At 43.1% G+C, this 72,089-nt stretch overlaps 1 protein-coding gene and 1 pseudogene across 1 annotated transcript; one reads left to right on the forward strand and one right to left on the reverse strand.

Moving 5' to 3' along the window:
- Window positions 1-2,979: 2,979 nt before the first annotated feature.
- On the reverse strand, window positions 2,980-45,404 carry LOC147445858 (uncharacterized). Its single transcript, XM_086525227.1, has 4 exons — window positions 45,168-45,404; window positions 43,902-44,342; window positions 3,908-4,023; window positions 2,980-3,547 (listed from the first exon to the last, which is right to left on the reverse strand). Exons 1-4 carry the CDS (start codon window positions 45,368-45,370, stop codon window positions 3,135-3,137), a joined length of 1,173 nt encoding a protein of 390 aa, XP_086381353.1. The 5' UTR covers window positions 45,371-45,404; the 3' UTR covers window positions 2,980-3,134.
- A 1,195-nt stretch (window positions 45,405-46,599) lies between these two features.
- Window positions 46,600-48,062, forward strand: LOC147445859 (iron-sulfur cluster assembly SufBD family protein ABCI8, chloroplastic pseudogene; annotated as a pseudogene).
- The last annotated feature ends 24,027 nt before the right edge of the window (window positions 48,063-72,089 follow it).

Consider the following 72,089-nt stretch of genomic DNA (forward strand, 5'->3'; position numbering starts at 1 on the left):
ATCAAACTGTGTCAGACCATAACGCTGGAAGTCAAATGAAAAATCAGCCATAATGCTCGCAAAAGAGCAACCAACAATGAGTAGCAAATGTCAACCAAATCAGCCCTAAACTGGCTCGAATTGCATCAACAAAAGTCTGCAAATATGGCTGTAAAATATGGTTGCAAATCAGCCCCAAAATTCAGCTCTTAAACAGCTGCATAAACAAGTCACAAATGTGTCCCAGATCAGCCTACAACTGAGCCATACATGGACACCTGCAAAGAGGAAACAATGGCTGAAAATTCAGCGCCCAAATAAACCCTCAAACCTGCCTGTAAACTTGTAAACCTGTAGCTGAAACCTGCTAAAAAACCTCAAGCCATTAGTGCTCGAATCCGGCTACCTAGCTCGTAGCCACACAAGCATACATCACAATACTCACTCCTGTGAGTGTGCCAAGATAATTGTACGCATGTCAAACCCGTGAGCTAATCACCAAGCCCACACTGTGCGGTATCGATGCATACACACGCACAAATCTCCCACCTGCAGAGAACACCGCACGCAAATGCTGAGTGCAACCCGCAATCTTCACCTAGATCGCATAAATGATGCGCATAAAACTCCCGAGAAAATTTCGCCGGAGTTTGGTCAGTAAAACAGCCACAAAACCAGCAACCAAACTGACTGCACGCTCAAAACCATGAGCAACCAAAGCGCATCAAACCGCACTCCAAATGCATGCACCAATCTCCACACTTTGCATACATAATTGCAAACACCTGCAAATTTAGTACACAAATATCTGCTCTACCTGTGACTGCCAAAAACATGCTCGAGGCATACATTGCCGAGCTCAAAATGCAATCACATTAATCTCCCTGAGCATCAAACCACATAAGGCATACATTGTATCCTCCCACCTGTGAGGAAACTTGCAGCAAATATCACTCTCACATCTGAGAGCAAACCATGTGTGGAATCCTCGACACACAATAAATAATTGCTGCTGCAGAAAATTCAGCGTTCAGAATTTTAAAATTCTGATATGACGAGCGTATCTGGAGTGTGCCAAAACCCCAAGGTAGACTCCTGGATTACATGTATCCGAGTCCGGGTGTGAAAGCTATGCCAAAAAACCTCCGTTTCGACCCAAAAACGCAACATAAACTGCCAAAAGAGGGCTGAAAAATGCAGCTCCTCAACCGTAGTTCGAATGAAGTTTTTGATGGCTCGAATGGCTTCGAAAGGGGGGTAAAACAGCAGGACACCTGCTGGAAACGCTTTCGAAAAGCTGAATTTGCCGATGCCGAAGTCGAAACCCTGTTTGCACTCTTGAAAGTGCACGCGCGCGGACACGATTTTGGGAATGAAACTGGCTCTCCGCTGTCGTCGTGACTGTGCACACACTCGCTCCCTCGGCACCTACGCTTTGATACCAATTGAAGGGGATCGGGAAGCACCACAGACAAAGAGTGAGAGAGAGAGAGAAGGAGACACACACACGATGTGGGTGGGAGACTCAAAGAGTGAGCAGCCCCCTATACACTTATGCTATGTATAAAGTATACAAGTCAATGGGCACCCAGACTCTCGGCGGTCGGGCAAGGCACAGACGCCTATACCCCAACACAGAGTGCTTGCACTTTCATAGTACCACCTTTGTCACGGTCTAAAAAAGTGCCTTGCTCAATAACATCGTTGCCTAGTTTCATAGTACCACCTTTGTCACGGTCTAAAAAAGTGCCTTGCTCAGTAACATCGTTGCCTAGTTGGGTTGCCTATTACTCAAGAAAATTGCCGTGTTTGGGGCCCGACCGTCATGTTGTCTTGTGGATGACTACCATGAGTTTTAGCTTGCATGCTCATTTGAAGGTAACTACATGGAGAGCAAAAAAGAAAGATGCGAGGATCAAAAGGTAACATCTTGCTATATCCTAGTGGTTTTGAGCACGCCTTTGGGCTCTTTGTAATTTGCAAGTGCTCAAGCCCCACTTTTCAAAAACAAAAAGAAACATCCACACAACACCAATTAACAAGCTCTACATTAAGACTTTATTTTCCATTATTGGATAGTAGGGTGTACATTCACATATTGCATGCTCTATATTATCAATAGATCCACTACATTGACAATATTAGTAATCATAGGTCAAATCAAACATACCATGCTAAAAAGAAGGTAGGCACAACTCTCTAAAATTATTTTTCACATTTGCAATGACATTCATGCACTTTTTGGGAACAAATCTCATACTGGAGACTAATAAGAATTCTTATCTTGCTTCGGTTGTTGCTTGCAATACTAACTCAAAAGTTTAATAGACCATGACCATGCGTGTCATGTACTGGTAGACCTCTTGCAACTATATAAATTTGACAGAGTTTGATAGACCATGACCATGTCTGCCACCTATCAGAAGACCTCTTGCAACTACACAAATGTTACATAAGCATTAATGAAAATAAAATACTAAACTTTCAAAATTGAGCCTTTTGTATTGTACCTGTTTTCATGCAACTATTTAGAGCAAGTGACAAAAAAATGCGACCCGTTCGAGCACTTCAATCCTATTCTCTTGGAAAAGAGTATCCTTATTGCTCGTTAAATAGACCAAAACATCAAGCTCTGTTTGTGGTGCTTCCTACATAAATGTGGAATCTGTAAGCAAGCAAAAAGGTGATCAATGTTCCATGGTAGTTGAGAATTTCTGATACTTTTTTACGTATTGCCACTCTACAGTATACCCCAAGTATACCCCAAGTTTTTCTTTCTAGCAACCAACAAAATTAATCTTCCTAATGCCAACAATGTCTACAATGGTGTCCTTAATGCCCAAGAAATGTCAAGTGGAAAGCCACGAAAGTTGGCTTGCTCCCCCTTGGCATGGGATCATCACAACAATGCAAACACGAATCAATCTGTCGACTGCATTGACATTTGCAACTATCACACAAGCACTAATAGAGGGGCTTGCCTCTTCAAAATTCCCAAAAGAAGCTAAATCTCCACGTTCATACTCCCATACTTTGAACTCTTCCATCTCTGTTTGTAAATGCTCAATATCTACTACTTTCCCAAGATAATATATTTACTGAAAAGGCTCAAAAAATGCGGCTCAAAACATGGCAGTTACATAAGCACAAGCTATCTATTGGGAAACTTTCAAGTAAACCATTTGAGTGTAGCCATTGAAGAGATCTTTATCTAAGCTACTCAGTCCCAATTGCACAAAGAGCTTGCTCTCATTGTCCGTAATAATAGGATCTGTGGCACGAGCAGGGTCATACCTCCTCTGATGAGTAAGGGAAGGTGCAGCAATAGGGGGCAATTCCCAATAAACTTCCAAGGAACTTTCTATTTGCTTGAAGTTTTCAAGGTGCTCTTCTTGTGTGATATGCACAAAGCTATGGTTGAAATTGTCCCTCATTTGCCCCCTCACACCCCACCATGCCCCTCCTGGTCCACATAACTCATCAATATCGACAGCTTTCTCCCAATTCTTCCTTCTAGCTGCCCTCAAAAGAGCCTCCTTGCTATCCTTGGAGCAACTATGGCCACCACCTGCAAATAGTCACATCACCGTTAATGCTACCAAAAGTATCCTGTCAAAATCCATTTTCAAATTTGAAACATCTTGCTAAACGAACAACCATTATGTTCTATCACGTTAATTAGGTGAAATTAACACTGCATTCAGCACATTATAAGATATCAAATATAGAAATAATTTCCATTCCATTGGAAGCCGAGAGTCCAATCTCATAGGCACATCCCTGTTAACGCCAAGTATTATGCCCATTCCCACAGATAAAGCCCTCGTTTTTTTTATTAAAAAAAAATCAGAGTTGAGCAGAATTTCAAAAAATTGGTTCAATTGCCTGAACTCCCATCTTCCTTACTGTTCCTATGCTTCATTTTTACCTTGGACAAGCCGTTGATCGCAGATCTGGCGTAATGAATAATGATCTCCTGTTCCCGTGTCATAATTATCCTCAAACACAAGGTGCTGAAAGCCTGCATGCCTTGCTTGTTGAAATCTGCTTCATTCAGAAAAACATTTACTCAACTTCCATAATCTCACAAAAATTACTCGAGTGCAAGCTTCCTAACATTTGAATCCGCAAGACAGAGAAATTATTTCATCGAAGTCATTCTTCAAGGTCTCAGCCCTTTCACTTTTACTGTTGACTACTTGCTAGCAGAGCTGCACTTTGTTTCAGCAAATACATTTTACATATTTCAATATGTTTCAAGCTGCTTGCATTTCAAACATTTCCGTATTTTCTATATTTGTGTAGAAAACAACATAATCTTTCTATAAATGATGCACACATAGCAGATTTATTGATGAACTTGAGTCTATAGAGGAGGTCGTCTCATGCCCCTTGGCATGAGACAATGTGGCAGACATATATTTGATTGAGGACAATCAGCTTGGAAGCATGTATCCCTTGGCCATTCAGAGATTTTCATGACAACCAATCCTCTCACTCTATTGTCAAAACCTATAATCATCTTGCTCTCCCATCATTTCCTGCCATCGTCTACTCGAATTCTCATCTCTCCACCACATAATCCTCTCGTTCGTGGATGGAGCCTGCCAAGCAAAATGAAGTTCAGTACCACTTCGCTTGGGTATATTGATGATGGCCACATTAAGCATGGAATAGCGTCTTACCAAAGACAATTATGTTGATCATCTCACCATGTCTCTTCCTTGAACCCCTTTGAATTATCTTCAATTGCTAGCATTGGACCATCCATCTGACACTATCAGATGCAGCACACGCACACACACACACACACAGATATATATATATATATATATATATATATATATATATATATATATATATATATATATATATATATATATATATATATATATATAGAGAGAGAGAGAGAGAGAGAGAGAGAGAGAGAGATTTTCAATGTAGATAGGAAGATCTAAGCAAAGACATGATAGATCTATGTATGTAGATAGTAAAGCTGATATGATGAGATGAAGCTCTTGCACGGTCGAGTGCTTGAGGGTAAAAATACGTGAGGCATGATAGGAGGCATCATATAATTCAAGAACTGTTGAAAGTTGTGCAAAATAGATAAATTGCACGAGGGATGCCTCGAAAGTGTGTCGTGCAATTTATTGATGAGAGACTACATACTCATCGGAGTCCATCAGTGCCAAATGTCTATTCTAAAGAACCAGCTTGCTTGTCGGAAAAGCAAACGACTCAATCTCTAATACCATTGTAACCACTTTGGGCACCACGGGCCAAACAATAGAATAAATGAATAGAGTTTGGCACTTAAAAGGAATTGAAAACTGAGAGAGAGAGAGAGAGAGATCACACTGTCGGCATGAAGTGGCAGAGTTCCACTCCCAAAAATATTGGTCCCAAAAGCCCAGCACCCTATTAATATTTCTTTTATATCAATCTTCAACAGAGTGTACCATTTCCACGAGGAGCACTCTCAAATCGGCAATTGCAAAACTGAGAATAGTTTACCCTAGGCATTCTTTTATAGGTTCTTTCTTTTCACCATTAAAAGCCAACTGGCTTTTAATATTTAAAAAATACTTCAAAAGTCATCTGCTTTGTTTTCTTGCATAGTCTACCACATCATCAACCTACGGAATTTCCACAAATCCCACCGCAAATTACGGGCTGCTACCGTCATATTTTGTCACATGCACATGGTTGTGTGTGCCACGTGGACATGCTTCATCGACTTCCAAAGACAATTTTGTACCTATCCCTAGATAGGAGTATAGAGAATCCTAGGAGGAATAGTACCAGCAATCTTGTGAGCCTGTTCGCAAGACCTGCATGTCCGGACGAGTCCATTAGATTAGGTTTTCCAATTTTGGAACCCTCTTGTATAAATGGTTTGTACACGTGTTTTGACGGATGTTATTACACTAAGGTGGGCATCTGGCATGACGTGCACGTAGCATTAGGTTAGAGGAATCCAACAATCCATTCCCCACGTCGATCGGATTCCCGGCTGGACAGATGTGCAACAGTTTCAACGCAAAACTGATCCCCTAGCCAATTTATTGATAAATCATTTTTATGATTTATTTTGTTAGATGTGGTCGACAATTTGGCCTACCTTAGCCTAAAGAAATTTATAAGTCCAATTTCAGCCCTATAAAGGGAACCAGACAGCCAAGCATTGGAGCAAGTTGCAGATCACCTAGCACTAGCAGAAGAACAGCCTAGCGTTTCCAATTTTCAGATCAGCCTCGGTGTTTTGCTGCGAATCGCCAGTTCGGCACCAGCGTTTCCAGATCAGCGCCAGCGCTTTCAGATCAGCAGCCGATTTCAACCCCTTTCTTTCGCCAAAAATGGCTTGGATCTGCCCTCTCAATCTCCTTGTTGTTGCAGTCCCGTACTTCGGGAACCCATCGAGCCTCCCCTCGGCCATTCCCTCACTGGCCTCGAGTGCTCCATTGTTGTCCATCATCAACATTGTCGAAATCTGAGTTTCCAGCCCTGCTTTACGAGAGAGATCTGCTACGTTTTACGTTTCAAATCTGCACTTTTCCAGCCATCTTTTAGCCCTTTATTCCTCTCACATCGGGAGCGCAATTATCCCAAATCTACCCCTTGGTGGCCATCCACAATCCCACATCGAGAAGGATCCAAAGATGAATCAAATCAGTCCCGGAGGTGCCTCGTCTTGAGGAGTTACCGCGGCGACATTCATCATTCGAGTCAGTAGAGTGTGCACTTGAGGTATTGCATATGTGTACATTTCATTTATGCAATCTAAAGCAAAGACCACATCAACAACGGTGTGGGGGGCCCTTGAGAGAGTTGGTTAGGACCCATCAGGTGTCATTCTCCTCTTCTCTCTCTCTCTCTACCTCTACACATCCCTACCACACTCTCTCATTCCCTCTCTTCAGGGGAAAGTAAAAGGAACCACCATTCATGCTAAAAGGGATCACTAACGCAAGGAAAGTGTAAAACCTAGATCTTCACCATCTTCAATTCTGTTACACCTGACATTCGATTGTGATTTTGCACTAATCCGCTAATCTTAGGTTTTTTTTTCTCTATGGTGTTTGAGTGTGTGTTGTAGGTTGTAACGTGTCTCCCCTGACGACACTTCTCTCACTCTAGGAACCGCAAGACCTACCATTGCGCGTAGGACCATGCGCATTGAGCATAGGAAATGCAAACGCTGTATACCGGAGGTTACAGTTGTGGTGCGCCTGCAAGAGGATAGTTAACTTGGTGTGCGTCACAACACGGGCACCACGTGCCTATAGAAAAGAACAGACTGAACAAGCTTTTAACACTTCAATAACAACTGAATTGAGAGAGAGAGAGAGAGAGACGACACGCGACACGGAGTGACGGAATTCCACCCCAGAAAGTATTGGCCCCAAACCTTGGCGCCTCTTTCGGTATTTCTTTATATTGCATCAACATAGTATAAGCCGATACTCCAGACTCTGCACTTTCGTACTTAAGCATGCCAGAGAATGAGCCCTAGCCTCATATTTAAAGGCCCTTGGCTTGAAAAGCAGTTACAATAAAATGCCTTTAAACTTAAAAGCTTCTGGTCCAAAAGCAAAGCTAAAAAGCTGCCAACGTAAATCACGGAAATCCATACAGCCTGCCACGTCATCAACTGTAAAACGCGGAAATCCATACAGCCTGCCACGTCATCATGCCAGTGCAATTTTCGAAAATCTGTCATGCTGTCCTTAGGGTTAGGATTAGGATTTTTGTAGTTTTAGGGTTAGGGTTTCTAGAATTAGGGTTTGCAGGTTTTAGGGTTAGGGTTTCCCATTCTTTAGACTTTGACACGTCAGCAGTTTGTTACATCTCCCCTTCTTGAAGAGAGTCTGCGATTACAGCATATCTGCAAAACAACTCAAGTTAGCTCAAAAATTTCCGAGAGTCATTCCGAGGGACAATCAATTTGCTCTTTTTATTAAGCAGTTAGCTTCTCCTTTCTGCTCTTTTGATCAAGGAGTTAGCTTCTCCTTTCTCCAGATCGAGACTCTTGATATTCTGGCGTAGTAAAATTAGCCATCACACCCAAACCGTATTGATCTTCCACAGGTTTCTGGATGCACTAAAATTACATACCCAGGCAATCTCATCCAATTAGGAATATTCAGTGGTTGGCACATCACAATGCAACACAAATGCTCACATATGCATGTTACAAGACATAGAAACATAAAGCCGCAGATGAACACTCCCCCCACAAATAACCATCCAGGTCCGGGCCATGAGCTGTTCAACGACTCCCTCATCACTTCTCCCGCATAACCTAACAAGGTCCGGGCCATGAGATATAGAGGCCTTTTACAACCAAACACCCCCCAGACCGCAGCCTGCGTCGTTTGGAGGTGCTGAGAGTAACCACTACTCAGACTTCTTAATACTCCTCCCGCATAACCATCCAAGTCCGGGCCATGAGTAACAACAACAATACTCTCCCCGTAAATAACCACAAGGGTCCGGGCCATGAGTATGAACAAGCATTCTCAAACATCATCTCTCACTTCTCCACCCGGGAGTAAAATCACCAATCATTGAAACCAGTATCAAACCAGAGTCAAACAATTCAAATCGGCACCAAGACAGGTTCAAAATAGATACCATTCATTTCAAACAAATTTCAGACAAAGCTTCAAACAATACTTTCTCAATCAAAGTTCAAAACTATCTAACTATAAAACAACTAGAGAGTTCATTCAGGGTTTTGTTCGAACAACCGAACTTTGAGGACGACTGGCTTGCCCTTTTGCATCACAGTGATGGTTCGGTTCCAAACTTGGAGAGTCGCATCATTCTTGTCATGCCAAGGCATGCCTAATAGAACGTCACAATTGCCCAACTTCATAACGTGGAAATCGGCTTTTCCATGATAATCTTGAAATCGGTTTTTCCATGATAATCTTGGATAGTCATTGGAAGAGCACCAATGAGTGGTACCACTTTCTGAGTTTGCCCTATGGCTAGCTCAACTTCAATTTCTCCACCCTCTGCATCATAATCAAAGTCCATATGCTTCAAGAATTGTGGATGAATAAAGTTCTCTATAGCTCTTGGATCAAAGAAAATTAGGACTTTTAAATCGTTGATTTTGCCATATGCTCGACACAATTCATTTGTACTTTCAAGGCGTATGCCATAGATGTCAGGTACTAATCCAATGGCCGGTTTAGCTCGTTTGGCTGGAGATGGTCCTGGGTTTCTGTCGACCGTCGACGTGGGAGTCAACTCCGCAGGTCTGTCAGTGTGTTGGGGACAACCAAAATAGTTATGTCCTGTTTGAAAGCATCCAAAACATCGGCCTTCTTGTAGTAAGGTGTCTCGTTGTTGAGGTGTCAAACGAGGCCTTTGTGGTTGACTTTCACGAGACTCTCGAAAATTTGTTCGTTGTTGCCGAGAGTTGTGATTAGCGGCCGGAGATTCTTATGTGGTAAACTCTAGCTTTCCCTTCATCAGTTTGTAGCCGACCGTAGCATGGTCCATAAGTTCTTGCATGATAGAGACTTGCTTGGATAGACAATATTCTTGCAATGGTGATGGTAGTCCAATGGTGTATCGCTCGCACTGGGCCTCTAAGGGAACAGATCTAAAAAAGGACACCGGAAGGTACACGTCGAGAAACCTTAAGTTATATTCGTCCATGGTTTCGGTGGCAAGCATTTCCAAGTTGCCACACTCTGCCAAAATCCGGACTTCAAACATCGAAGTCATGTAGCTACGTGCAAAAACTATCTTGAAAGCTTGCTAGGTCCTTGGAGCATGTTGTTGTGTCGCGATTGAACTCCACCATTGCATAGCATTGTCTTTAAGAAATCCCGCTGCTCGAGAAATCTTGGATTCTTTTGTATAGTTCCCCAAAGCATAGATGTTGTCGAATTGCTGTAGGAACTGCAATGCTTTCTTGCGATCTTTCACCCCGGAAAAAGTGAAAAATTTGACTGTCGTGCCACCATCCTTGAAATCTTTGGGTTGGTTAGGCACATATCCCGTGTATGGATAATAAGAGTATCCATATGGGCTCCAATCATTGTACCCTGGTGGTGCTGGTGGTGGTGAGGGCAATGGCGGTGGCAAAGGCAATTGCACTGGATCAGGGTCAGATGGCTGCACCATATTCCTGAAGACTCCCCCGATTGGAACAGACGGCTGAGAAGGTTGCCGGTTGGAAGCTCTCGTACTTTCTGGTGCCGGAGGAGGAGGTACCACCTAGGGCATCAGAGGGGGTAACATGTAGTTCAAAAATTGTTGAAAACTTTGCAGCATCGGAAGACTCTGCTGAGGATGCCGCGAAAGAATGTCCTGGAGTTCGTTGAGCAGGAACTGCAAACATTCTGCTGAATCCATGAATTCCAAGTCTTGGGTTCTTAATTGGCTTATGCCCTGTAAGACACTGCGGTGAAGACGGGAGCGCGTCCGATGCGCGATGAAGGGTGGGAGTGGCTGATAGGTCCGGATTGGAGGGCAAAGATACCTCAAATAAAATTCCAATATAGCTCTGTCTGCTCTTTTGTAGAACCTGTATGCTTTCAGAAAAGCACACGCCTGATGCTTTGATACCACTGTCACAACACGGGCACCACGTGCCTATAGAAAAGAATAGACTGAACAAGCTTTTAACACTTCAATAACAACCGAACGGAGAGAGAGAGAGAGAGAGAGAGAGAGAGAGAGAGAGACGACACGCGACACGGAGTGGCGGAATTCCACCCCAGAGAGTATTGGCCCCAAACCTTGGCGCCCCTTTCGGTATTTCTTTATATTGCATCAACACAGTACAAGCCGGTACTCCAGACTCTGCACTTTCGTACTGAAGCATGCCAGAGAATGAGCCCTAGCCTCATATTTAAAGGCCCTTGGCCTGAAAAGCAATTACAATAAAAAGCCTTTAAACTTGAAAGCTTCTGGTCCAAAAGCAAAGCTAAAAAGCTACCAACGTAAATCACGAAAACCCGTACAGCCTGCCACGTCATCAGCCAACGCAGAACGTGGAAATCCGTACAGCCTGCCACGTCATCATGTCAGCGCAATTTTTGGAAATCTGTCATACTATCCTTAGGGTTAGGGTTAGGATTTTTGCAATTTTAGGGTTAGGGTTTCCAGAATTAGGGTTTGCAGGTTTTAGGATTAGGGTTTCCCATTCTTTAGGCTTTGATACGTCAGCAGTTTGTTACAGTGTGCGTGCTCCACCATGTCACCACCTCAACATAAAGAAATCCTAGCATGGATATTTGTAGTCATAAATTCTTCCACGTGACAGGTCGCATCATTGAAGACATACACAGAAAACATGAAGATGTTGATTGCGAGTATCAGGACTTGTTAGCGCCATCCAAATCAGCCTATTAGCTTTGGAGCCTTGGCATCTCTCCCATCTGCTTGGAGAATTCCATGATTTCAGAAAAGGCATCATCATGGATCTGTAGACATCTCGGGCAACACATCGAGTCCACACCATCTACATCTTCTAAGCAATCACTAGTCATCAATCCGGAGCCAAAGAGATCCAATGCGAGGCAACCATCGTGGAAGTTCACAAGCATCGTGAGACTACATTTGCAACCACATCCGTTGCAGAGACAAGGATTCGTCTAGAGCTTCCGTCATACAGCAATCTAGTCGAAGCCCCAAGAGGAGCCTCTATCTTTAAGGAATTACTTACCGATTTCATGAGACATCATACAAAGGACTTGTCATGGTTCGTCCACATTCCAAGGACATATTCATCTTCATTTTCCATTCGGCGTTGCTCTCGCCAATCTTTTCGGGAAGGTAGCGTAGGCTAGTCGGTAACCTTTTGGGCATCGACGTTTGCATATCCAACCATACGCTCTACGGGCATCCATCCAATTTGCACTTTGGTTCACACGAGGCAGCAAAGGTTATTGTTGGTTGATAACCAACAAGGGCATCATTGATACAAGAGGTAGTCCATTGTTTGCGAGTAGATGTATCATCACCATCCTTGTGTTTTGGACATTTCCACATATCACGTGCACATCTAACCCTATGTATACGCGAACAAGCTCTTCCTACTTCTAAGGGTTTAGGTAGCCTAGGAAGTGTTCTGGCACCCTTGTGAGCCTGTGCCCAAGCCGTGCTTATCCAGGCACTTAAGAGTAGCTACATACCCTTTGATTGCGCAACCCAGGACCATTAGCATTAGTAGCTAGTACCCAACATGAGCATTTCCACCGCATAAGCCATTTTTCCCAGACAGCGTGTGGACCACCTCTTATAGGTCATTTATTAATAAGTGACTTTTCATTTACCCTTGTTGGAATGTAGGTAGGGCAAATGACTAAGAAAACTATAAAAGAAACCCATTGGGCGCCAGTAAGATGCAGAAGACAGATGAAGGCATCAATGCACAAGTGAAGAAATGCAGTAGAGCCAGCCCTTCCAGCGTTTTCTCAACAATCAACCAGCGTTTTTGGAGCTGTAAACCTTAGCATTTTCAGATCAACCCTTAAGCCTCGCAGATCCTCACCGCGCTTTATCGTCGCGGCAAGTTCAATCGTAGTCCGTTTCAAGACCATTAAGTATCAACATTTTCAGATTTCAACAACAATCACCTAGCGTTTTTGCATCAATCCTCAAATCAGCCATCCATCTCTTGTTCCCAGCCTCGCACGACTTCGGTGGTTGCAAATCAACCTCGCCTACCGCCACAGTAGCAGATCCTTAGCACAACATTTAGTGTTTCTATTTTTCAGCCTTGACGCCGTCGTCGTCGACATCGCAAATCCCAGACTTGACGACACCATCGTCGTCATCGTCATAGTCATCATAGTCGTCGTCGACATCGTCGTCAACTTCGCCATCATCAGTACCACAGTATTTAGAAGCATTGTACCAGACTTTGTGCAATCTAAAGCAAATACCTCTCTAGCAATAGAGAGGGGAGCTGAGAGATACCCCTTCCAAGGGGTCTATGCAAAAAATATACAATTTACACTTTTATACAATTTTTCAATATACATCAGAGTTGCGGAAGCATTTGCATAGAGGAGCAGTTCTCAGCGCCCAATTCAGTGCTACCCCTAAATGGGTGTTATGAATGAAAGCGTACTCAAGAAAAATATAACATTGTGGAGAGTGAATATATGTGTACACCGCGTTGCGGGAAGAGAGAGAGAGAGAGAGAGAGAGAGAGAGAGAGAGAGAGAGAATATAGTGGAGTGTGAATAGAGTGCACAGAGACATGAGAAGATGACAACAGAGAATCTTTAAATGCCCATCTAAATGGAACAGGCAACCATGTATTAATGCAATGATAAAATCTGGGTATACCATAACATCAAAAAAAGAGTTTATGACAAAATAACTAGCAGAGCACCGGACCCTGTGTAGGGATCGACCGGTCCACCCATCCACTTCCGCTCTACTACGGACAGAGAGAATTTCACTTCGTCGAGAGCGAGCCAGAACACCTCCAACCTACCTGAGCCAGACATAAGCTGAGGTCACTTCGCCTCCCTCAATGAACCCGAGCTCTGAAAGAATCCCAAGTACAAGCAGGTGGTAGGGTATCAACACAAACCATACCATTTTAGGCGCCACGCCTCTTCGATACCTACCATCGGGTGTTTAGGCAAAGCCAAAGCACAATCCTTGATGCGTTAGCCGTGTAAGTCATTCAACCCCCGACGTACTAACCGTGTAGATGAGCCTAACAAAAAGAAGAAGACCTAAACAACATCCCTAGTCCAACAAAGCCCCAGGTAAGCGATCCTTTAGTCTAAGGCTAAGTAATGTAGGTGATCCTAGTCTTGTAGCGACGCTGCCATGAGAAACATAACACATGAGTCCAATCATAGTAACACTTCCCAAATGCACAAACAATCTTTTCCAAACAGTTAGATTGTACACGGTCTCTATCCTTACACGTCTACCATAAACTATCCAAATCACTTCATGATCCAATCCCAAAACCATAAACCATAATCCAATCACATCACACGGACGAGCACTCCATCCAACTTGGATGAGGCACGACCAATCCTGCATAACCACTTTAACATATAACATGGCTGCAAAAATTTCGGCAACATAATCATATTCAGAAAAAAAAAACCATGAGCCACACCGGCTTACACCATAAATATCAACCATAACCCATAAGGGAATCTCAGTCCTTGACCATGAATCATAATCACACTGAACCAACTCCCATACTTGAAGTTTGACATATTCCCTGCAATCAATCGTAGTCCACATACATGTGACCCTTAAGACGTGATTCTTTCATGCATAAAAAGAGTCCGACCAACAACTAATCATGACAAAAAAATCCAATTTTGACCACATCCAACCACGCAAAGTTGATGCATCACATCTGCACTTCACCTCCCTAACACATAGAGCTAGTTTTGACCTAGAAAGGTAAAAAGCTATCACAAGTATGCATATGAGACATCCACATCAATCCATGAGTTCCCATACATCATATGATAACATTCCATCACCATAAACATGATGCAAAACAGCTCCGATCTTTAAGTCAACCATAAACCATAACTTCACGCATATGCAAAAAACAATTTTTTGTCATTTTTGGGAGTATGCAAATAAAAGTATTTGACCTCAAACCAATGCATCGAGCTCAGCTCCATAATATAGACTATGACTCTATCACATCACTTCACCCATATGGTACTTACACGATAAACGATAACCCCAAAAGAAAATCACTTTATTCATATCTGTCTATGCGATTCAGGATGTTTAACCATATACTCACATAAGTTTATAGCCATCTAATAGTTGAAATCAACTCACCAAAACAAACCATAAAACATATAAAAACAGCTCAGTTAACTCACGACGTCATATGGTACCCCCTCTTGGTAGCACCCCTACACATGTAAATAAAACCGGTTAAAGAGCCTTTAATTACTCGCATTCACGAAGTAATAACGGATACCTAAATTCATTTATCATTAAGTTTCATCAAGCTTTTCAATCGGTTAAGTGGGTTTGCCCATCCGGTGAATCAATATAGTGGTTCTCTAAGGAGCCTGAACTCAAAAAATTTGGTTAAGTACAATGGACAACAAGCTGTTTTTTGACCTTATCTCTTAGATCGTACGTGTTTTTCACATGACACCAAAGAGAGAAAATGTTCTAAATGATGTGTTTTATCTTTGGTAAAAAGGGTTCGGACTGATTCATAACGGTTTGTGATTTATGACCAAAACAGTGTTCCAACGCCTCTATGACGTGAAACGAAAAGCGCTTTTTATGTACGCACATGACCATAAACGCATCATATGCATAAATCAACGTGTTAAGCATGATGAAATAATCATGGGGCAACTTCGTACGTACTCGATTGATCCATAAATGCACTCATATGCGAAAAACAATCATCGAGAGGATGACTACTCGAAAAAACGTCAAAAAGAGAGAAAGAGAGAGAGAGAGAGAGAGAGAGAGAGAGAGAGAGAGAGAGAGAGAGAGATGATAGTTATGGAGTTTAGAGCTTCTCACCGTGCTTTAAAATCGATTAGAAGCTGTCGAAAGGCTTTTTGCTTTGCCGCAAGAGAGCGGTGATGAGAGCTACGTAGAGGTATCCGCCACAAAAGCTTCCGGAGAGCGCGTACACAGTGAAACGAGAGACAAGATAATAAGCAAATAGAGAGAGAATGTCCTGAGAGAGAGAGAGAGAGAGAGAAAAGAGCTTATGGAAATTGTGATGAAGAGCTTACACCACTCCGTATACATATAGCCTTGTGATAGTAGACGCAACAGACGGCATTGAAAACTGAACACTCCATGCCAATTTATAGGTTTTGCAACTGCTCAGAGTGATGCCCAAGCTACAGTTAGCGCTAGTTTTCAGCTTGGAATAGCCTCCTGCTTTTGGGAAAAGACTCCAGTCTTTTAAAAAAATATGGCATAGCTTTTAGTGGTCAACTCCCCTACTTACCATTCAAGTTTTACAACAAACTTGACCAACCAGTCAGCACCTGACCAACTAATGGAAACCGTAGCTAAACCATGCCGCATCGTAATATCCCGACATAATTATGACTTTCTTGTATTGCCCCGACGTATTTACGGTACCGCTTTTTATAAAATTAATTCTCGTAAAAATCCAGTCTGATTCCGTTTTTGCTCCGGATGATCATTTTTAAATCCGACGCAGATTAAATTTAATATTTTTACATTTAGGTTATCATAAAAAGCACATTGCTTTTCAAAAACGTCAAAAAGAACGAAAAGCTAAAAATAGCGTAAAAAGTAAAAAAGAAAAATCTAAAATTGAACCACGGGTTTCCTTCGTCACTGAAATAAGAAAGCCGAATCGCTTTTCATTAAAAAGTGCTAAAAATCATGAAAAGCTATAAATAGCGTGAAAAGCACTCAAAACGCAGATTTTTACAAAATTTAACCGTAGCTTTCCCGGTACACGTAGATTAAGGATCCGACCTTGCGTTTTGCAAAAAAACACCTAAAAGTATAAAAAGCATTAAAAAGCAAAAAATAGCAGATTTTTTCAAAACTGAACCAATTGTCCGTTTGATCTACTGGAACATGGAAACGACCTTGCTTTTAACTTTAGAACTTTCCAATACTGTCAATTAAGCATCTTAAGTCAAAAATTTGGCAATATAGATATTAAAAGCTATTTTTCTTATTTTTAGATGAGACCTAAAAATTAGGGATCTTACAGAGACCCTTGAAGGGGGATTTGGGACTCCATCTGGTGTCGTCTCTTCTCTCTCTCTCTTTCTCTACCACCCTCTTGCACACTCATTCACAGTTTGCATTCCACTCTCGTATTTGGTAATTGCACATTCTCTCATTAAGTCAAGGAAGGCTCTCCCTTCCATTAGTAAAAGGAACCTTGGGCACCTACTGATCACTCATTCTGAGTCATACATCAACATTCACTTCCGTTACACATTACATTGGTATCAGAGCTCTTTGGCAGTGTTCATATCATCACTCAAGGAAAGAAGCACAAAAAACCACAAGGATATATTTTTTTGCTTGTGGTCACACGTGACCCAAGACGACTTGGGCACGACAATCCCTAATCTATGTTTTTGAAGAGTGGCATGTAACCCAAGAAAGAAGTACTTGTCCAACCTCCCCTTGTTCCTCTTTGCCACTCATTGAGAGCGAACCTTGCACTTAGCGGCAGGCCAATCGACGTGAGGTGGAAAAAAGCAACCTTGGTGTGAGCACAAGGCTGCTAAGGGATGTACCCGCAAGAAGGAGTTGAGCTTGGGTAAGAGAAAAACCTTCTTAAGCGCAGATTGCAAGCCAAGAACCTCAAGAACTTCAGAATCCCAAGAATCCCGAGTACTCAAAAACCTCAAGACCTCAAGAACCCAAAAACTCAGTGCATGGTCATCACCCGAAGCGGAATGGATACTTTGGGTGAAGATGATGAGAGTGGAGTTGGAGAATAAGATGTTTCTACACCAGGAGGATTGTTCCTCGATCCTCCCTCATCCCCATCTACGCCACGGATTACACCAAATCCTATGGAGGCTTTGGTCAAGACGATGATGGAGATGATGCTACAGCAAGAGGCTCAACGTGCCGCCATCCATCGAGATCGCGAAGAAAGAAGGGCAGCTATGGAGCTCGAGTGGGAGCAAGCACGCGAAGCTCAGTGCATAGCGGCCGAAGAGAAGCACGCGGCTATGGAGTTAGAGCGAGAGGCACATAGAGACCAACACATGAAGGAGTTGGTCCTACAGGTACTGTCCTCGAAGTCCGAGCCACTCAAGGAGGTTGGGGAGTCATCAGGTAGCACAGATAGAGGCGAAGATTCCAACAACCAGTCACTAAGAAGTTGACGTTTAGTAAGTATAATGGTAAGATGGATGTTTCTTTGATTCATTCTTGGTTGTATCAATTTATTGCTTACTTTGCGACTGTCAAGAAAACAAGTAACGGTAAAGTTTTGATTGTTGTCATATATCTAGCGGGTGATTCCATTAATTGAAATCAAGCTTGACAAGAGTCACAAATGGTTGAGCATCTTGAGCATGCCGAGGAAGTGTAGCCCTCTCTTTCAATTGGGTCGACTTCCAAGACAAGCTCAAGGCTCGCTTTATGCCACCATAGTACCTTGATTGGTTAAAAGAAGATTGGCGTGTTCTTATCCCCTGTTATGTCTTTCTCTAACCGTATTTTGTAAATTGACGTTCAATTGCGTAAGTCGGATGAGGATCGCAAGGAGACTTTCCTCTTTGGACTCGACGAGTGCATCAAGTTCGATGTGCAAGTTTTCTATCCTAAGGACTATGATGACACCGTCAGAATCGCCTTAGCACAAGAAATGAAGCACAACAAAGGTAAGCCGAAGGAGAACAAGTTGAGTACTTCGCAAGACTAACCGAATAATAAGCCGGTAAGACCATCGGTAAGCATGACGGTAATTCTTCTTCTCAATCTTCTTCTACACCTAGAGCACAAATGTCACAAAGGGGAGCGCACAAAGATAAAATCCATTACAATACTTTCCCAGGGGCGGGTGGGAATGGGTAAAGGCTGTAGTAATCCTTGTGCGTATTGCCTGTCAAACTTGACCTCCTGGCATACTAAACAACTGAGAACAAAGTTGTCCATATCCTTCTTGAGTCACGGCCAAAAGAAATAACGCTCAACACCTTTCAAGGTGGTATCAATGCCACGGTAACCCGTAAAAGGTGCGATGGCACTCAGTCAAAACCTCTTCCCTCAATGGTTGTATAACACAGAACATTGTTTTCTTCATCTAGTAGCCATCTCGTATGGAATATTCTGGCACTATCTCCTCATTCTATATCCGAGTAAAAACATCGGAAAAATCCGGATCGATGGCACACTTGTCAACCATATCCTCGAAGATACTATGATGGATCGCAGAAATAGCCAAGACGAGGGGCTTCCGAGACAATGCATCTGCCACTAAGTTTTTCTATCCCTGAGCATGGACAATCTGGAAGTAAAATTGTGACAAGATGTTAGCCCACCGCATCTGCTTTTCCAAAAGCTGCTTCTGTGACAAGAAGTAGCGTAGACTCTCTGATGATCAGTAAAGACCATGAAATCGGCTCCGAGTAGATAATGTCGCCACTGTGTAAGAGCATGGATCGCTGCCAAAGCTCTCTCATAGATCTGTGCTACCAATTCTGGCCTTGAAAACATTTTGCTTTCATAAGCAATCACATGGCCTTCTTGCATCAAGACCGCTCCCAGACTACGACCACAAGCATCACAATAAACTTTGAACGGCTTTTGCAAGTCTGGCAAAGCCGACACTGGTCCAATAGTCAGTTTTTCTATAACCGGCCTGTACAACGTATAGGGCAGTACTATTTCATTTACCTGTTAACTTTACACAAAGCACTGAGAAGGAAAGAGAACACAGATGCGTCGAGCGACTAGAATGTCACTGCGCACACGAGACCGACACCCTGTAGGCCCCAAAGACTAGCGCCCCTTTCGGTATTTCTTTATTAATTTAAGGTAGACAATCCGACCACTTAGTACAAGCTTTCACAAAGCTGTCCAAACCTGACGAGGGCTGAAAAAGCAGGTTTTTGACCTGATTTCGATAACATAACGGCACAAAAATCCCTGTAGGCCAAAAGTGCCTATCTAGGGCGGATTCCCTCGCTATCTCGAAGCTTTCTGGTGAGCTGTCACAGAAATTCAACGGACTGTAATTCTCTGTTTTCACTGCCAGGTGCCCAAAAGCCTGTACACGCATCCCAAGGCTCTCACGAGGCTCCCCTAGTGTTCCTTTGCAGTTTAGGTGTGAAACCCTAAACCTGCAGAAAAACACAGCAAGTTGTAATTCTCTGTTTCGGATCGTTTTTAGCGGAGCCAACATGCTTATGCGTGTCCCAAGGGCTCCCGCACACAATGGGACAGTTCCCCTGTGAATTGGACGAGTTATCATGCGAGAAAACTCTCCAAACTCGCAATCTTTCGCGATGGAACTGTGCGTACCTGTGGGGGATTAGCAATTAGCTAATCCGGTTCCTGTTCAGAAGGCTCTTGCCTTGGCAAACGCGCATAAATCCCTAGAACTGTACATGTTCATACGAGTAGCCCAACTAGTGGGGCATTATCATATGTGCCAAAGGGGAGAGAGAGATGCATGAGAGCAAATCATCGCGCTACATGAGACAAAGGAGAAGGCAAGCTTTCCATTAAAACTGTAGACCTGCACCTACTACTCACACACACACTGTAGGTCACTTATGAGTCAAATCAGCCTCCTCTTTCAAATTGGGTGCCCCCTCTTGCTGATGGAAATGGAAAATCCACCTGGAACTGCCAGTGTCCAGTTTGCCCCTTTTGAGTTAAATCTCAGTTCCCACTAACTTATAAAGTTGTAAGTGACTTTCCGAGTGGCCCAGACTTCATTTGGCGCACACAGGCTTCCATACTTATCAGAATTCAGTGCTAACTAGCCAAACCAATCCCAGACTGATCTATCCAAACTCCCGATGTGAGAAACCTATTCCGCCACAACCGTTTCACACTGGCCATGCAATGTCCACTTGCACCTTTTCAAGGGTTCCGGGGAAAACAAGTAGAAATAAACTATCTAGTACTTATTTACGAAAGGCAACAGGAAAAATACACCTCCTAGTGACACAACTCACCCTTGAAATACTGCAAGCGACCTCGCTTGCATGCCAATAATACATGCGAATATCTCCTGATATCACATATATTCTATGATGGGAATCCAAGATATACATGCTTCCGGAAATGTAGCATTGGACAATTAAACAATCCAACCAACCTGGCTACAACACATATGTCAAGCATAGAAGTCTTCTAGTGTACGATTGAGCACAAACTTCTCTAGCTAAATTTTTATGGAAAGAGTAGATACAATTGCTTAACTACTCTGTTGAGCATCATGAACCATGCTCTTGCCTTGCTCCAAAAAGGCTACATCAAGTCACTGTGGGTTCCATCTGAAAGGCTTCGAGATACAATTGCAATGAATCAACCAATTCAGACTCTTCCATCCATTTGGCATCCAACGATGGATAGTTCTTGAACTTCACCAAATAGTGTCTTGCAATCTTTCTTCTAACCTTTCTTTCTTTATGTGCCAATATTTGTTCAAGAACAAGGATCTCATCCAATCCTTCCACTTCGGGTTGTTCCTCATTAAGTATATTCTCTGGCACATCACCAACAAAGGGTCTTGGAAGGCTGGCATGAAAAGCATTATGTATTTTCCAGCCTTCTGGTAGCTTCAACCTGTAAGCTATGTTGAGTTAAAGGCCTAAATAACCCCCTTTTGTACATTTTTATACTTTGTCCAGGTTCAATATGAACCTGGACACATTTTTTAAAGGTCACTTATAATAAAAGTGGGAAAACCCAAAACTCACTTATTGAGTTTTCCCCAAAAACGTGAGCTCTCTCTCTCTCCCTCTTCTTCTGCTAGCGCTTCCTCTCCTACTGCTCTTCGCCTCCTCTCTCTGCACACACACTGCACTTCCTCGCGTGCTCTTTCACTTGCACACACCGCCGCGTGCTCATCAACTTGTATCAGAGCCCATTTAGTTTGGCCCAAAACCTGCAAATGCTGATTTTCAGCCAAGAGGATCAACTTTGACGCGAAGAGTTGCCGTTTCATCACCAAGGGATCGTCCCCGGACACTGGTGGGCCCCCGGGCTTGCACTTTTGACCTAAAACAGGCTGAAAACAGGTAAAAATCAGCAAATTACAGGTCATTACAGCAAAACGCAGGTATTGCAAAGCATGTATTAAGGTGTGGGTTCGCATTCCCTCAGTCCCCACTGCCCGAAAACACTGAAATTGCCGAAAACAGGTCGTCAAAACACGTGTTTCCAACAAATTTCAGATTTGTGCAGGTTTTTTGCAAGTGTATTTCGATGTATATACAATGGGGAAAGTGCAAATCGCTCTAATTTATGCACATTGACCTCGTCTTGCCTATGTATGACCATCTATGGGCCAATTTCATGCAAAATTGATGCAACAAATTGGGGCTTTTGCTCATACGTGCTTCTAAAGGTTGTGTTTTAGCCTTATGTATGTCCTGTGAGGGTAAAAACAACCAAAATTGTTGTTTTTGGGCACAAATTAGCTCGCTGAAATTTTCTGTGCAGAAAATTCGGAACTCGATTTTTGTGCCTAAACTGACCCGTTTTGCCTCGAATTGCTCCTATGACTATTTGGAGTTGTTGGTACACACTCCTGTGAGGCTGTACTTTGTTTTTGGTGCGTTTTGCCCAAAATTTCAGCAAGTTAGCTCTCCTTTTGTGCAACTATGGCGTCATCCTCCTCGGACGTGAAGAATCTCTTTGAGATCCGGCGCTTCGAAGGTACAGGTTTTGACCTATGGAAGGACAGAATTCAAGGAATTCTCTTCCTTAAAGACTGTGACAGGGCATTAGAGGAACACAAGCCAGAGGACATGTCTGATGATGCATGGGCCACTTTGAACAAGAAGGCCATTACTTACATAAAGATGGCTGTTTCTGACGAGATCTTGGTAGATCTCAAAGGTCTTATGACTGCTTTTAGTTTGTGGGCAAAGTTGAAGGCAACGTATGAAAATACAACGCCGGTCAATCAAGTGCATTTGATGCAAAAACTTGTTGGCATGCAATTGAATGAGTCAAAGAGCACTGCAGAGCACTTGTCGTCGTTTACAGGTACTTTGTCGTTGCAGAATTCAGGCATGCCTCCTTTTGATGATAAGCTGAAAGCTATCTTCTTGCTTATGACCCTACCTGATTCTTGGGAGACATTGGTGGTTTCACTGTCTAATAACCCCAATCTGACCTTTGATGGTGTTAGGGGTTCTATTCTCAATGAGGAAATCAGGAGGAAAGCAGGTGGAGAGGGAGGCAGCTCAGCCAACATCGTTAGAGACAGGACAGAGAAGAAGAATAACTATGCACAGAGGAGTAAAAGTAAGAGCAAGGAAAGGGGAAATGCCAGCAAAGGCAAGGGTGATGTGACATGCTATCAATGTGGTAGGAAAGGTCACAAGAAGCCCGATTGCAGGTATTATAAGGCAGAGTTAGAAAGAAAGAAGAATGGCGGAGACAAAAAGAAAGAGAAGAAAGAAGTCAAGACAGATGCACAAGACAGCTCTAAGGACAAGGAGAAGGCCAATGTGGCCTCTAGTGTTGTTATTGAGGAGTTGTCAGATGTAGAGGACATCCTATGTGCTACTTTGTCAGCTGATGATGCTCATGAGTTTGATGCCTCTCTCTATGTTCATACACAGGACATGCAGATCACTAAGAGTGATCTTATTGATGCTTTGTTAACTGTGAATGATGCATTGTCCCAGACTTGGATTGTTGATTCCGGTGCTTCATTTCATGTGACTCCTATCAAGGAGTGTTTCTCTACTTTTGATGCGGGCAAGCGTGGCCATGTATACCTTGGAAACAATCATGCATGTTCCATTGAGGGTATTGGCACTGTGCATCTCTCCATAGATGGCACAAATGAGCTTGTCTTGCATGATGTTCGATATGTGCCGAGAATCAAGAAGAGTCTGCTTTTTGTTGGTCAGATGGATATGCATGGTTACAGCATCTTGTTTGAGAGAGGGTCATGGAAAATGACTAAAGGCTCAAGGCTGATTGTAAAGGGCACAAAGAAAGGGACACTTTACTGCATGCATGGAAAGGCCGTGTTGAGCAAGTTTATTGCATTGGCTGAAATTAACTCTCACATGGCGTTGTGGCACAAGAGGCTTGGCCATATGAGCCAAAAGGGTCTTTCTAAGCTTTGTACTTTGAACAAGCTTGATGCTAAAGGCACAAAGCTTGACTTTTGTAATGAATGTCAATATGGCAAGCAAGTAAAGCGTTCTTATTACTCTGGTGTCTCTCGTAAATCTTGTGTGCTTGATCTTGTACATTCCGATGTATGTAGCATGCCTACTAAGTCTATGGGTGGTGGATATTATTTTGTCTCCTTTGTTGATGATCATTCTAGAAAAATTTGGGTTTATTTGCTTAAATCTAAGGATGAAGCCTTTGCTGCGTTTAAGAAGCTTCATGCATTTGTGACCACCCAAACAGGTAGAAAGCTGAAATGCTTGCGTGCGGACAATGGGGGGGAGTTCACGAGTGCTGAATTTAAGAAATTTTGTGAAAATTTAAGCATTAAGAGGGAGCTTACTGTGCCATACAGCCCCTCTTCTGATGGTGTGGCTGAAAGATGTAATAGGACACTTTGTGAAAGGGTGAGATGCATGCTGTCCACAGCTAATCTCTCTCATGGATTTTGGGGAGAAGCTTTGAAAACTGCAGTGCATATATGCAATCGATTCCCTCACATGTCTTTGAAAGGTGACATCCCTGAAGAGGTTTGGTTTGGCAAACCTGCTTCATATGATCACTTACGTGTCTTTGGTTGTGAAGCTTTTGTGCATATTAGACCTGAGTTGAGAAGCAAACTAGATGCCAAGTCCATTAAAGACCTCTTCATGGGATATGGTGAAGAAGGCGAAATGGGTTACAGGATTTGGTTGCCTCAGCTCAAGAGGGTTGAGCGCAGCCGGGATGTTGTTTTTAATGAGGCAAGGCTGCTTCAAAACCATTGTGCCTCAAAGCATGACCATAAAAGGGTGAAATTTCAGCATGACCAGCCACCTGTTAGGCCTATTTTTGACCCTCAGGATGCACCACAAATGGCTGAAAATGTAAATGATCCAGTGGTGTTTGAGCCAGATGATGTTGGACAGCAAATTGAGGCTCTTGAAGGGCATTTGCAGCCAAGAAACAATGCTGAAAATGATGTACAGCAGCCCATTGTTGATGATTTTGTCGTGCCACCTGATGTAAACCCATTGCCTGATAATGTGGATCATTGGGTGAGGCGGTCTACTCGTCAAAAACGGCCTGTGAGTCGATATGACCCCTCTTTGCATTACATTATGTTGACAGATGAGGGAGAGCCTCTTACGTATAAAGAGGCAAAGACATGTGAGCACAACAACAAGTGGGAGCTTGCTATGCAGGAAGAGATTAAAGCTTTGCATGCTAATCATACTTGGGATTTGGTTGAATTGCCCAAAGGAAGGAAGGATATTCCTAACAAATGGGTGTATAAAATCAAGACTGTTGATGCAAAACCCAAGTATAAGGCAAGGCTTGTGGCAAAGGGATATGTTCAAACCAAGGGCATAGACTTTCACGAGGTGTTGTCTCCTGTTGTGAAGATGACCACTTTGCGTGTACTCTTTGCCATAGTGGCTGCTCTTGATTTGGAAATGGACCAAATGGATATACATACCGCTTTCTTGCATGGTGATGTGGAAGAAGAGCTTTACATGAAGCAACCCGAGGGTTTTGTCATCCCTGGCAAGGAATATTTGGTATGTATGCTCAATAGAAGCTTGTATGGGCTGAAACAATCATGTAGACACTGGTATAAGAAGTTTGATCACTTCATGCTTAAACATGGTTACAAAAGAAGCCATGCAGACCATTGTTTGTATACCAAACGTGATGAGGATGACAGCCCTATTATTCTTGTGCTCTATGTAGACGATATGTTGATAGCTGCAAAGAAAAGAAGCACTGTTGATGCTCTTAAAGGGCAGCTGAAATCTGCGTTTTCAATGAAAGACCTTGGGGCAACTGAACATATACTCGGAGTGCGTGTTACACGGCAAAGAGACAAGCGCCTATTGTATTTGTCGCAAGAAAAGTACATTGAAAAGGCGCTGGACAGATTTAACATGGCTGAAGCAAAGCCTCTTGGTGTGCCATTACAACCATATGTTAAAATTTCCAAGGATGATTGTCCCAAGTCAAAGGAAGAAGCCAATGACATGCAAACTGTGCCTTATGCTTCAGCTTGTGGTTCACTTATGTATGCTATGGTTGCTACTAGGCCTGACATAGCCCATGCAGTGGGAGTTGTGAGCCGGTTTATGGCTAATCCAAGCAGGTTGCATTGGGATGCAGTGAAGTCCATTATGAGGTACTTGAAAGGGACTAAAAACAAATGCCTCTACTATGGTAAAGGACCAATGGAGTTGAAGGGATTTTGTGACTCTGACATGGTTGGTGATGTGGATACACGAAAATCTACAAGTGGCTATGTATTTACTCTTGCGGGAGGTGTTGTTTCATGGTGTTCTAGATTGCAAAAGATTGTTGCATTGTCTACGCCAGAGGCTGAATATATTTCAGCCACTGAGGCTTCCAAAGAAGCTATTTGGTTAGCACGCCTATGCAGTGAGTTTGGTTTGCCTGTCAAGGCACCTATGCTTGGTTGTGATAGCCAGAGTGCCATATGGCTGGCAAAGAACGCCATGTTTCATGCACGCACAAAGCATATTGATGTGCGGTATCACTTCATACGAGAAGTGCTTGAGGATGGCCTTATTACATTGGTTAAGGTCCATACATCACAAAATCCAGCCGATGCTCTCACTAAGTGCTTACCCAAAGCACAACATCATCTATGCATAGAGATGGTGGGACTCACGTAGCTTAAAGGCGCCATTTATGCCTTTAAGTGGGAGGTTGTTGGGTTAAAGGCCTAAATAACCCCTTTTTGTACATTTTTATACTTTGTCCATGTTCATATTGAACCTGGACACATTTTTTAAAGGTCACTTATAATAAAAGTGGGAAAACCCAAAACTCACTTATTGAGTTTTCCCCAAAAACGTGAGCTCTCTCTCTCTCCCTCTTCTACTGCTAGCGCTTCCTCTCCTATTGCTCTTCGCCTCCTCTCTCTGCACACACACTGCACTTCCTCGCGTGCTCTTTCACTTGCACACACCGCCGCGTGCTCATCAAGCTACATAGTTGATCTTTTTCGAAATCTGAAAAGGACCATAATATCGCATACTAAGCTTAGGAAACAAACGTTCCTTGCCTTTCCTTAATATCGCATACTGAGCTTAGGAAACAAACGTTCCTTGCCTTTCCTTTTTCTTAACCTGGCTTTTTCAAAGCGCAAAAGCACCCAATCACCAAGTGAAAATACAAGTTCACGACGGTGACGATCAGCAGCTTTCTTTTGCTTAGCTTGGGTCTTCTCAAGAGCAATCTTTACGTGGATCCCTGTCACTGACAATTGACTAAGGCATTCCATGATATTTAAATATATTGTGTAACAGACTTGGACACTCCAAGTCAAGAATCAACCGCGACAGCACCAAATAACCACTTCAAAACAATTCACAGATCACAATAGATTTGCACTAGCCCGGCGGAGTTCCGTGCCTAGAGATATTGGCCCCAAAGACTGGCGCCCCTTTCGGTATTTCTTTTTGTATTAATCAATCATCAAAGTACAAGAGAGCGGTTAGGGTTTCACTCTCAGACTCTGCGTCCAGATGCTCTGAGAAGTGAGGCCCTCACCACTAATTTAAAGGTTACAAGGGATGACAAAAAGCAGAGCCCCAAAAGCTTTTAAAATCAAAAGCATCAGTTCTCTCTCTCTCTTAGAGAGTCTTTTCTCTTTTTTTTTTTTTTTAAAGCAAAAGCAAAATTCGCGACGCTCATCATTTTCCCAAAAATAATAATAATAATAATAATAATAATCCGCCTCCGCGATTTTCGGAAATTAGGGTTGTTGGCAAAATTTAGGGTTTGCAGGAATTTTAGGGTTTCTGTTGTCCGCCACGTCATCACTTTGTGACATACCCCCCTCTTGAAAGCATTGTAATCGACCGCGATTACGCCTGCAAAACCGACAAAAGCCATAAACCGTCTTAGCAGACACTGACTGTTAGTACCTACGTACTAGGAACACACATCTAGCACATGTACAAAATCGACAGTCACATCACACGACATCACAGGACATCACATGACATTCAACATTCATTCGGATCTTAGACCATGATTTATCGGCAATGTAGCTAGCAATCACATCTAGGTCCAATCGAGACCTCATCGATGTCCGATTGACTAACCCCTATTGCAACCATGTCTATTCGAGATCAATCAGACCAAAATGCTGCAGTCATTTCGGCTATCAGTTCCTGCACTCACAAGAAGTCAAGAACAAATCAGTATCATAATCAGGAATTCCATTTCATAAAGTCATCCAGCAGAATACTGTCAACTCTCAGTATCCCTGAAGCTCAAAGAGACATCAGTGACTTTAGTATCAAAATCGAGACATCTGTTGACAAGGGAGCGGAGTAACTCCCCTCTTGTGCATCCCACTGCACCAGATCTTCGGCCAAGCTGAGTTCTAGGTTCCGTTTGGCGTAGACTATGCTAAACCAAAACATCGAGGTAAAGTTTCACAATCCGAGGAGTATCTGCTAGGTCCTCCTCCTCCATCCACTTCGCATCAAATGCAGGAAAGTTCTTGAACTTAACCAAGAACCGCCTTCGGACTTTACCTTTCTTCGTATCATTATGTGCCAAAATCTGTTCAGGAACAAGGATCTTCTCGTTTTCTTCCACTTTGGGTTGCTCATCAGGCTCCCCATCATCAGGCACATCACCCTTAACAGGTTTCAAGAGACTCACATGCAATACATTGTGAATCCTCCAAGTATCTGGCAATTTCAATCGGAAGGAGACATCATTTATCTTGTCAGTGATCTGGAAAGGTCCGTAGTATCACATACTAAGCTTTGGAAAAAGCCTCTCCTTTCCCTTTTTCTTTCTTAGGCGTGCCTTCTCAAAAGTAAGAGCACCCAATCATCCTCCTTCAGTTTCCAGTCGCGACGATGGCGATCCGCTGCCTTTTTCTGTCGTTCTTGAGACTCCTGCAAAGTCTCGGGAACCTTGGCAAAAGCCGTATCCAAATCTCGCGAATATTCATCCGCTTCAAATTTCTAATCTTTCGTGCTCAGGAAGGATGGAACCTTCGCAGCACTTTCAACAATCTCACATGGCATCTTCTCCGTCGAAGAGTGTATCGTGTTATTGTAGGCAAATTCCACCAAAGGTAAGTTCTTTTCCCATTGAGTCTTCTGATGCGAGATACAAGACTTCAATAAATCTAAAATCATTGAATTGGCAATCTCAGATTGCCCGTCAGTCTGCAAGTGGAACGATGACGAGAACTGCAACCGCGTGCCAATGTTCTCCCAAATTGCCTTCCAAAACAAACTCATAAATCTCGGGTCTCTGTCGGAGACAATCGTCTCAGGCGTGCCATGTAATCGGAAAATCATCGTGATCATTCTGTATTCTCGGGAGATCAAAAAAAAATGAAATCCATTTCAATATTTTCCCAGGGACGGGTGGGTATGGGTAAAGGCTGTAACAATCCCTGTGCCTTATGCCTGTCAAACTTGACCTTCTGGCATACCAAGCAACTGCGCACAAACTCTTTCACATCCTTCTTGAGTCTCCGCCAAAAGAAATATCTCTCTACCTCTTTCATGGTGGTAGCAATGCCGCGGTGACCCGTAAAAGGTGGACAGTGGCAATCAATCATAACCTTTTCCCTCAATGGCTGTGTAACGCACAACATAGTCTTTTTCATCAAGTAGCCTTCCCGAAGGGAGTATCCAGCTATTGTCTCCCCATCCCGTATCCGTGTGAAAATATCTCCAAAATCTATATCTATGGCACACTGATCGACCATATCCTCGAAGCTCCTATGATGTATCACGGAAATAGCCAGAACCAACGGTTTTCGAGACAAAGCATCTGCCACCACATTCTTTTGTCCTTGCACATGGACAATCTGGAAGTGGAACTGTGACAAGATGTTCACCCACCGCATCTGCTTTTCCGAAAGCTGCTTCTGTGACAAGAAGTAGCGCAAACTCTGATGGTCTGTAAAGACAGTAAAATCCGCTCCGAGTAGGTAATGCCGCCACTGAGTAAGAGCATGGATAACCGCCAAAAGCTCTTTCCCATAGATCTGTGTTGTCAGCTCTCGTAAGCTATAACATGGCCTTCTTGCAGCAAGACCGCACCCAGACTACGACCACAAGCATCACAATATACTTCAAATGACTTCTGCAATTCCGGCAAAGTCAAAATAGGTCTCGTAGTCAATTTCTCTTTCAATGTCCGAAAGGCAGTCACCTCTGTGGGTCCCCACGAAAAAGGTACTCCTTTCTGTGTCAAGGTATGCAAAGGGGAAGCAACCTCTGCAAACTTCCGTATGAACCGCCTGTGGTACGAACACAATCCCAAGAAGCTTCTAACTTCATGGACATTCCTCAAATCGGGCCAATCACGGATAGTCTCTATCTTGGCCTGGTTCATTTGCACTCCTGTTGCTGACACAATGTGTCCCAAAAAGTGTATCTCTGGTAGGAAAAATTCACTTTTCTTTGCATTAATCACTAACGTGTGATCTCGTAATGCCTGAAAGACTTGAAGCAGATGATCTCTGTGTTCTGCCTCATTCTTGGAGAAAACAATGATGTCGTCAAAGAAAGTGCCAACAAATAGCCTGTACTCTCGAAAAATCCTATCCATCATCCGGTTAAATGTCGCACTAGGAGCATTGGTTAAGCCAAAAGGCATCACCAAAAAACTCAAATAACCCAAAAGTCGTCCGAAAAGCTGTCTTGTAGACATCTCCTGGCGCTATCCTGATCTGATGATATCCACTCTTCAAGTCAATCCTGCTAAAGCACGAGGATCCCTGTAACCTGTCGAGTATATCATCGATCCTAGGAATCGGAAATCTGTTCTTGATGGTGATTTCGTTGAGAGTGTTATAATCGATGCACATTCTCCAAGATCCGTCTTTCTTCAAAACCAACAACACTGGGGAGCAATACGGTGAAGTACTAGGCTGGACAAGACCCTTTTCCAAGAGGTCTTTCACTGAGTTCATAATCTTTTCATTCTGTACTCGGCTCACACGATAAGGTGGCCGATTCGGTGGCGTGCTTCCAGATATCAGATCAATGGTATGATCTTCAAGCCCTCTCAAAAGCAATCGGCATGAGCGTGGAGAAAAAAAATCTTGGCGTTCTTTTCTTCAGGTCAAAACATATTCAACCTTTATCCATCGTTCAGTTCTCCCAAAAGAATGAGTAAGAAAACTGAAGTTCATCAAGTACAATCTCTAAGCCCTTCATTTATCAAAGTCGCTTTCTCGGCCCGGTAGTCAACCACGGCGTAGTTCTTGTGGTACCAAGGGATCCCAAGAAGAACGTCACTCGCGTGCCCTGAACACCCCTATCTTTGCAAACGAAGTTTGCCAATGCTCGGTGTAATGGCAACATCCCATCCGGGTGCCAGTCGAACTACCTTCGCCTGTGGCCTCAGTCTGTCGGGCGTAGTTCCAAATCGAGCCGCCAATTCCAAGTGAAAAGAAGTTGGCCTTGGCTCCTTCAAAAGAGCTTCCTGATCCTTCACTTTGCCCCGAAAGCGGCAAAGTTTGTACTTTCATTCATTAGATTCGGTGCAGGTCCCACGCCATGTGGTACCACCAGTTCTGCTTTTCTATCTGCCTTTTCTGCCACATTCCTCAGCTGCTCTCGAACTCTCAGACCTGTCGTCGTCTTTATCATTCTGTTCTTTCTGTGCCTTATCAGGGCACTTTGCGGAAATATGTTCATGTTCCCCGCATCCAAAGCACTTCCCCTCTCTGATGAAGCGAGCTCTCTCCTCAGGAGTAAGCTTGGGTCGTGCATCCTTTTTTTTTCTCTGGGTTGCTCTTTTTCATTCTACTTTCATTCCCAGAAGTCTGTTCGGCTCGTTGTGTTGTGACCTCATCTGTGGGGTAGGTCAGACTGCCATAGTGAATTGCAAAGCCCTGCTTCGCATGACTCATCAACTCCTGAATAGAAGCTGACTTCTGTTCCAAGCAGTGGTCTCGGATCTCTGTAGGTAGACCCAATGTAAACCGCTCAATCTGTTCTCTGAACGAGATCTTCTTGAATGAAGAGGCGGGTAGAAAAGAGCTCCAGAATCTTTCACAATAAGAATTCACTGTATCGCTCTTGGTCATCCGGAGATGGTTCCAAGCAGCTCGTATATCTCGCTCAAACTCTTGAGTCAACCAAGAAGAAATAAAAAGCCTCTTGAATTTCAGCCATGTAACTGGCACAGTCTTGCTTAATAGAAGCGTGGACCACCAAGTACGAGCATTCCCCTTAAAGTAAGAGGCAGCTCTCCGAATCTTGGAGTGCTCTGAATAGCGTCCTCCCGCGAAAGCGATGTCAAACTGCTGTATAAAAGACAAAGCCTTCGAAGCATCTGAGTATCCTGAAAAGTATCAAACTTGATCGAGTGGCCACCTTCCTTAAACTCTCGGACTTTCTTGCTTTTATCTTTGAGAAAGTCATACTGGTTGGCTTTGTAAAAATTCTTCTTGTTCGCATAAAACTTTCCGTCATTGGAATCTGAGCTGTCTGTAGACGAGTCCTCAGTAGAACTGTCAGTCTCTGGGCGAGATTTAGCCTTCTTTGCCTTTCTCTTGCCCTTTCCAAAGCGTTGCTTCTTGCCTCGCTTTTTACCTTTTCTGTCTTCTTCGCTCGAATCCGAGGAGCTAGAAGAACTGTCAGAAGAAGAAGAAGAAGAACTGGGTAGGTCTTGAAACTTGACACGCTTCTTCAATTTCTTTGCCTTGTCAAATGTCGACCGACGACCCAAATATCCCGGGAAGTCAGTGCCTTTCTTCTGCTTTTTGCCGTGCTTTTTGGCTTTCTTTTGCGTGTCAAAAAGCTGAGCAATCCGTGCATCAACCACGTTCTCCAGTTCCTTCTCCGTATATTTCTTGGAGGCAGAAGGTTTCTTGAGAGCGGGTTTCGGGAGTGGTGTTGTGGTTCTCTGCCACTCCATCTGTACCTCTTCCAAAGAGGTCTGGTTCATATATTTTGCCATCTTCAGGTCCTTGGCAAAATTGAGCATCATCTTTGTTGCATCGCTGATCAACTGGCGACGCTCTATCTCTCGCCGCTCCGCCTAAGTAGGCCAAGGCGGGCCATACTCTCTGCCTGAATCTTCGTTGTGATCCCAGCCCGCATCTCCAGATGCAGAGGGAGTCGACTGATCATTGCCTGAAGCCATAGGTGCCGCGGAAAAGAAAAATTCGGAGATCGGATTTCCCGTAGAAGAGAAATCGGCCGTGCTCTGATACCACTGTAACAGACTTGGACACTCCAAGTCAAGAATCAACCGCGACAGCACCAAATAACCACTTCAAAACAATTCACAGATCACAATAGATTTGCACTGGCCCGACGGAGTTCCGTGCCTAGAGATATTGGCCCCAAAGACTGGCGCCCCTTTCGGTATTTCTTTTTGTATTAATCAATCATCAAAGTACAAGAGAGCGGTTAGGGTTTCACTCTCAGACTCTGCGTCCAGATGCTCTGAGAAGTGAGGCCCTCACCACTAATTTAAAGGTTACAAGGGATGCCAAAAAGCAGAGCCCCAAAAGCTTTTAAAATCAAAAGCATCAGTTCTCTCTCTCTCTTAGAGAGTCTTTTCTCTTTTTTTTATAAAAAAAAAAAGCAAAAGCAAAATTCGCGTCGCTCATCATTTTCCCCAAAAAAAAAAAAAAAAAAAAAAATTCAATAATCCGCCTCCGCGATTTCCGGAAATTAGGGTTTTTGGCAAAATTTAGGGTTTGCAGGAATTTTAGGGTTTCTGGCAGAAATTAGGGTTTCTGTTGTCCGCCACGTCATCACTTTGTGACATATTGCTCATGAATATCTTGACCATGTGTTCTGGCTTTATCTTCTTCCTCACAAGAATGAAATGGGCATGCTTACTGAACCTACAAATGATAGTCCAAATCCATCATTGCCTGTTTGCGTCCTTGGAAGATCAAAGATAAAGTCCATCGCTATGCTTTCCCATGGCCTATCAAGAATCGGCAATGACTGCAACAATCCCGGTTGCTTTTAACTCAAATTTGACTTTTTGACAAACTAAGCATGATCGTACAAATGTGTCAACATCTTGACGCAAAGCTGGCCAATAGAAGAATACCTCAACCCCTTTCACCGTCGCATCAATTCCACGATGTCCAGCATAAGGTGGAGCGTGACTTTTCATCAAAATCTTTGGCCGTAACTATTTAGTAACGCATAACTTTCCATGCATCATGAGAAAGTCATTCTTAAGCATATAGTGCTCATGATGTTGGCCATCAACAAGCTTGTCATAAATCCTTGCAAAATCTGAATCTTCAACATATTGTGTCTTCATTTCGTCTGGTTCACAATGGTACGGAATTGACACTGCTGAAATTTGGGGCTTTCATGACAACGCATCAGCCACCACGTTCTTTTTCCCTTGCACATGCACAATCTGAAAATGGAACATTGACAAGATGTTTGCCCATTGCATGTGCTTCTTAGATAACTTCGTTTGTGTGAGTAAGGTTTAATGATCCGTTTGGACAACAAAATCAGCCCCTCGCAGATAGTGTTTCCAACTAGTGAGAGCATGAATTATTGCCAGCAATTCTTTCTCATAGACTTGCAAGTTCCTTTCGGTCTTCAAAAGAATTCTGCTCTCATATGCGACTACTCGGCCATTCTGCACTAGAACTGCACCAAGACTATGGCCACACGCATCACACTGAACCACAAAAGGTTTCGAAAGATTAGGTAAAATGATTACCCGATCTGAAGTCAGCTTCTCTTTTAAGTGTTTGAAAGCTAAAATTTCCTTGGCTGTCCACTTGAAAGTAACTCTTTTGCCTTGCAGTGCATGGAGTGGAGAAGCAATCTCAGCAAAATTTCGGATGAACCTCCTGTAGTAGGAACATAAGCCTAGAAAGCTTTGAATGTCATGTACGGGTACGGACTTCAAGTCCGGCCATGACCTAATTGCTTCCACTTTGGCGGGATCCATGCGTACCCCATCCTTTGAAACAATGTGCCCAAGGAAGTGAATCTCTTTCAGAAAGAACTCACTTTTCTTAGCATTAATAAGTAGCATGTTCTTACGTAACTCATTGAAAACTGCGGTCAAGTGATCCCTATGCTCCTCTTCGGACTTTGAGTAGACAATCATATCATCAAAGAAGGTACCCACGAAGTTTCTATGTGGTCTAAAAATTATGTCCATCATTCTATTAAACGTGACAGGAGCATTTGTGAGACCAAATGGCATGACAAGAAACTCATAAAGACCAAATGTTGTCTTGAACGCAGTCTTATGAACATCTTCTCGCCTAATGCGTATCTGATGGTAACCACTCTTTAGGTCTATCCTTGTAAACAATGACGCTCCCTCAAGCCGATCAAGAATGTCATCTATACTCGGTATGGAGAACCTGTTGTTGATGGTATTCTTATTCAAGGCGCGATAGTCAATGCACATGTGCCATGAACCATCCTTCTTCTGCACTAAGAGTACATGCGAACAAAAAGGGAATGAACTGGGTTGAATCAACCCCTTCTCTAAAAGCTCGTTGACCTGACTCATAATCTCTTTCTGTTGGGCTGCACTAACCTTGTATGGTGGTCTATTCGATGGACTAGAACCTGGCACAAGATCTATGGTATGATCCCGAGGTCTCTCAGGAGGTAACTCCCCCGGCAAAGAGTCCGAAAAACAATCACTGAAACCGCTCAAAAAAAGTGAACTGTCTTTATCTAAGGTAGACAAATTAGATACAACTTCAGGTACTACTTTTGCAAAGATCAAGTACGCAGAAAGATGATTCTTTATTACAGATGAAATAGTAGAAGCAGAAACAACTGGAACAGACTCACCTTTAAGCTTTACATCAAGGACATGAGTCTTTCCTCTATGTGCAAGGGTAGTCTTTTTGTTGTAAGTATCCACCATAGCATGCAACCTGTAACACCATGGGATACCAAGCAACACATCACAGCCCTCCAGTGGCATAATATGAAATTCTTCCGCATCCACATAGCTCTGAATGTGCAGACGAAGCTTCCCCAAAATGGGAGTAACAGGCTCTGAATGACCTGGGCATGCCAAACCTGCTTCCCCTGTCATACCCATCTCCTCTGCACGAATGCCCAACTTTGATGCCAATTCTGGTGATATGAAATTTACACGGGCTCATGGATCAAAGAAAACCAGCACTATCTGGTCTCTAGCTTTGCCTCAAGCTCTACACAGTTCCGTGGCATCTATGTTTGGCTGGTCTCCAACCAAATCTGGAACAAGTCCTGCACTTGGCTTTGGCTTCTTCCCTTTATGGTCTGACTTGTCATCCTTATCCTGTGACTTCTTCTGTGGGCATTCATTTGCAAAATGTCCTTCCTCTTCACAAATGTAGCATTTCTTGACCTCTCTAAGAGCTTTCCTTTCTTCAAAGGTTTTGCCAAAAAAATGCCTTTTTTGTCCTTGTCCTCATTCCAAAGAAGGTTTAGACTGCTTCTTGGACATACCAGCTTCTTCAGTGGAGAGCTTCTTTGTGGGAGGCTCAGAAGGCTTTGCTGCAGCATTGCCCTTGGCTGAAAACTGTTTGCCCTGGGACCCTTTCTTGCGGCTATTAAATCCATCGGAATCTCCCTTCGACACATTGTTGGCCACTCTTGCATTCTCAATCAACTAAAACATATTCATGACAGTAGTCTTTGTGCAACAGTCCCTGATCTTCTTGGCCAATCCGCAACAGTACTTATCAATCTGTTTTGACAATGGCACAAACCTATAAGAGGTGACTGGCAACAGTGCGGCCCAAAACTGTTTATTGTACTCTTCCAAATTCGCACACTGCTTAGCATTCAACTCGTGCCATTCTGTCATCACATCGACTTCAAAAGTGTTTGTCAACCATGCAAGCGCAAAAAGCTGTTTGAATTGGACCCACGTTGTTGGGGCTTGACCCTGGTTCAACAATGCGGTCCACCATTGAAGCGCATTCCCTTTCAAGAAAGTGGCAGCCTTGCGTATCTTTGAAGATTCCGTGAAGTTTCCTCCAGCATAAGCTGCATCGAACTGCTGTAAAGGTCAAAGCCTTCAGTTGGTCCTCAATTCCACTGAAAGTTTCAAACTTCACTCCCTGCCCACCTTCCTTGTAATCCTTAGGCTGACTCAAAGGAGCCACATTATCATAAACAGGTGTCTGTAAACAGTGGTGCTCCATGATTGTTCATTCCAACACTCGCATCAACTGTTTTACCTGTTGTATCTCCATTTTGTACGTATGGCTACGAAAAACCAGCCATACCAAATTGTGTTCCAAGCACTCGAAACTGGCCATAGGCACCCTAAAAACCTGGTTGGACACCCATGTTCACGTACATAGGGTTACCCATGCCTGTTTGCATTGTCCCGAACACATTCCCTGGCATATAACCTGTGGACGGTCTAGCCATAGCTTGAAACATTGAACCACCTCCAAAATAACCAGGATAAGTATTAGGTAATGGAAGGGTCTGACACATAGCCTGTTCATTACTCCCTTGACCATTCACACACGGTTCATGTCCAGCTAAAGCAAGTTTCTGTGGATCATTGGAGACGGCTAGTTGCCCAACCACATGGGCTTTCCCTCGAACATCATGAGTCCTCTGCGCATTGGAAATCTCCTTTTCCTGCAACGGCTCAATCATGCCCTGTGTAGGAGACTAAAAACCCTATGTCCGAGCCTGTAAGAACTCCTGCATCCTTGGGTTGTTAGCCAGCTGTTGAAACATGTCCATACAGCAACGCACTTGAGCTCTAAACAACCTGTCCTCTTCTTGAAGAGTTGAAGGAACTTTCTCTGAGCCATATGAGGAAGATCCCTCTTCAGGTACTTGGTCTCTCTTCTCTTCCATAACGACAAGCTCTGTGTTGCTTTCACCCACAACAATCCACGCTGCACTTTTTGAACAAAAAGTGACTATCCCGTCGATGGAACCATATAACCGGCCTATACAACGTATAGGGCGGTACTATTTCATTTACCTGTTAACATTACACAGAGCACTGAGAAGGAAAGAGAACACAAATGCTTCCAGCGACTAGAATGTCATTGCGCACACAAGACCGACACCCTGTAGGCCCCAAAGACCGGCGCCCCTTTCGGTATTTCTTTATTAATTTAAGGTAGACAATCCGACCACTTAGTACAAGCTTTCACAAAGCTGTCAAAACCTGGCGAGGGCTGAAAATGCAGGTTTTCAACCTGATTTCGGCAATATAGCGGCGCAAAAACCCGTGTAGGCCAAAACTACCTGTCTAGGGCGGATTCCCTCGCTATCTGGAAGCTTTCTGGTGAGCTGTCACAGAAATTCAGCGGGCTGTAATTCTCTGTTTTTCATTGCCGGGTGCCCAAAAGCTTGTACACACATCCCAAGGCTCTCACGAGGCTCCCCTAGTGTTCCTTTGCAGTTTAGGTGCGAAACCCTAAACCTACAAAAAAACACAGCACGCCGTAATTCCCTGTTTCGGATCGTTTTTAGCGGAGCGAACACGCCTACGCGTGTCCCAAGGACTCCCGCACACAATGAGACAGTTCCCCTGTGAATTGGACGAGTTTTCACGCTAAAAAACTCTCCAAACTCACAATCTTTCGCGATGGAACTGTGCGTATCTGTGGGGGATTAGCAATTAGCTAATCCGGTTCCTGTTCAGAAGGCTCTTGCCTTGGCAAACGCGCATAAACCCCCAGGACTATACATGTTCATCTGAGTAGCCCAACTAGTGGGGCATTACCATATGTGCCAAAGGGGAGAGAGATGCACGAGAGCAAATCATCGCGCTACATGAGACAGAGGAGAAGGCAAGCTTTCCATTAAAGTTGTAGACCTGCACCCACTACTCACACACACACTGTAGGTCACTTATGAGTCAAATCAGCCTCCTCTTTCAAATTGGGCGTCCCCTCTTGCTGATGGAAGTGGAAAATCCACCTGGAACTGCCATGTGTCCAGTTTGCCCCTTTTGAGTTAATGCTCTAGTTCCCACTGACTTATAAAGTTGTAAGTGACTTTACGAGTGGCCCAGACTTCATTTGGCGCACACAGGCTTCCATACTCATCAGAATTCAGTGCTAACTGGCCCGACCAGTCCCAGACTAACCAACCGAGACTCCCGATGTGAGAAACCTATTCGGCCACAGCCGTTTCACAATGGCCATGCAATGTCCACTTGCACCTTTTCAAGGGTTCCGGGGAAAACAAGTAGAAATAAACTATCTAGTACTTATTTACGAAAGGCAACAGGAAAAATAAACCTCTTGGTGACATTTTCCTTAAGTGTTTGAAAAGCAGTCACCTCTGTCGATCGCCACGAGAAGGGACTCCTTTCTGAGTCAGTAAGTGCAAACGTGAAGCTACCTCTGCAAACTTCCAAATGAATCGCCGCTAGTAAGAACACAAGCCCAAAAAGCTTCTAACTCGGTCCTGGGAATCGGGAATCGGGAATCTATTCTTGATAGTGATTTTATTGAGAGCTCTATAATCAATGCACATCCTATAGGATCCGTCTTTCTTTAGTACCAATAAAACCGGAGAATAGTAGGGTAAAGTACTCGGTTGGATGAGACCCTTTTCAAGGTGGTCTTTCACTTGGTTCATGGTTTCTTCATTCTGAGCTCGGCTAACACAGTAAGGAGGCCGGTTCGGAGGTATGGTTCCAGGAATCATATCAATAGTATGGTCCTCGGGACGAGATGGGGGTAACTCGCCTAGCAGGCCTTCAGAGAAACAATCAGCATGTGTGTGCAAAAATTCTTGTCATTCTTTGTCTAATTCATACATGTTCGTTCGTTGTTCATCATTTAATTCTTTCGAATAGATCTTGTAAACAAAGATACTGGATTTCATTAATTTTGAAAAGGCCGAAGCCGATACAATAGGGACGGACTTGCCCTTCAATTTCACACCAAGTACAATTTTCCTGCCCTTCTCATTTGTCAAAGTCGCTTTCTTGGCCCGATAGTCGACCACGGCGTTGTTCTTATGGTACCAAGGGATTCCTAGGAGGACGTCACACCCTTCCAAAGGCATGATATAAAAGTCCTCGTGCCCTAAATACCCCTAACAATGCAAACGAAGTTTGCCAATGACAGGTGTAATGGCTACATCCCGTCCGGGCACCACTAGAACTGCCTCCATCGGTGGCCCCATCCTGTCGGGCGTAATCTCGAGCCGCGCCACCAATTCAAGTGAAATAAAGTTGACCTTGGCTCCTCCATCAAAAAAGATAAGGGCTTCCTGATCTTTCACTTTGCCCCATGCGCAGCAAGTTTTGTACTTTCATCCATCTAGCTTGGGTCGGTTCCCATGCAATCCGGTACCAGTCCTGCTTTCATCTTCCCTTTTCTGCCACGTTCCTCTGTTGCTCTACAACTCTCTGGCCTGTCTTCACTCTGTCCTCGTTGTGCCTTTTTGGGGCACTTTGCGAAGATGTGCCCTTGTTCCCCACAACCAAAAGACTTCCCCTCTTTGAGATAGTTCTCTCTCTCTTTAATAGTCAGTCGTGGGCGTGTATCTTTCTTTTCCTGGGACTTTTGTTTCTTTCTATTTTCATTGTTCGAGGTCAGTCTGGTCTTCTAACTCCTGAGTCAAAACTTCATCAGTGGGGTAGGTCAAATTTCTCGAATGTGTTGAGAATCCCCGTTTCGCATGTCCCATTAGTTGTTGAATAGACTCAAACTTTTGTTCAAGGTAGTAATCTCGGATCTCTAATGGGAGTCTGCAACAAAACAGTTCTTTAAAGGTAACCTTCTTAGACGAAGAGGTCAGTAGAAAAGAATCCCAAAACCTCTCGCAATATGCGTCCAAAGAATCACCCTTGGTTATCCGAAGATGGTTCCAAGCGTACTCCTAAGTCAACCAAGAAGAAATAAAGAGCCGTTTGAACTTCAACCACTTGTCCGGGGCTTCTTTCCTCAGAAGAAGAGTGGACCACCATGTTCGAGCATTTCCCTTTAAAAATGATGCAGCCCTCCTGATCTTGGAGTGCTCTGAGTAATGCCCTCCAGAGAAGGCTATGTCAAACTGCTGGATGAAAGCCAAAGCCTTCGGAGCATCTCAAAATCCAAAAAAGGATTCAAATTTTATTGACTGTCCACTCTCTTTAAATTCCTTTGTCTTCTTGCTCTTATCTTCGAGGAAATCGTACTAGTTTGCTCTGTAAAAGTGCTTCTTCTTCGCATAAAACATGTGATCCTTGGAGTCCGAACTATCAGAGGATGACTCCTCCGAAGAACTATCAGAATTGGTCGGAATCTAATCTTCTTTTTCTTTTTCTTGTTCTTTCCAAAGCTTTTCTTTTTGCTTCACTTCTTGCCCTTTCTGTCCTCCTCACTCGAGTCGGAAGAGGAAGAGCTAGAAGAACTGTCAGAAGAAGAGGAAGAAGAAATGGGTAGTCCTTCAAAATGCACATGCTTACCCGGGGTAGTCAATCCCAAGGTGGTACCCAACGTACTGTACGTGGCGTATATATACGTACTGTACGTTGTTTCGTACAGGAAATTTTTTATATACGTAAAAATACGTACACTTCTAAAAAAACTCAATTTATTTAACTTTCTAGGACATTTTTGATTAAAAACAAAGAGAGGGCAATAACTTTTGGAGACATTTAAAGACATGTTTTACAAGACAACCATATACTATGTAACTACTGCAAGAGACTTCAAAGTTTAGACGACATTGATGATTGAACAGGCATATTAAAGCTCAAATGAGAACTGGTTTGGTCGCCCATAAGTTAGCAAAAATGCATCAAAAACCCTCAGCCACGCTTATCTTCCAAAAAGAAAAATTTTAAAAAGTGCCTTGTACGGATCAATCTGAACCGTACGGATCATACAGTACATCAGTACGGTGCGGAACAGATCCGTACATACGTTTTGATCGTACCTTGGTCAATCCGCTTCTTCAATGGCTTCTTCGTACCCAGAAGCTGACTGATTTGAGTCTGGAACACATCTTGAAGTTCTTCCTCAGTAAACATCCTCGAAGAAGGAGGTTTCTTGATTGCCGGTTTGATTGGTGGCTCGGTGGCTGTCTACCACTGAGTATGCACTTCAGCCATCGATTGCTGGGTCAAAAATTTTGCAAATTGGGGATCCTTAGCAAACTAAAGCATCTGGTTTGTGCACTCGTCAACTTGTTGTCGTAGTTGCATCTCTAAGAGTTCATATTGTGTGGGCCGAGTTCATATTGTGTGGGCCGAGGTGGCCCGTACTCATCTTCTGCCAAGTCGCTTAAATTTTATGTATTGCCTCCTCCCACCTCAGCAGTTGCAGAAGAGGTCAATTGGTTCTTTTCGAAATCCATAGGTGTCGCTAGAAGAGGGATCTGATTTCCCAGTAGAAGAGAAATCGGTCGTACTCTGATGATACCACTATAACAAACTTGGTCATCCCAAGTCTAGATTCTGTCGCAACACAACAGAGATTCACTTCAAAACAATTCATAATTCAAGAGTCGACACGGCCCGACGTAGTTCCGTGCCATGAGAGATTGGCCCCAAAAACTGGCGCCCCTTTCGGTATTTCTTTTATATTAATCTTTGAGCAAAGTACAACTTTCCGCCGGTGCTCGCTCTCAGACTCTACGTCCAGATGCTCGGAGAAGTGAGCAACCTTGGGTCACTTATAAACATCACAAGGGATGCCAAAAGCAGAGCCCCAAAAGCTTCAAACTCAAAAGCAATAATGTCCCAAAAGCAACTGGTCAAAAATCTGCCAGTGAAAGCAACAGTGCAACTTGTGAAAATCCATAAAGCTACCACGTCAACATGTCAACGCAAAAAGCAGAAATCTGTAATGCTACCACATCAGCAAGTCAGCGCGAATTGCGGAATTCCGTATTGCTGCCACGTGGCACTCTACCACGTCAGTCTGTCCGAACAGTAGGGTGATGCCACGTCATGATTCATCAGTTTGTGACACCAGCATGGTCAATATCTGTGTTTTCAGCCCTTCATTCCTCTCACGTCGGGAATGAAAATCGGCCCCAGATCTATCCCTCGGTGGCCATCCGCAATCCCATATCTAGAAGGATCCAAAGGTGCATCAAATCAGCCCCGGAGGTGCCTCGTCTTGAGAAGTTACCACAGCAACATTCACCATTTGAGTCAATAGAGTCTGCACTTGAGGTATTATATGTGTGTACATTCTATTTACGCAATGAAAAGCAAACACCACATCGCCAACGGAGTGGGGGGCCCTTGAGAGGGTTAGTTGGGACCCTTTCTCTCTCCCTCTACACATCTCTACCGCACTTTCTCTTCAAGGAAAAGTAAAAGGAACCATCATTCAAACTAAAAGGAATCACTAACGCAAGGAAAGAAAGAAAAGGATTTGTGGAAGTGTAAAACCTAGATCTTCACTCTACAATCTGACTCACTACACAAGAAGTATGTTAAAAAAAAAGAGACAAGGGCAAAGACTTGTTTGACCACAAGCCACAAGCTAACCACTCTTTGTGACACACCTAAACTGACAAGGGTCGAGTGTGAGTAAGGCCTCAAAAAAGATATAATCTTAAGGCTCTACTAATTGTTGAGAAAGCACAAGCAAGAGGAGGTTAAGAAAGAAATATACCTAGATGAATCCCGGATGAGCCTAGATTCACCTATTAAGGAAGGTGCAAGGTATAGACCCATGGTAGTCACCCACGAGACAATATAACCATCAGCTCATCATGCGTAGTATTGACTAAATACCACGACATCCCCACTAACGTCGTCATTGCCCAATAGTGGGTGTAGAACTAGGTACTAACATACGCTCCCAAACACAACACACACCACACCCACACACACATGAGCATACATCAACACATAATTCAGCGTACTGAGTTTCTGTCGTGACTCCGGAGATCAAGGGCAAACTCGGCCATAATGAAGCCTAGCACTAAAAGAAACATTAAATCGGAAAGAAAAAGAAACTTTCTTCTTCCTTTTATATGGGTCACAATGTGATATCACGTGTGGCGAATCTTCTTAGGCACTTGTGAATCCTCCATAAGATCAATGTTTCTTTCACTAGAAAACAAAAATTGTCTATTATTTGATTTAAACTATAATCTTTTTGAGCAAATGCGGTAATATCAAGCATGCAGCCTGAAGAAGCGTACCTCCTCAGCTCATTCTGATGATCGTCAAAGAAGACAAACACTTTGGAATAATCTTTGATGCCATATTCTTCCATCAGATCTTGCCACTTCACATTCCCAAAGTCTATAAAGCTTTTACCAGCCAAGTACTTGCAATTTGAATCAACATAAGCCGGACCTTTCTGTAGATACTTCTCTGGGTGGCGCGGTGTTATGGAGATGATAGGTTTAGTGGGCATGGCTTGCCTTAAAATCCATGTAGAATGGCCCTTGAAAGCCCCACTTTCAATCAAAATCTCTGGCTGGATCCACCTTGCCATGAACCATAGCCCAAAAGAGTGATCAAATCCCATCCCAAATCTATTGTTCTTGATCGGTCGCATATCATAGATGGGTGCAAACTCTTGTAGACCTTGGATGAGGTCCCCGCGTGTCCAAGAAACTTTGCTGTCATTCCTGGACCTACAAAAACATAAATAGCTGTTTGAAAACACTCTTATCTGCAGGAAACAAGATATTTCACCCAACTGAATACAAAGTTAGCCCAAACTATATCATAGGGCTGCCATCATTGTGCAATACTTTGTAAAACACCGGCATAGTATATGATATATTTGGTCACAGCATGGAAGAAAGATACTTAGTCGCTTGCAGACCCCTTTAATCTGTGTGTTTGGTCTATACTGCATAAAAATGAAGTACAATTGCACATTTTCTCAAAAAGTATTAGAAACTATTTAAACAGGAGAGCATTTTCTTCGAAGAAAAATAATCAGCTGTAAATCGTCATGTGCTTGCAAGAATAAAGAATCAAAAGCGCTTGATGACATTCAAAAAGGGGTTGACATTACTAGCTGCATTTTGTCCCAGTTAAAATGCCAATGGGCCACGATACCATCCAAGAGCAAACAACAAAGTTTGATAACTATCTTAACAGATCTGGCATGCCCTAGGAGAATGCATGCCCTCAGAAGTTGCCCATCTCTCTTCTGAACAGTAAAAAGCACAATTAACTAATAACTGCACTTGTTTCGAAAGCAATGAATGCGTGCTGCTTATTGATCCCTCTGCAGCCATACCTCGAACTGTGATCGTAGCGTTCCTCATGCAGCAAGGGCTGCAAGAGAGGCACAGCCACTGAAAGAGCAGGAAGCAAAGAGGGATGAACACCAAGTATGGACCTCTGCTTTGAATTCTCTTGAATGGAAGTGATTCTAACCATGCTCGCAACGAGTGCAGAGTACAAGGTTTGAGGTATATTAGAAGAACAAGAAAAGGGGAGGGTACCTACACCAAGGGACTCCCAAGATGCCAAAATCTGAGCTGCTGGAGAGATGCTTCAACTGAGCTGGTGCAGTACGATAGAGGAGCTCGTTCCACTGCAGGAGGAAGCCCACCAATACGAGAACAAGCAGCGAGGAAGTACACCACCAGCTGCCGCTCTCTGCTTTTCCATCTCTACTCCAAGGCCTCCGCAAACTAGAGGCCATCCCTGACTCTCTCTCTCTCCCCCCCCCCCCCCCCCCCCTCTTCTCTCTCTAGGATCTCCAGACCATTTCAAGCGTTCAGCATTCTTAAGGAAACGCGCATAGTAGTAGGGGGTGGTACCCGGCTGGGAAAAATGAAAAAGAAAATCGAATCAACCGAGATCCGGTGGCCAACGTCGAAGTAGGCAAAGAGCACAGGAGGGTGAGCAGGTGCAAGAGGCGACGGGCTGATGAACACCCAGTATGTGTGGTAGATTATGAAAAAAGCGGAATTGACGAGAATGTTGGGAAGATACGTTTTGGGTAAAGGAGGGTGATTGTAAATAAATCGCGAAAATCGGTATCTGCAGACGATGTCATCCATGTGGCAACACTGGAGGAGGAAAGAGGGGATAGCGCCCTGACGAGTCGGGCGGATCAGGCCGGGCGGCCAGAGTCTTTATCTGGAACCTCTCTCTGGAGGCCGGGTGGCGCATGCTATGCAGAGGTCTCTTTTCCTTTCTAATGGAAACCGCCCACATATGGTCCGACACCTCTCCCTCTCTCTCAGCCTCTTTCAGAGTCGATGGGCGGCTCTCGCAGGCTTTTAACTCTTTCTCTGTCTCTCTCTCCCGCAGTGAGCACGAGCGCCACCGGTAGGGGCGCTGGCTCTCTCTCTCCCTCCCTCCCCCTCTCTCTCTCTCTCTCTCTCTCTCTCTCTAACCTCTACGTGCATTATTGATGAGTAGTCATCATAGGAAAGGCATTATCTTGGAGATGCCGAGGCATCTTCCAACTAATGAATTTTTTTAATGCCTGCATGCATTATTGATGAGTCTTCATCATAGTTCACCCTGTGAAGTGAGTAAAATCCAGGAGGAGAAATGTAACAATCATTACTTGGTGAGCCTAGACTAAGCCGCTTTTGTCTTTTCTTCAGCCTGAGTGAGCCACGTGGCACAACAATAGCCCTTGATCAAATTTATTGCGTTAGGCTCGATCAGTGCCAGCTTTTTTAGCAGCAAAACGCTACGCCACAACCTTGCCTCTGTCGCTCTAGTAATTGCCAAAAGGAACCTAACCCCAGTAGGCTCTGGTCAAGATCCCTCCGATAGTCATAAGGACCCTACGCGAGGCTCTGGTCCACATCCCTCCCATAGAGAGTGGTCTCCTCCAAGCATGCAAAAGGGCGACGTCAAGTTAAAAAGCTTTAGATACTCATTTCACAAGTTTGCACAGATCTGAAGGCCATCATGGCGGTTCTCACAAGCATATGCAGTGCGGACTTATCACCCGATGGCAGTTCTTCCATAACCGATTTGCTCAAGCGCAAGTACAAGTGGGGCTTTGTGTTGGATATGCAAAGCTTTTCCATCCCCAAGGGCCTCTCCGAAGACACCGTTTGCCACATATCCGGCATTCGAAAGGAGCCTCCCTAGCTTCTCCAAAAGCCTACCAGCACGCAATGGCTTGCCCTCCACAACCCTCGTCTATACAAACCACCGGAGGAGAGTGAAGGGATCAACGACAAGGGCGCACGATCGGCGACACGTGGCATTTTAGGCCATCGACAGATCTCTGCAGCAAGGGGGCAAGTTTTTTGTAGTTATGGTCTCACATTCCCTGCAGTGGTGTGCGATAAGTGGGTTGGATAGGGCTTCGAAGTGCTGACCGGGAGGTCTGGGGTTCAAGGCATGACACGACGACTGGAAACCCTATCCTCCATGAAAGTCCATCAACGACGGATTAAAACATGCACAGTTGATCCCTTCACTTTTGGGCGTGTACTTATACACGAGGCTCCACAACCCCACCTTTCAGAGCAACAACTCTATCTCGGATGCTGTCAGAGATTACCCTGATTTAGTTCAAAAGTATCCAGGAAGAGTGGTCCCCCCAGCTAACAATTTCTATGCAGCTCTCAATTCTTCCATTTTTAGTGATGGGTCTTTTGTCTACATTCCCAAAGGAAAGAAGCTTGAAATGCCTCTATCCACATATTTCAGAATCAATGATGTTGGGACCAGTCAGTTTGAGCACACTCTTATTGTGGCCGATGAGGGAAGCTCTGTGGAGTATTTGGAGGGCTGCACTACACCTGCACATGACAAGAATCAATTGCACGTAGCTATGGTTGAGCTTTTTTGTGAAAAAGGTGCTTAGATTAAGTATTCGTTTGTGCAAAACTGGTATGCTGGGGATGAGGAGGGTCAAGGTGGGATATACAATTTCGTCACTAAGAGAGGTCTTTGTGATGGGTATGGATCCAAGATTTCATGGACATGGGTAGAAACTGGATGGACCATCACATGGAAGTATCCTAATGTTGTACTAAAAGGGGACAAATTTATGGGTGAGTTCTACTTTTTCGGGCACCAAGATGATTCATGTTGGGAAGGGAACTCAAACAGAATCATGACCAAAGCTATATCAGCTGGTGAATCTAGTAATACCTATAGTCTATAGAGGCTTGATGCAGGTTCACTCGATATTTCGAAATGCCAAGAACTATTCCCAATGTGATTCCTTGCTCATTGGAGAAAGAGGGACCGCAAACACGTACCCCTACATACAGGTCGATCCTTGCTCTTTTCCCAAAGCCAGTCATTGGACCCAGCCGCTTAGCGTGATCTTGACCCTTGCTGATAATTTCAATCGGATGGCCATGCTGCTTTTGAGTACTGCGATGGAATGCTTTCGTGTATGGGTTTCATAACACTTTGAACTACCTATGAGCTATGTCTGGAAAGTTTTACACGCTATGATTGGATGTTTTTTAATTTGTAATGGATGCCTTTTGAGATGGGCTACTGGTGTCTAAAGCATGGTGAGTTCAAAGCAGGAGAGGGATCGCTGCTAGAAGCAAAAGTAGGTGTCGGTCCTCAACTGCAGTGCCAGGAACTCTCTCTCTCTCTCTCTCTCTCTCTCTCTCTCTCTCTCTCTCTCTCTCTCTCTCACTCACTCACACACACACACACACACACACAGCCTTTGCAAACATGGCTTGATTGCAAATCAGCTTCTTCTCTCAAGTAGAACCTTCAAGGAGAAGCATTTTGGAACTTGAGCAAACTTTGTTACTGGTTAATAGTATTAACAATCTTTGGCCCCACTCATACCCACAACAGGCTCAACCATGGGTGCACTACTCACTTGTTGATGACTTCAACTCAACAACACTGCAAGGTCCGTTATCTATATCCAATTCCCCATGCCTATGTGTTTTCTTGGTCCAACACATAAATCCTACGGGGCAGGGCACTACTTCTTTTCTTATAATTTATGGAGAGACCATAGTGCCAACTCTCCACCATACTTTTGTATGGCACTTCTGCATGACATGCACTGTATATTTAGCATTTTCACTCCGTGACGCTTCATTGCAAGACAAAATGTTTAACTATTCACATTGCTTTTATGTAGCTTGACACAAACATTTTCGTCAGGCTTGCACAATTGGACTACACATGTACGTGATTATCATGTCGGTAGTGCAGTTTAATTTTTATAGCCTTCTCATGCTTTTTGTATTTTTTGAGTTTGTCATGCATCCTAAAGTTTAATTTAGAACTACACTCCAAATTCTATCAAAACACGTACGGCAAAGAGTAGCAATGCCTTGGTCTCACTAAAACAATTGTAGAGAAAGCCCTGAAATTGGACCATTTTACAGACATCTATAGAGGTAATCAATCATCATATATACAATTCTTTTTTTTTAACTGGGCAATGCACTTTGTACTTGTTTACTTTAGTCCTAGATGCTTGATGCCAATCTGTGTATGTCCTTTATGTTCTATAGCAATGCTCACCGAGAAAGACTAGTTTCCTTTCACTAATAGTAAAGATTACCACTTTACCACTCACGATAAATGACTAAACTCAAAAAAGGAAGGCCCAATTTTGGAAAAATACTAAGAATCTATTGAGATTCTCTTCTCTTCTCTTCTCTTCTCTCTCTCTCTCTCTCTCTCTCTCTCTCTCTCTCTCTCTCTCTCTCAGTTGTAGGTGACTGGCAAACCCCCTCTCGTCTGCTAGCTGCATGGCATTCCATGTGTACAATCCAAACATACACACTTCATGGTTAATGAAAGTCTTTACAAATATCTTGTAAAATCCACCTCTTTTTGTTGGTTTCACCATACTTGAAAACAAAGGCCTTTCTTGATGATGGAAAATTCACCACTCTTTGTTGGTTTTAGTGGCTTGAAGGCAAGGCCTTTCTCCAAAAATGTTATCTCCCATGGCTCACCAGCTATCGAGAGAGTTGATGTCTCTTGTGGATCAAGGTGCAGTAGTTAGGACCGGAGTGAAGTTGCCTTACTCGTGGGTTGCCCTACCCTTGAGGCTTGATCCCAATAAACACAACCAATGATCGTACCCCATCTATCAGAGATCGCCAAATTGCCACCTATGGATGTCAAAGTTGCCTACATTTCCACCAAGAGCTGCCTTCAAATATCGTTGCCCTCAACTTTCAAGCACCAAGCCATGACCCTTTTGTCGACCCTACCTCAATTAATTTAAAAGCTCGCATCTTTGTATCTCTTGACTAAAAGGGCATGGCTGGCAGTCAGAGATAATGCTCTTATCACCTTTGCATGCAAAGACAAAGAGGGAGAAAAGCACATATTATGGAGACAACGATCTCATCACCTTTGCTATTTTTTAGAGGGGATCTTAGAGGTTATATATTTGTTTTAAAACAACTCTAGTAGGTCCCCTGATTCAAGCGAGTCTCCACAATTTAAAAAAAAACAAGAAGAAAATTTTGACAATAGGTAAATGTGAGGTGGTCTTTAGGTGTGGTGGTATAAATGCCTAAAGGTTTTATAGAGAAGACGTTCCATGGTATTGCGAGGACGACAAGCAACAACAAGATATTTCCTTATGCAAAGGCCCAACTAATTCCCTCTCCACCTGGCAAACCTCTCTCTCTCTTTCTCTCTCTCTCTCTCTCTCTCTCTCTCTCTCTCTCTCACACACACACACACACACACACACACCATAGATGGGAATCAGGAGAGAGGAGGTGCAAGGGCATCGTAGGTAGGCAAGAGGAGAGGGGAGGTGAAAACTTCCAAAGGAGGGGTAGACCGGCATACAGCCAAGGTGAGGGAGAAGGAGCAAGAAGAAGCGTAAGCAGCAAAAGCAAAAAGGAAGGAGGGTGGGGGGTCTCCTAGGTTTAGTGCGTCTTAGTCATTGCCTAGGATCTCTGAAGTGTAATTGGGGGTTTTAATTTTTCAGAGCAAGTAGGGGTCTCCACAATTTCAAAAACATAAAAAATCCACAGAAAACATGGCAGCATGGAAAGAGAAGGGTCAACATTAAACAAAATTTCAAAAGTCGGGAGTTAACAGCAGGCGGCAAAATTATATTGTGAGGTCCCCGTCCCGTCATCAAATCCGCTTGGCAACTGTAGGGTACTTGACTGGTCACTAGGCCATAATCGTTTAAAAAAAACATAGTCAAGATAGTATCGATTCCAATGGACAGGCTTCCATCACAAGGTAGCTCGAGTCTAAGCCATTAGATAGGTTTCCTAGTCCTATCTCACAGGGATGATCTCTCACGATTATTAAAATGTTCCTAGGTCTCATCTTCCAAAAGAGAGAAACTCAATTACCTTTATCTCCATACCTTTCAGAGGCAAGAACATTTGAGACTTCTCGATTCTTGGAAGTTGGCTCAATGAGGTTCTAACTTCGCTTTTGCTAAACGAATAGGGAGCGGAGAGTTTCTCGACTAATCAAGACCACCCATCCACTGACTCGGCAACCTGAGCCAATCCTCACTTTCCACCCCACACTCACACTTTAATTTTGTTTCCTAATTACTACCACATGGTTGTTCATAACATATAGTTCTTTATTAGATTTCCCAACACAAGGTCATTTAAGCATCCCTTCAAATAGTAAAAATCGGCACCAAGACAATCTTTCCTAAGAAAACTCAACATACAACAATACTTCATAATTATTCTAATACTCTAAAATCGTAGAAAATTCTTACGGTGGATGTTCACTCCATTTGTTGTCATTGGCTGTCCATACAACCAAAAAGTGCTACACCTCCTGGAGTAACCCTCACGGTGAGTCCATAGAAATGAATTAAGTTGCCTCATAGAAATGGGTCAGCATCATACATAGAAATGCACAGCTCATTTGTAGAAACGCGAGCTATCTCCCTGTGATAAAAGGGGAGTTTAGACTAAATCAATATTGGACAATCTCCTTCCTAATAATTCAAATCTAAGAAAAAGATTGGGGATCTTGACACTATGGATCGATGGGGATTAGAAGTTGATACACTAATTTTAAACATGGCCACTGAGGAAGGACCATTAGTGCTAGAATCTGAAGGGTACAACCTGATAGATGGCAAACCTCTAAAGCGCATACCTGTTGACAGCCCACGCACGCACGCACGCGCGCACGCACACACACAGACCAATAGCTTGCAATTTAGGAGAAATGTGTTATAATATTTAATAAAAAAGTTAAATGTTGCACACTAAGTAAAACACTCTCTATTGTGTGCCTTGATCTTCCTTCATCTTCTCCAAGCTGTTAACTGTTGGGAGGACAACAATGTTACGAATTTGATTTGGATAGCCCATGCTAAACTAGGGCAGTTGACACCCTTGAAAATCATGTATATTTTCAAGATAAGGGAGAAAGGCCTAGCAGACCTTCTCGTCCATCTCTTTAGGGATTTTTATAGTAATAACTTTGTTATGATGACTCCGAAGGAGATTGAACAGACAAAGTACCATGGATACTTAATCCAAGAAATCATCATGGGTATGAGAATGCAGATAAGGGAGAAAGGCCTAGCAGACCTTCTCATCCATGTCTTTAGGGATTTTTATAGTATTAACTTCGTTATGATGACTCCAAAGGATCCGAAGGAGATTGAACAGACAAAGTACCATGGACACTTAATCCGAGAAATCAACAAGAGAGAATTTGGTGGTATGGCCAATCAATAGGGAAGCATGGTCCAAAGTAGCCACCTCAATGATGGGAATTTGGGAAAAGATGTGGATACCACCATTAACTGGAGAAGAGCGGGTGATACCAGGACAAGAAGAGATCCACATGAGTCACACCTACCAAGCAACTGGTTTAGAGGCTTAGTGGGAGAAACACCGGCTAGGAGAGCAAGTGCAAAACACAATGTGGAGTCAAACTAGATGACTTTCAAAAATGGGTCAAAAAATACAACAGATTAGGGGATTTGTATGACCATTTAGCAAGCTTCATATAGGTCTTGAGAGCCGAGCACATAACAGACTTCCACACTCGGTTTGAGGGGTTTGGAATGACTTTGGAAGGGTAAATCCATAACTTGGTTCTAGACCATAGCTCATGGATCGATCACTGATCTACCGACATTGGCCATGAGATTTGTCGGTGCTTGTTCAAAAATGGGAATCACACACAGTTCTATAACACAAATCTATAGCTTTAAACAGAAATAGGGAGAAATTGTGAGAGACTATGTAAATCAAATGAGGCAATACATCAACATATGCCCAAAGTTGGATATTGCAACTAAGGAAAGACTTGTCTCATTATTCCTAAAAGGTTTACTCAATGAGGAGCTACATGCCATTCTATATATCAAGAAACATACAACTTGGGAAGCAAGGATGCAATAGACTTAGGGGATAATTGTGAGATCTTCAATCAAGAGAGGTTGTTAAGGATACCTAAAGTGAGCGGACCACAACAACTATACTAGCATAGGTATGACCAGCTTTGACTGCTCCTATAAATGCCATTGAAAACATGCTTAAACACATGAATGATATGTTGAGTAACATGCAAAGGATGTCGATACGAGGGCCAGGATAGGCTCCACCACAAGGGCAACCAATGGGACAACCTAGACCATTAAAATAGTGTGTTTTTGAGGGAAAATGGACAAACCATGAAACAAACGAGAGCTACAACAAGCCTAAATATGATGGAAATGTCCAGTATATACCCATGAGGAAACATAGACAACCAATGTATAGATATCTACCTAACATGGGACCGATACAGAAAATGCCTATAGCTACAAAGAGACCACAACCGGTATAAGGTCAACAACCACCTCTATCAAGAATAATGTTGTGTCAATTAAGTATATGATCCGTGAAGGGCAAGTGGATGAGTAGGTTCTAGTACAAGTTACGTCTTATAATGAAGCAAATTCGACAACCGTGGGAATAGAGGACGAGTGGTACACTCAGTCACCTCCTACCATGGTGGAACAAGTTTATCAGGCACCTCCAGATGTAGCATCAATTTACTTTATTGCAAATCACGGAGCCTGACCACCCATGGTAAAGCAAATTCCCAATCCTAGAATGAGAAATTGCTAGATGCCATTGGAAAATGACTGTCCAGAGCCAGATAAGAACGTCAGACCAGTTGAGGCTTATTGCATGTAGTGTGGTAAAAAAGGTGGGCATTTTTCTGATGACAGTCCTAGAAATCCAGCTAACAAAGGGAAAGGAGCCATAAATGTAGTGCAAGTCATGCCAAGTAGCTCCTCTGAAGGTGAACCCACAATTCCAGTTTGGGTAATCAGATCACAAGCCAAAAAACACACACAAAAGAGTGCAAGCGGGTCAGATACATCCAACAAGCCTTCAAGAGACTCTAAGAGAAAAGGCGCAGATGATACGATCTCAAAAGACAAAAACAATGAAGGAAATTTGAAGAGAAAGTTCAAAAAAGTGATGAGGAAATAACACACTTAATGTCATCAAAATTTAGAGAATCGAGGATCCATGTTGGTAGACAAAATATACGAGCCAATCAATGCCGCCTTGAAAGCCTTCCAAGTAGGAATAAAAGCGAGTCAAACACTAGAAACAAAATGGAAAAACTACCCAGCACTTAACATAAGGACCAATAGGTTTTCTTTGATCACTACTATGATGCCGTTGACAAATTGGACGAGGAAACACTAACGACTGAGGAGCTTGACTTTGAAAAGGAACATGTCAGGCCAAGCTACTACTCAAGGGAGGGGAGGAAAAGTATTTTGAGTTTTCAAATCAGCATTGACAAAACAAAACCAAACAAAAACAAAGCAAAAGGATGAAACCAAAGAGAAGGAACCTCCAATGACCAAAACCGAGTGAGAAGCTAAGTATAATGAGTTGAAATGAATTTAGGAGTTATGGACCATTGAAATGGAGTCCAAGAGTGATAAACTAGGGTAAATAAGTGTTCCTTCCCATTATAAGAAGTACACTCTGCAAGATAATTGAATCATAGTGGAGCAACCAATGAGACAGCACAAGGAACCTGGAAAATCCTATGAGGGTCTTGAAAATGACAAATGAAATGACCTAGCAGAGTTTGGAGAAGACTCAAAGCCATCGTACATAACTACAGATTTGTCTCAAGAAGAGGAAGAAATCCTCATTAAACCTCCAAAGGAGTACATGGATGTCTTCGCTTGGGCTTACAAAGATATAAAGGGGGTAGATTCTAAAATTTGTTAGCACACTATCCCTATGAGAAATGATGCTAAACCATGTAAACAAAGGCCCTACACCTACAATGAGACATTCGATAAAAAGATCAAGGAAGAGATAGAGAAACTCAAGGAAGTTGAGTTCATCTACAAAATTGAACACACCGATTGGGTGTCGCCAATTGTAGTAGTACAAAAAAGAACGAAAAACTTAGAGTTTGTATTAACCTTAAAAAGGCAAATGCTACTACCATATGAGGTTATTATCCTCTTTCCATCCTGATCACATTTTAGAGCAGGTAGCTAGAAAAGAAGCTTATAGCTTCTTGGGCAGATTTTCTGAATACAACCAGTTGGCCATAGATCCAAAGGATCAACATAAAACGGCTTTTGCCATGGGCTGGGAAATGTTTGCATATAGAGTCATGCCTTTTGGGCTGACCAATGCACCAACAATATTCCAAAGATAAATGAGCCATGCATTCAAAGAGTATGTATAGAATTTCCTATAATTTTACACGGATGATCTTTGTGTGCATTCAATAAAAAGAGAAAACCATTTTGAGCACCTTACGTGTGTCTTTGAGAAATGCCATCTATATAGCGTTTGTTTAAATCCTGAAAAGTGTATATTCATGGTTAGGCAAGGCAAGATTCTCGAACATATTGTCTCAAAAAATGGTATTGCTACTGATATGAAAAAAGTGGTAGCAATTGCTGAGATGCCTAGACCAATGAGTCTCAAGGAATTTCAGGCATTCATGTGGCATTGTGGTTGTTACCATAGATTTGTCTGCATGTATATTATCATTGCAAAATCCATTTATGGTCTTATTACTCACTTTGAATCGATTGAAGAGTGTGAATCTTCCTTTCAAAGGCTTAAACAAGCTTTGTCATCAACATTGATTTTGAAGACCCCAAACTAGAACAAAGTTTCCATGTGCATGTGGATGCTTCAAATCTTTGTATTGATTGCATACTATCTCAACCAAGAGAGGGGACAATGGATTTCCCTATTTCATATGCTAGAAGGTAGCTAAACATTGCAAAAAAGAATTACACCATGATTAAAAGAGAAGGCCTTGGAATGGTGTACGCAATCAAGAAATTATGACACTACTTATTGGCTAATATGTTTGTCTTTTTGCGGACCACCAAGCCTTAGTCTATCTCGTCAACAAGCCATGCAATACAGTTAGGATAGTAAGATGGTTTATCATCCTACTAGAGTTTGACTTTACAGTGGTAGTCAAGATGGGTACCATGCATCAACAAGCGGATCACCTCCAAAAGGAGTGGACCATGATTTGCTAGATGCTTATCTATTCTCAATGGAAATTATTCCTAGATGGCTAGAAGATCTCATCTCTTTGATGACCATAGCTCAAGTAGTTTGGTCATCATACTTTCTATTCTTCTTAGCACACATTCTATGTAGTTTAGCATACCTCATATGATAAACATTTTACCCAAAATATAGTCTTCACAAACATGTTTGACAGGTGCTTCAAGAGGCGGCAAAGAAGCAACCATATCAAATTTCTGTAAACGCAGCATACTAGCAAAATTCAGATGTCCAAAATGTGCATGCCACAGTTTTGCATCTGAAATAGCCCTTGAATTTGCAATTGCATTTGCAAAATTTTGTTCACACTTGTCATACAAAGTGAGCTTATATAGGCCACGGCACAAAAGGCCAGATGCAATAATTCCATCACCAAAAATGAGATCATGAACTATACATCTGTCATCCACAAATTTGACTACAAGTCCAAGTCTAGCAAGTGTAGATACAGACAAAAGATTCTTCTTGATCCCAGGTACATAAAGTGCATCAACAAGTGTGAAATAACTGCCATTTGTAGTAGTAAACACAATCTTTCCAACTCCTTGAACCGGATAAGAGGCATTGTTTGTACAAGTGTCTGAATTCCCATGAGGGATAGACTCAAGAGTGGCGAACAATTCACGATGTGAGGTAATATGCTTTGTAGCACCACTATTGAAATACCACACATGTGAATCTGCAACAACTGACATGCATGCATCATGGACAACAGGATTGTAAGTGCACTCTATACTAATAGCCCATTTTGCATCAACATCACCATCATAGTCTCCTTTCACAGAAGACTCAACAATGACTGCATTTGTGGTGGAACTAGCATTTGGAGTGGAACCACCCTCTTTCTGCTTAGCCTCTTTGGCCTTCAACTTAGGACACTACTTGATCAAGTGATCATTAGCTTTACAATAATGGCAACGCATCTTCTTTTTGCCCTTATCACGAGAATTCCCAGATGAATTGCTGCCAGCAGAAGCATTAGGAACATGTGATTTTCCACTCGCAGAAGAACCATAAGAAGTGGCTGCATTGCTGTTACCACCCTTTCTTTGAGCAACAATAAAAGCATGTTCAACTGCACGTTGTCTAGTCCTCTTTTTCTGGAAAGTGACTTAGCAATGTGCATAATGCATCAAACTTGACAACTTCAGGATTTCCTTGGGTCATAAGTCTCCAAGTACTAGCAAAAGTTTGGTAAGAATTTGGTAAGGCATCAAGAACAGTCTGCACAAGGGAACTGTCTGAAATGACTTCACCTGCAAAAATAAGTTGCTCATTGATATCCTTGACACCAGCAAGGGAAGTGTCCATATCATCTTCCTCATGCATAATCTTCGACTCCAGCTCTATATGCAGCAATGCAATTTTTGCCTCATTGCGGCTTGCATAAAGACCAACTAGAATATCCCAAGCCTGTTTTGCAGATTTTGCTGAACAAAAGTGAGCAGTAATGCTACGCTTCACAGACAATGCAATCAACACATGAGCTTGTGCATCCTTTATATCCCAATGAGCTTGTTCTATCATAGGCAAAACAACTCTAACAGCAGCAATCCTTGTAGTAAGACGTGCAACATCCTCAACATCGCCTACATCTTCAGAACCAGGACGTACATCAATGCCCTGCACAATATTTAGACACCCTTTGAATAAGCACACTGTTGCATGCTTATAAGATAAGCTACGACACAACCATTGTCTGCACAGAGGCATACACATAGGGCATACAACATAGTAGAATAAGGGATTTTCGTCAGCCCAACATACTCTCTCTCTCTCTCTCTCTCTGTGTGTCTCTCTCTCTTTCTTAATTCTCGATGGTAAAAGTGACATTAGGCATGATTTTACTAAAATATTTCTATGTTGTTATGGTAACAGGAAGGGCCAAGAGCCATCTATTTTTGAAGGGCTAAGTGTCATCTATTTTGGAGCAGCTAAGAGCCATCTATTTGTAATCCAACAGTGAGTTCTTTCAAGATTGAACAATTCTATCCAGTTGAGTACCCATCAATTCTAATGGACAAGCAAGAGTCTTGCCATTACTAATTTTTTGGATGTTACTTTAGCATTGCATACTTTAAGTGTGAAGATCAAGTTGAGTTTTGAAAGTCTTAAATCTCGTAAACGACTTATCTCTACCAAGGTGTATAGATGAACCAAGAATTTCAGACAACACGGATGCTCACAAAAACCCAAGATTATGGAATTTCAGGTCTAGAAAAGATCCAGTTGTGAATATGATTCCAACTTGAGCGGATCTTCTATTTTTTCTATAGCACTAAGAGTGTCTATACAAGCACAATTTTGGGTTAAGAACCAACTCATGATTACTAAATCACATGCAAAGTGCTGATGGTCAATTCATCGAACCTTCACACTCGCACTTTCAAGGAAAGAAGTCCACAAGCTGCCAAGGGGTAGTCGACAAGTTCAACTTCCAAAGTTGACTTCAATAACTGTTAGATAGAATAGACTCTATTGGTCATTGTTGGCTGCTAGGTTGTGCAATTTTCATGCAAAGTCTAACCAAGCGGTTTGACATTGTAGAAGCTAACCAAGGGGTTTGGATTGCAAAGGTAGCACCCAAATTTTTTTCACTTGTTTCTTTCAGGTTTGCAAAGTGAAAATGACTACGGATAAGTGCACGTTATGTTCAACCTCCAGGTATGCATATGATTTGATTTTATTCTCCTTTTGAATATGCTTTGCTCGAATTTCTCAAGTTGGATGAATAAGCTTGAATGAATTCATCTCCTTTTCTCTTTAGGGACATGACAAGGTCATGTAAGAGCAAACAATTTTGGGCCACAGTGTCCCAAATACATTTTTGTATTATGAAATTATGGAACTCTATGGAGGGTTTTCTTGGCCACATGTTGTCACATGGGATACAAAATGGTCTAGGAACTCAAGGAGTTTGGTTTAGCTAGTGTGGAGCAGGGTTAATGAGGGTTTCTCTCACTCATGTCATTGAGTGTTTCTAGTTATCTCACACACAAGTACATGTCATAATTGAAGGACATTATTCTTACAGACATCCTTATCTAAGACATATTCCACATGTGAGAATATGAGTCTTTGGGACTCGTGCCTACTATTTTAATTATGTGTCGTGAAAAAGTCCCTAGGTGTTAGTCACCCCCCTCCTCAAATGTGTCGTTCCTTGACACAACTTCATGGACTGAAGTAGTCTCTTTGGGTTGACGGCTTGCGAGGCGGTCTTTAAGCGTGTGTAGAGCTTTCTCATATTTGATTCGTCTTTCTTTGTCAAGGACTTGCAAAAATTGCATGGCGACTTTGTTGTTAAGTTCGATGTCTGAATAGCCAACAAACCTTGATGTGAGGTTGTTGATCATTGGCCCAAATATCTTCATCCGCCATGTGAAGAATCCTGTATAGAATGCCTCTTCAAATGCCATAGAGGACTTCTTCTGAGGGTTGTCCACTTAAATCATAGCATAGACCTTTGTCGCCTTTGAGAAAAGACATCCATGGTGTTCCTTCTTGCTCTGGATCATGAAAAGTTTGAATGCATGTAAGCAACATTCTATAGATTTTACAGAGCGTTGCACATGAGAGGTCAGGGAGGCTCTTGAACAAGTTCATGGCACCCATTAGGGTTTTCACCATCATGTTTTTTTTTGTTGCGGTTCCTTTCTAGATCTAGCAGTCTTGGGTAGTTGAGCCATGTTGGTCTTTTCTTCCTCAATGCATCGTGTGCCTACCATGTTCTTACCCTTGGCACTGGACAAAATGTGGGGTCCTTTTGTAGTGCTACAGGTGCTCGTGTAAATAGAATAAGGTATCTGGAATTCTTGTTGAGCCAATTCTTTCTTCATTTGGGATAGAGAGCATCTGAGCCTTCTGCATGCATGTCCTTTTAAAGTATTTCTTAAATGTGCAATACCTCCACCTTTATCAATGGGTAGGGTAGTGACTGCTGATGCCATTGATCATTGATTTGGTTGGGAGTGAGCTGAGTTACATTTACTGAGTGGAGAACTCTCAACTCCCAATCCATTGCTGCCTTCCATTCAACATCTACTTCCTGGACAATCTGCTCTTTCAGTGCATCTTCTTCAGCTTTATAAAGTTAGACCATTGACACTTACTTGTCTTCGTTGATTGGCACTTTAAACTGTGACTCTCTTGCTAGCCCTTCTGATGGCTGTGTTTCCATGTCAACAAAGGAGACTAATGGTATGTCTATGATCGGCTGTTCAGAAGTTCCTGCCTCCTCTTGAGCTTCTGTATGTCCTTCTCTCAACACCTGATTGGCTCGCTTCAAATCTTCTATCTCCTTGAGCAATTGCTCTTCTCTTTGACTCGCATTAATGCAAGGTCTCGTCTTTGTGCTTGTTCAAGCTTCAACTCAAGTTTGAGGTCTTTGTTCCTTTTTTCTAAAGTCTTGTAGACTTCCGTTCCCTTGAAAGTTGAGGCTACAACGGGGTTTTCTCTTATCTGCCTTAGAAATACCGCTTGATCATTGATTCTTTGCTCGGAGTACTACAAGGAGGCATTGGCTACATCTAGCTGTACTTAGATCTTTTGGACTGATAGAGTAGTGGTTAAAAGCTCATTGGTTACTTCAGTCAGTTGTTGATCCTTGCTTTTGCATGCATCATACAGCTTTGTTAGGAGCTCCCCCAGATCTTCCATCTCTTTCTATTGTTTCTCCCTGGCAGTTTGGTGTTGTTCAGCTTCATTTTTTAGCTCTTTAATCTGCCTTTGAAGATCTTCAGTGATTTTCATTCTGTCTTCTAGCTCACCTTGTAGAGGATCTATGACTTGTTCCAGTTCTTTAGCCTTGGCACTGTGGCTAAGTGTTGATGTTTGCATCCTTTTTGTCATCAACTCCATCTGCTTTGCATACTCATTCACCTACATGATGACTTTATCATTGGTTTCCCAGTCTTCAGGTTCTACCTGGAGTTGCTTAGAAGTTTCTGCTATTTTGGTTTGCGGCTCTTTTGGTGGTTCAACTGTTTCTTCTTGAGGCTTTGTAGCTGGTTCACTTGATTCTTCTTGAGGCTTTGTGGATGCCTCAGCTGCTTCTGCTTGAGTTGTTATAGAAGAAGGTCTTGATTTAGCTTTTTTTGTTTCCTTGGGTTGTTCAAAACTTGCCTACTTCTGTTGCTCTGGCTCTTTTTCCTTTGTTTCCTTGCCTTCATTGGATTTATCTGCTGGTGAAGGCCTTGGACTTGGCATGGGCTGATCTTTTTGTTTTGTGGTTGGTGAAGAGGGTCTTGGAGACATCTCCCCTTGCTCAGGGTGTGTTGGGCAGCTTCTGCTTGTCTATATTGCTCATCTATTCTTCTTTGCTTTCCTTTGGGCTTCTAGGGCTTCCTTAATCTTCAAAGCTTCAGGTTCAGCATACATTCGCTCTAGTAAATCCTTTGGATCCTCTGGAACCTTCTTTGCAGGGTTTTTGGTCCTTGGACCCTTGACCTCCCTTGGGCTCCACTTCTTAGGGTCTTCACCTACAGCTTGGCGGCTTCGTTCATATGCTTTCTATTATCTTTCAAACCTAGTTCTTTTTTGCTGAGGTTCCTCTTGAGCTACCACTACTTTCTTCTTCATTGCTTCCTCCTTAGCTTGGTTTCTTTGTTGTCAGAGCTTTCGCTGATGTGGCCTTCATGCAAACTTTTTGCAGATTCCTCATTTGATTTATATACTGTTTTTGTTGATCTAGTGGTTCGTGGAGATGGTTGAGTTGAAATAATCCATGCGTTTTGATTTGGGATGGTGACAAGTTGTTGGCCATTCTAATAGCATGGTATGTTATCCTTGTTAGTACTTTTGGAGCGCCCATATATGTTATCTTTCACTCTTCTTTGTTGCCTTCAGTGTTGTGAGCACGTACTGGTGCGTGATCTATAACTTGCCTTGTTGTCAACTTCAACACTGGACTGAAAGTAGTCGCAACTGCATGATTTGGAGTTGTGTACCGTGGCGGTCTCTTTAAAAGGAAATGGAAATGTTGGTGGTAAAGGCGAGCTGGATCCTCCACTTGTTGTAGGATGAGATCAGAGAGGTGGCAGCAACAGTATCCTTGGTAAAAGTACCTGCTGTTTTCCTATCCCTGGCTCACATTGTCATACCTTCTGTTGGTAGCTTAAGGGCCTCGGCCACTGTATCCTTAGTGATTACAACCTCAACTTCTTGCCCTTGCTGATTTGTGATCTAAGCCGATCCGTCTTCTTTGATTGTGGGTAACAATTCATATGCTTTTTGGAAATCCACTCCGCATGGCTCCTGGTTGTAGAAATTTTGAAGGCCTAGTCTTCTATTGGCCTCTTTGGTATTTGTCTTTGCAGCTACATCATAAACCTCCTTGGGTAGCATTGGCAATTTTACATGGTGTCCTTCTTTACTCTTGAATCTGCCAGTGAAGACCGTTGTGTTGTTTTTTTCGAGATGCTCTTTAGACAGGTTGGTTGCCTTTGCCATCTTTACTGAGCTCGGATCTAACTGGTACGGTGGAAATTCTTGCTGCTTATCTTTTTTGAGACATCCTTTTCTTTGCCTTCTCAGCCGCTTGCATTGCACCTATTACGCGAATACACTATCAGAAAATTTTACAAATTTCGCTCTGAAATGCTTTGAGCCTGAATAGTTGGCCTTTTATGTCCATTTTGCTTCAAATCAATTTTGGAGCATGCATAGATGCATAAAAACATGTAGAGATCCAATCCAGGCAAAATTTGCAACAAAAGTAAATAATGGCAATTATTTATAGCTGGGGATTTTTTCCAACTTTTTGCATTTTTGACATCACACGCTTGAAACATATGACATTTAGGTACTATGAGTGAAGTGTGAGCTCATTTGAGTGCACTGGGTGGAAATAGTGTCAGATTTAGACTCCAAACTCTGAAACAGTAGATATAAAGAGATTTTGAGCTTTTTGAGGTCCAAATTTAATCAAACTTGATCATTGGGCTTGGAACATCATGTACTTTAGTTCCATGAGGTCAAAGTTGCAACTTGCACCCATTCTGGTCAAAAAGTAAATAATCGCGATTATTAACTTTTTCATCAAATTGTACAATTTTTGTTGCAAGTTGGTTATAGGCATGATGTAGAGTCTATGTGTGAGATAGCATTCTTTTGACAAAATCAGAGTTTTTCTTGCTCATTTTGGCTCATACTTGACATGTGGCATGTAATAGATGTATACAAGTGATAGGTGAAGTGAAAAGATAAAATGCAAGCCAAAATTGTACAAAAGTAAATAATTCTGATTATTTATAGCTGTCACTTTTTCTTGCATGAAATGATAATTTGATGACCAGGACATCTTTAATGAAGGTGCCGCGAGAAGTGTGTGTGTGAGTGCAAGTGCGAGAGCAGAGAGAGAAAGAGGCCTGCTTTGGGTGGAGCTCACAACAATGCTATCCTGTTTTGCAGCTCCTTATTCTGTTGTATTAAAGAATAAGTGTATAATGGTTAAGTTAGTAGATGGGTTAGTAGTAAGGCCAAATTAGCATGAATCCCAACAAACTCCCACTTGAAGGCCAATGCAGCCCAAGTGACCTGGTATGTACAACCGTGAAGCAATCTAGTGGCTTCAACTTATACCCATCAACTCACTGCAATGTGTAAACCGCTCCAAAGCTAAGCCTTTTATCAAAGCATCTGCAGGGTTGTCGTCAGTGTGTACCTTGACCAAATCAATGAGCTTTTTGGCCAAGAAATCTCTCAGAGATGATACCTGACTTCAATGTGTTTCGATTTGGAGTGAAATACGGGATTCATTGCCAATGCAAGAGCACTCTGACTATCACAATATATCGCTGGAGTCTCATCAATGCCAAGATTTCTGACCAAGCAAGATAACCATACAGCCTCTTTACTTGCGTTCGACAATGCGACGTACTCTGCTTCCGTAGTGGAAGATGATGTACAATCTTGAAGACATGACCTCCAAGATACTACTGCTCCAACAAATATGAAGACATAGCCAGATGTTGATCTCCTATTGTCGACACAACCCGCATAGTCTGTATCCACATAACCCACGATGGATACATCACTGTTCCCGAAGCGTAAACACCTGTCGACCGTACCTTTGAGGTACCTTAGAATGTGCTTCACTGCTTCCCAATGCTTGCTACTAGGATTTGCCGCTCACCACTCCCATTGCAAAAGCAATGTCTGGCCTTGTGGCTACCATAGCATACATGAGACTGCCCACTGCCAAAGAATATGGTACCTTAGCCAATTCTACTCTCTCAGCATCAGATTTGGGTGCATCTTCCTTGCTGAGTTTCGAGAATGCCTGCATTGGGGTACTCAATGCTTTCCCCCCTTGCATATATGAAACGCTGCAAAACTTTCTCAATGTATGTTTCCTAAACTCAAGAATACGACGTTTGCGATCTCTTTTGATTCGCATGCCAAGAAAGTGTGTAGCATCCCCCAAATCTTTCATTGCAAAATTATTGCTAAGTGTTTTCTTCAAGTTGGCAATTTCTGCAATGGATTTCCCAGCTATAAGCATGTCATCAACATACAAAACTAGAATGATCAATGAGCCATCATCTAGCTTTCTTGTGTACAAGCAATGATCCTCTTTGCTCGTTTTATATCCTTGACACCTCATACATGCATCAAATTTATGATACCATTGCCTTGAACCCTGCTTTAAGCCATAAAGTGCCTTTTTGAGCTTACATATTAGCTCCTCACAAGATGCGTTCTCCTGAACAAACCCTTCAAGCTGCTGCATGTAAACATCCTCATCGAGTGTCAAGACAAGGGCAAGGCCGGACTAGACAAGGGCAAGGCCGGGCTAGGCAGTGTGGAAAGAGAGTCCAACTAGGGCAAAGGGCTAGGAGCCATGCTATATAGTGGGTGGTTGGGAGGTGGACTCCTAGGTTCTAGTTCCTCTTGTCTAACATTGGTATCAAGAGCAAGGTTCCTATTTTTGGGAAGGGACAGGCGTGGTGTGGGAGAGCCATACAAAGCTTTGCATGCTTTGCGTGTCGGGGTGAAGAGCACCGTGGAACTTATCTCCTGCGAGGAGGACGATGAAGAAGACTGCGTGGGCAACACCGCTTGCAAGGAGATGGGGCGAAACGAGACCTGCACCAAATCCCTCCCTCTCGGGCTTGACGGCATCGCGCGGGTGCGTTGAGCATTTCTCGTGCCTGTGGCAGGCGCTTTCGACCACCATCCAAGGCGGGGTGAGACAAAGCCTGCACCTCACGCTACCTGCAGGCCGCCATCGCTGTGTTAAGAATTTTTTTTTCACACCCGGTGGGCGCCCAACCCTTTGGGGTTAGTGGTTACAATATTTTTTTCCAACCAAGGGACGGTACCCACAGCAGGGTACCCCCCCTCCCTCTTGTGAAGCTTCGGGCAAGGCTTGCCATACCGACAGGGCCAAGCAAGGGCAAGGCCGGGAAAATACCAAGCAAAAGTTCATGTTCTGCTGCGTATACTACATATAATTTTTTCAACTTTCATTCAAGTCGTCTTCAAGTTATCCAAACTACAAAGATCAGTGCAGTACGGGTGCTCAAGGCAAGCACACCTACACTATCGGATTGTTTTCTTGGAATCGGGAGCAAGATTACATCCTTAGTGGCTATTGGAGCACGAACGAAATTAGCAAGGCTAATTATCGGTATCAACGGGATTCTTTATCAGTATTTACCGGTTGCGGTACATTCTACATCTACGCCACATATTGTTGATATCAGTTATTTTTTTTGCTAGTCCTTTCACTGCACCGTGTTGCCATGGATGATATCAATACGACTTTTGATTTCGAGAAAAATACGCCTGATCTTGCCCATGATGGCTCGCGGCCAAATGCTCTCACGGAGAGTGCTCGCGATGCTACAATAGGTGACGACACTTATGAATTGCTCGACATTCAAGAATTTCGTGCACTTCAGCCATGAATATCAGTCATGGAAGGAAATTTTAAATATTTAAATGAAAACGTCACTAAATTATCCACATTAGTGATTCAATTAATGCAACAGTAGTTCCAGGGTCCTGCTAACATGCACATGCATGAGCACGTTGCTACACAGCGGCAAGGCCCTTCTAATCAGGGACAAGGTCCATCTGGTGATACTTTGCACACTCTCACTGCAAAAGAGGTGGATGAGTTGTTGCAAAACACCAGAACACCGACTTTAAGGGAGAGGACCGCGATCGCAATAAGGATGCAGTGAATATCTTTCTCAACAAGTGGGATGGAATTCACGCCTTACGATGTACTCCGGATGCAGTCAGAGCACTGCAAACAAGTTTAACTCTGGAAGGCAAGGCTTACAAATGGTGGATGTCTCTCAAGGAGAAGAATATCATACCACAGAGTTGGGCAGCTTTTGAAGCTATGTTTCGCAAAGAATTTTTGCCTACAAATGGGGTAGACCGGAGTTGGACGGCTTGGGACACGTGTTCCATGCACCAATACCCATCATTACTTGAATATATATGTCACTATCGGGATGTTATCCTCAAGTTGGTAGGCCTCAATAACTTTTAGCAAGTACGGGGGTTTATACATGATCTGACACCAGAGCTCAAGAAGCACATCAAGACCCAAGACCCTAAAACACTTGAGGAAGCCATAGTGAAAGCACATATTCACGATGATCCAGATGAAAAGAAATCACATCATAATCACGTGCCTGCTAATACAAATGGTAATACACGCACTCAGTATGGGCACAATAAAAGGAAATTTATAGCAGCCAATTCAGAAGCATCTAAAAAACCCAAGGGGTCCAGAGGTCCTCTCTCTCCCGAGGACTTTGATAAAGCTAAGAAAGAGAAATTATGTTTTCAATGTTTAGGAAGAGGTCATGATTGTCCCAAGGGGAAATCTATTGCTCATGGCAAGGAGAAAAAAGTGCACACGGTGTAACTGCTGCCTCTTGAGTCTTCCTCATGCTTCTCTACAGTGGAAGTAACACACACCGAGGTGGTGCATGAATGCTGTCTCACAGCTTCCATGTGGCAACAGACCTTCGGACCACATGAGTTAGTATGTATGCATGGATCTCTACAAGGGCACAAGGTGCGCATCTTGGTAGATGACGATGCTACTCATAATTTTATCAATTACGGATTGGTGAAAAAACTCAAATTGCCTCAAACTCCGAGTACCCACCGCTACAAGGTAGCAATGATGAATGGACATGATACCAAAATCTGGGATACTCAAGTCTGAGCTATTCCGTTGGAAGTACAAGGTTACTCCACATCCTTGGATTTTCAGGTTATGAACATGGAGCGGGCAGACGTGGTCCTTGGTAGGAATGGTTGCATAGCCTAGGACCATCACTGAAGCGTAGCTATGAGCACAATAGCTTGATGTTCGAATCCCATGGCGCACATGTGCTGTTGTTAGGAGAGAAGGATGTACCTTCTTCACCATTGATATGTACAGCTGAGCTTATGTAGCTCATTTCTGATAATGAAATAGATCAAGTTTTATTGTGTTACTCATTGTCTCATTTTCTCTCCAGCATTGAATCTATTGAACATTTCTCAACACGCATGCTTTTCTCTCATCTCTTCCACCAATGGCTACTTCCAAACAAGCAAAAGTTGCTAGTGAGCTACATAAATTATTAAAGAAATTTCAAGATGTTTTTCCTAACGATTTGCCACCAGGATTACCGCCGACACGATCGGTGCAACATAGAATCGATGTGGTTGCAGACAATAAACCTGTCAGTAAACTGCCCTACTGTATGAGTTACTGTGAAGCTGCTGAGGTGGAACGTCAGCTTGCTGACTACCTTAGCAGAGGGTTTATCCAACCCAGTTCTTCACCATGGGCTTCTCCTATCCTATTAGTGAAGAAAAAAAACGGCAATATGCGCATGTGCGTAGACTACCGTGGCTTAAATGCGGTTACTGTTAAGAACAAGTACCCATTGCCATGAATAGATGAGTTGTTCGACAAACTCACTTATCCTCGCATTTTTACAAAAATAGACTTGCGGTCAGGCTATCACCAAGTTCGTATTCGAGACTGACTGATATACCCAAAACTGCATTCCGAACAAGGTTTGGACACTACGAGTTTTTGGTTATGCCCTTTGGGTTAACCAATGTGCCCGCAACATTCATGACACTTATGGATAGTGTCTTGAAGCCGTTTTTGGGCAAATTTGTTATCGTTTTTCTCGATGACATTCTAGTCTACAATGCTTCTAAAGAAGAACACTTACAACATCTGAGGCATGTGTTCAAATTGTTACGAACAAATAAATTATCGCCAAGGAATCTAAGTGTGATTTTTTGAAAGAAGAAATTCACTTTCTTGGGCATGTTATTTCAGCTAATTTGAAACCATTTGTTTTGGAAACGGATGCCAGTGACCGTGCTATAAGAGCAGTCTTGTCACAAGACGGACGGCCAATTGCATTTCAAAGCAAGAAGCTTGATGCAGCTCAGCAGAACTACTCTGCTTATGTATATACTTATTTAAGATATCCCTTGTAGGATTCCCACCTCAAGGTCATCCCTAGCTTGCCTAAGGTCAAAGGGCTTTTGAACACTAACTTTTGGAGGTCTTTAATGAAGCTAAACCTATGGTCTTTATGCTCCATTAGGTAGCATTGCTCTCATTTGTTCAAGAGGTGGGGCCGACATCCATGCAGGCACTCGAGGTGTGCCTATCCATGCTAAGGTTGGTCTATTGGCCATTGCGCACTTAAATACTATACAATCCTTAGCTTGATGACCATACCTCCCATTGAAATCCCCGTTGAATTTTACTCTAAAAGTAGGGCATTCACTGGTACTATGTGGACCATAGCATACAGAGCACCATTGTTGCTCCCTTCTTGGATACATATGATTGTTTTGTGGAGCACGATTGTCTCTAAGACTCTCATGAATGGCCTTGGTGAGATTTGATAAAGCCATCTCAGATATCTTTGGCTCCTTAGCAATAGGCTTCAGGGTCATTGGCTGATGCCCCGATGCTTACAAGCTAGTAGATTTAGGCTCAACAGATACTCTTTCTCCTTGAATCATTAAATTATCCTCCAATTGGATCACATTGGTGGTGACTGCTTTCCAAGTGGTGATACCTCTAATGACTAGGCCATTGTAGATATCCTCATGTCATAATCCCCTAATGAATCTATCAAGAAATTTATTATTATTGAAGCGCTCATTTGGATTACAACGAGAAATCAAATGCTTCAAGTGACTAATAAAATCTCTCATCGACTCTTCTTCCTCTCGTTGGGATTTTTGGAGTTGAGAGGCTACACCCCAAAGCACTCCCTCTTGTATGTATTCTTTCAAGAACAGACTCCTAAGAGTAGGGTAAATAGTTTTTTCTTCCACCCTTAGGGTTCTATACCACCTTCCCACTTAAGATTAGGCTTCAAGCATTACTCTTATGCAGGTCATTGTGTTCTCCTAGAGAATCGCATATTTGTTCAAACACTTCGATATGCTTTCTCACATCCCCGTCTCCACTAAATTTTTGTGTGAGCTTGGCTATTTGTATTGCCTTACTTCTAGGCTCTCTATCACGCGTGTTACGCATATTCTTAGCAATAGATCGATCGATGGTTTGAGCAAATGCTGCCAAATCTCCTAAATAAGTAGGTATAGTGGCTGCAGGTGCAGGTGCTCCCGGAACTATATGTGGGATGGGAGTTGGCCTTGGCCTTGGCCTACGCATGGCCCTCGGGTCCCATACCTCGTATGGTGGTGAACCACGTGGTGGTCCAAAGTTCATGGGTGTAGCCCTCATAGCCGGTGCCGAATACGACATGTTATTGCTAAATGGTATGGCCCCACTTGAATAAGAGCTTGGATAATTCCATTGTGGAGTGTGAGCCCTTGGCATAATTGGGGGTGTGGGAGCGGGGAGCTACGTGGGCATGAGGTGCAATAGGTACATAGGCTTGATGCACACCTGTAGGTATTGTTGGGGGCACTTTGCTACTAGGTAGCGGTGCAGTGCTAACAAACGAGGTCCAAGGTGTACTTTTTGTACTCATCACCGGAGTAGGTATCGTAGCCGTAGTGTCTCCGAGAGACAGCTGAGCTAGATTTGGAAAAGTAAAACTACTATTTGTGGGTTCAAATTGTACCGAAACTCTAGGCGACACAATATATGAAGGGTCCATTGGACTCACTAAAGGAGTTTCCATCTGTGATAGTGTCAATTGTCTGGCCTTGCCCGTATCCAAGAATCCCATAAGGCCTGTTGAAGGAATGTTAATCTCTCGGTTTTGCCCCTCCGATTGGATGATGCTATGGATGACATTGTAGACCATGTGTTGCCGGGCCTCTAGCCTTGTGGTGCTAGAAGTAGATTGTACAACTTCTAACCAACCTATATGGTACGTGTAACCCGTGTACATGTCAGTCAAGGTCTCAATTTGTAGGTCTTATTCCCAATTTTCATTGAGAAATAACCCTTCTAGGCCCGGCGTACTAGAGGTTTCCCTTGAGGTGGAAGCATTGTTGTCCCCACAGTTTGACCCACATTGCCTGCTGTTAGCGGGTACGCGGCGACGGACGATGGAGCACAGCGAGAACACAGACCAACAAACTGTCAATCGGAGGACGTAGCTGACCCGACTAGGGCATGGAGGCAATCTCTGGGTTGTCAACCCTGAGCTAGACACGAACAACACTCTACAGTCACTAATCCTACCACAACACTACCATAAAGCAAAGAAACAGACAACGCATCCTACGAAACACTACAAGCTCGAAACAGTCTCAAATCATATCGGAATGACTCGAAATCGGAATGTAAGACTCACAAGGATATATCCTATATGGCCAAACACCTAAACCCTGAAAACCTAAGACTTCTAATCGCCGTTGCGATAGACTCAAAACAGCAATTTCCAAAGTGTCCGCAACTGATCTACAAAGACAAATACATGAAGAGCTTCTCGCCCTGATTCTAACGACTACTCGATCATTCAGAACGGATGTCGTTTGAGGTACTTACGACCAAATATAGCTCGTAGCAGGCGGGCTCGCGATGTGGTCCTCGGCTTGCATCGCTTGCGTCGACGCGGAGAGCTCCTCGATGCTAACACGCTCCTACTCTCATATCTGCAATGTGATTAGTGTGCGCAACAGTGTGTGTGCGTGAAGCTCACTACTGTCTGCTGCAAAACCCACGACTGTATATTATTTGAGATAATGTAATGTGTTCTTTACAAAGCCTTAGGTTTCAGCTTATATACAAAGCCTTCAAACCTAATGTTCGGCCAAATGACCCGAATTGTCCCTAGGCTTCTACAGAGCTTAATTACAAGAATGAGTTGGCGTTACTCATTATACAAGCATCTGCGGCCAAAATACAAGTGCCGATTTAAAATATGAGGTTCCCGTAAACATTACAAAAGTGGCCGTAATGGCTCAAAATAATAATAACGGGATATTCGATGACGTCCATGAACTCGTATCTTCATGTTGCAGCATCCATCTTCACCTTCATTACTTCATCACCATCTTCATGTGGAATCTTTACAAAATCTTTCAAGAATCTTAATGGAATCTTTATGGAAACGTTGTTGAAAGGGCCTCCTTTCAACACCTACTGACTCAAGAGCACTTGATTGCTCAATTGCTATGCATGTTGTACCAAAGGTCTTTCCCTTAATGGATCGGTGTTGTTCTAGGAAACTCTCCATTTCCCTCTTCCTAGCCGCTTGCATATAGCGCTCAACTTCTTGCACCTCCGCAAGACTCCTACCATCGGGTAGTAGAACTTCGGGGCGTGATTGCTTTGCAATGTCTTCCATGAAAGCAAGGGGCAGATATCAATGCGGACACTCTTGGGGATTATAGGCTCCCCCTAAGGTACCAAAGGCGAATCTACCTCTCCCTCACCTTCGTTAACTTCACTAGCCGCATGTTCAGGAGCGAGTAGCTCTACTAAAGGTTTCTATA

The sequence above is a fragment of the Adiantum capillus-veneris genome, chromosome 12, assembly GCF_014529385.1.
Source record: "Adiantum capillus-veneris isolate H3 chromosome 12, ASM1452938v2, whole genome shotgun sequence".
Taxonomy (NCBI): domain Eukaryota; kingdom Viridiplantae; phylum Streptophyta; class Polypodiopsida; order Polypodiales; family Pteridaceae; genus Adiantum; species Adiantum capillus-veneris.

Excerpts from the sequence above, each read along its gene's own strand:
- LOC147445858 (XM_086525227.1), bottom strand. The coding sequence starts at position 45,370 with ATGGCCTCTAGTTTGCGGAGGCCTTGGAGTAGAGATGGAAAAGCAGAG. Across the intron at positions 44,343-45,167 it reads TTGGGAGTCCCTTGGTGTAG|GTCCAGGAATGACAGCAAAG; the intron begins GTACCCTCCCCT and ends ATGTTTTTGTAG. Across the intron at positions 3,548-3,907 it reads CGATCAACGGCTTGTCCAAG|GTGGTGGCCATAGTTGCTCC; the intron begins GTAAAAATGAAG and ends GACTATTTGCAG.